This window comes from Xiphophorus hellerii, chromosome 20 (assembly GCF_003331165.1).
Source record: "Xiphophorus hellerii strain 12219 chromosome 20, Xiphophorus_hellerii-4.1, whole genome shotgun sequence".
Classification (NCBI taxonomy): Eukaryota; Metazoa; Chordata; class Actinopteri; order Cyprinodontiformes; family Poeciliidae; genus Xiphophorus; species Xiphophorus hellerii.
Window position 1 is genome coordinate 3,295,834 of NC_045691.1, and position 69,181 is coordinate 3,365,014.

At 44.4% G+C, this 69,181-nt stretch overlaps 1 protein-coding gene and 1 long non-coding RNA gene across 4 annotated transcripts; one reads left to right on the forward strand and one right to left on the reverse strand.

Moving 5' to 3' along the window:
* Window positions 1-34,669: 34,669 nt before the first annotated feature.
* On the reverse strand, window positions 34,670-51,286 carry LOC116711205 (uncharacterized). Its single transcript, XR_004337187.1, has 3 exons — window positions 50,850-51,286; window positions 45,889-45,892; window positions 34,670-34,680 (listed from the first exon to the last, which is right to left on the reverse strand). It is a non-coding gene; the product is annotated as an uncharacterized LOC116711205 (long non-coding RNA).
* A 24-nt stretch (window positions 51,287-51,310) lies between these two features.
* On the forward strand, window positions 51,311-53,577 carry LOC116711204 (piggyBac transposable element-derived protein 4-like). Of its 3 annotated transcripts, XM_032550605.1 has the most exons (4): window positions 51,311-51,544; window positions 51,667-51,693; window positions 51,727-53,387; window positions 53,484-53,577. In XM_032550605.1, coding segments are annotated over exons 1-4 (1,800 nt in total). In that variant the 5' UTR covers window positions 51,311-51,433; the 3' UTR covers window positions 53,485-53,577. The 3 variants fall into 3 exon arrangements, with proteins under 3 accessions (XP_032406496.1, XP_032406497.1, XP_032406495.1); XM_032550606.1 differs by lacking the exon at window positions 53,484-53,577 and having other exon boundaries at window positions 51,667-51,710; window positions 52,913-53,435; XM_032550604.1 differs by lacking the exon at window positions 53,484-53,577 and having other exon boundaries at window positions 51,727-53,435.
* Window positions 53,578-69,181: the final 15,604 nt, after the last annotated feature.

Consider the following 69,181-nt stretch of genomic DNA (forward strand, 5'->3'; position numbering starts at 1 on the left):
ACAGCCGCCCTGAAAAGCTTCGGTTTGTTAAAAAGACGCGTCGCCATGGTTTCTGAGAGGATTCAGCGCCGATGCTTCTCACCCAGAACCCAGAAAAAACCTTCAGCATCAACAAAAAACTTCTTCCTCACAAACACTTTCCACAAGACATCACACCTCGCTGCGTCTGTTCACACGCCCAAAGAGCCGGGTAATGTCAGGCTACCGCCAGATGAAGGTAACACAATGAGACTGAGGATGCTCTCATGCATCTCGCTGCCACATCAAGTCTTCCTCCTCAGCAGGAAGGTGTGAAGCAGAAGCATGGGTTCACATTTAGAGCTGCAGCCGAGCCCAAAGGGAAGCGGCTTCCAGCGGCGGCCGAGGACGGATGGAGCCTGGTTAAATGGAAATGAGTGAAAATACATTCTGGGGGTAATGATATGGGCGCATCGCATCTGAATCCTTCAGAACTCGTCTCCTGTGGTTCTGCAGACAGATGGAGTCTCTGTTAGCCGCTCCTGGTTTTGCATTTCTCTCTAAACGAAACTCAGAACCAAACGGTTTCTTTGTCTCTTTCGTGGATACATCTGCTCATTCTGACACAAAATATGAAAAACTCTTCTAATGTGGCTCGATAAATGAAAGCAGGAGAGCAGTTTCACACAGATGAACGCAGAAGCGCTGAGCTAGGCGTACTTTCTACAGACAGAGAGACCAAAGAAGCGTTTAATGGCTGCAGTAAAACATGCTGGAGAGCAGAAGTGGTCAGCAGCCCGAAAACTCCTCACTGTTATAATTACAAACGTTTTATGATTAAAGAAAAAAGAGAATCTGTTGAATATTCTGCTCAGTCTGAGGCTTCTTCTTAGAATAAAAAGATAAAAAAGAAGAAGAGGGCCAGGAGAGGCTGCAGGCGGAGGGACGAAACACTGCAGAAGTTTTTACAAATGGCGGGTCGGATTCGTGTGAGGGAGTCGCTCTTGTGACCCAAACGGGTTCACTGGGATAAATGGGTCGGTGTTGGTAGCTTAGACGTCTGAACTTCCTGCTCTCTCTGCTGCAGCCTATCAGCAACTTGCTCCCTGTTCTCCGTCCGACTCGGACCTGCAGGTGGAGGTGTTCATGCTGCCGTGGAGGTTTGAGGAAACCTGTACCAGCTGAACGTCTTGCCTGAGGATTTGGGCACCGCTAACCAAAACGTTAGCAGCGCAACACCAACATGGCATTTAGCGGAAGCTAATGCTAAAGCATCAACTTCGATTCAAATTATATTCACTCTTGAAAGATTACAACCATCAAGCACCAACTTAACTTGATTTTTTTCTATAATCACCTAAATATTCTATTATTGTGAATCTTGTTCTCTACTTTCTGTGTTTTGTTTCTGTATGTAGAAAACATAAGAGGAAATGAAAACCATTTCTTTAAAATAAATCTGTTGTCTTTGTGAGCCTTAATTATTGTTCACCAAAATATAGAGAAATGCACTGAAACATCCAGCATAATTTTATTATGAAGGGTTTGTTCTCCAAACGGATCCGGACCGGACCGGTGAGAGGATGAGGATGAAACCAACACAAACCACCTCTTCATATGAAAGAAGGAAAACTGAGCTTCAGGTTTTCCTCCTGACTCTGGTGTTGTGCAGCGCGTTGCTGTAATCGCTCTAATGTTGCCGCTCAGCCTTTAATGCTTCGCCTGAGATGGACTCAAAAAACGGATCAGCTTCAGCTTCAGCCAGCTTTTGATCGACGTCAGGAGAGTTTAATGTTTGGTTTGGAAACACCTTCAGCGCCGCCTCATCAAACCAACACGGACCAATCAGCACGTGGAGGAGCTGCTTCAGTTTAATCAGGTTTAATAAAACTAAAGCAGGCAGAGCTTGGCTCCCTTCTGCTCATTAAGCCTGAGTGACGTGTTGAAAGTGCAGCTCCTCTCTGCAGACCGGACGGATCGTTTCTCCTCCATCACTCGCCTGCCTTTGTGTTTTACTGCCGTCTTTTTGTCTATTAAACATTCAGTCTGTGAGGAAAAACCAACGACACATCGGGACTGATGAGGAACCGAACAATGGAAAAACAACAAAAGAGGCGCCGAGCATGACAGGCGAATGCTGTTCGTCTCCTTTCTGTTGCTTGACGGACTCTGCATGCATGAGCTCTGATATGATGGTTAAAATGCAGATTATTTTCCTCCTGCTCTCGCACACCGTCCACCTCCTGACCAGAAACCAAACTGGAAGCTGAATGAATGTCTGGATCAAACATTATCAGGTTTATAGCAGATTATTTTGATTTTATCATTATTATGAACTTATTTTTATTTTGTTAGCAATCCTCATATGGGTTTGTTGTGCAGTGTTACATTATGTATTGTTTTTATTTTTACATAGCAGCACTTTGAATGGCTGAAAGGTGATGCTGCTTTGCTTTCAGACAGAACATAAATAAAACATAAAAAATATTTCATTTAAACTTATCTAATGCCATCAAAAACAAAACTGTTGACCCGAAAAGGATTTTACTCAAAAATTAAGAAAACACAATTCTTGGTGATTAAAAACAGTTTTTGAAGACAACTTGGAAAAACTGATTTTAAAATACAGATTTTATTTTCAAAACTATGTTTTGCAAATATTTATAACAAAAAAAAATTTTTTTCACTATTTTGATGGATAAAAATTTATTAGATTTGTAAGCAGAAGCAATTTATTGTAATTTTTACCTGTAAATAACCATAAATATCTTTTTAAAAGTCATGTAGAAAATAATTGGAAGTAGTTTCTACCTGGACAGGTGAGTTTTTCCCTCCATGTTTGATGCAAACTGCAGAAATCCTGCAGCATGTTTCGCTGCGGTCGTCGACCCGCTGGTCGCCTCGGCGCCGCAGTCCGGATGAAGGGCCTGCGCCGTCCGTCTGATCCACCGGTGACAGAACCAGAACCAGAGCCAGAACCAGGCAGGAGGGAAGCAAAGGGCCGAGCTGCAGGGGAATTCTCCAGATTCCAGACACGTTCCTTCATCGCCTTCAGATTCCTGAGAACAAACATATTTGGATGAGCTTGAAGTTCTTCATTTCTGTAAATGAATACGTTGTTTGTCTCTGATCAACAGCAGAACCTTCTGTTTCCACAGAACTGGACATTTTAATCAGATAAAAACGCTCCGGCTGCAGAACGAAACCTCAAACAAAAATCCATCCTGTTTGGTCAAACAGATCAAAAAGTGATTCAGAGAAAGAAGGAAAGAGAAGAAGAACAGAGAGAGAATCCGGATAGCGGCTGGACCCTGAACACAACATTTGTTTAGACACGGCGAAGTAAACAGGATTTCAGAAAGATTTAATTCAGTACCGGTGCATTCTGGGTAAATGTTCTGCTGTGACTGAACGTTTACCAGGAAACAAACATTCCAGGTTCTGGTTTTCCATGGTAAGCTGGTGTAAAGAGGCCAGCAGAAAGTGGTTCTGGCTCCGTTCAGCTGACCCGGTTCCTCAGTGGAAGGTCCATTCAGAACCAGGAACCGGGTTTACAATGACAGCAGAACCACCAGAACCTGCTACTGGGTCAGGATGACAGTGCGTCCGTCTGCAGCGTGGGTCCCTGAATCCGAGCGACTGAGGTCAAAGGTCAGTTGACCGGTTTCACTGCATGTCAGCACAAGAACACTGAAGATTTACCCTAAGATAAAAACTGGTGGGACACGGTGGGCGACGTCACTCTGCTTCTGGACATCTGGACCATCGGGATCAGCTGATATCCTGACGTAAAAACATCTGGTCAGGTTTGAAACAAACAGATGTTTCCTACCAAACTTTCATCAAACTGAAACACAAAATGATCTGAGGAAAGGAAACAGCAAAACGCTGACATCAGCAGGTTGTGAACAGATTAAAAGATAAACAACTAAAAATGATAAATATTCAAAACAATAATCCATGAGAGGAGCCATTAATTTTATTTCGAACATGATAGCAGAATAAAATAACAGACATAAACAGTCATTAACTCCTAGCTGCTGTCTGAGGAACTATTTAAACTGCTTAGCTGGATGACCAATCAGAAGCTTACCAAGCTATGACATATCAACTGAAATAAGCTTGGTCAACACGTTTTATATTTTCCCAAAGCAATAATAAACAATAGCTACATGTACAAATAAAGCCAATAATACAACTAGAACCATTTTCGTATGAAAACAACGATGCCTGAACTTTATAACTGGGTTTCAGTTAAAGTGGAGCGCCGCCATTACAGCCTGGTGTCTGCTGAGCAACAACACGGCCTAACCGTTCGGTCCACACGGTTTAACTTTAATAAAACCACACAAAAGGTCAATATAAAACATCGGAATCATATACAGTCCTGCTATATGTGATTTTGTAAGAATGTCATGCAACATTACCTGAATGAACAGGAGAAATGACGATAATCAGCGGAAGCCGCAACACTGTTCACTCCGCCTGGCGGACCCACTGCCTTCACGCCACACTGCCCCCTGGTGGCGCACTCCACAACCGCATTCATCTCAGACTCAACCAAATCCCTCTAATAAAGTGTAAATAAACAATTTCAACACAAAATAAAGCAAATGTGACTGCATAATATGTAAACATGTGGATTCCATGTGACACCATGAGGCTGGCTGGGCACGGTAGGGGCAGCGTCATGCTGTGGGGTTACTGAGGTGAAATGTTTCAGTCGGTTTAAATCTGATGTGTTTAATTAGCCCGTCCGTCAGATTTATGGGCGTAGCAGAAACACGCAAATATAAAGGTTCTGGTGGGAACTTTTGTTTGTAAAAAAAATTAATAAATAAATAAAAATAAGAATTAAAAGAAATGTATTAATTGAAACTAAAATGCTAAAGTCCATGCAGTAGTTAAAATAAATCCAGTGATTAGTTTTAAAGTTGAGCCACCCGGCTGGTTTTTGCTTCCTTGTTGTTTGGAAGTGAAACAGATTGGGAGCCTGCGGTGGTTCTGTTTGGTTCTGATCCGTACGTAGGAGGCCGTGCTTCAGGACGCTCCCACATGTTTCTGTTTGGCTTCACATCCACTTTCCCTTCATTTGAAGTTTCTGCCCTTTCATTCCCAGATCTGGACGTCGGCCAGAAGCTGCAGGGCAGCAGCAACAAGTTGGAGCGACGACTCAACGGCCGGGCCGGCAGAACCGGATCCACCGGGGAATTAAGCCTCTGCTTTGATTCACAAACAGTTTTATCTACAGCCTGCAGCAACAATCGGCATTAGTAAACACTGCTGATTGACTGTGTGACTCCTGCTGCTGTTTTAGCAGTGAGAACGCCGAGAATATGTTTCATGTTTTATGAGGAACAGTTGGGAGCGGCGGTGAATCCAGCGCCTGCTGCCAGTATCTGTCAGCGCTTTCATTAAAAACTTGCAGATGCATTTTTAGGCTTGTTTCTGTCTGAGATCAGAGAGATGAAAGTCATCTGTAGGGAAGCAGAACGAGGAGCAGGCAGAACCTCCCGGCTCAGTTCAGGTCCAGAACCACCAGAACCCCAGGAGAGATTCAGATCTTCATCTCCATCAGCAACTGTTAGAAAACAGCTGCTGCAGCGACAGCCGTTTGTTTATCAGGATATTTAAATGAGATCCTCTCAGAGAAACCAGGTTCACAGACACCAGAAAGAAGCAGAAAACTCTTACATCCAGTTTTATCAGTGCAGTTTAAAGATGAAGTCATGACTGAACCCTGGAGCAGCTCGGCAGAGTCCCAGAGGATTCTGGGAGTTCGCCCCAATAATCTGGAGAAACAGCAGCTGCAACACAAAGTCAGATATGAATAATCTGATAAATTCAGCCTCAGTTCTTTACTTTTCCCAAAACCACAAAACATCTGAACAGTGTGATTATTAGTTTCAGCATTCAGTACAGAAACGATCTGGTTTTAAATCTTCTTTCTGTGATGATTTCGTTCCTGGATCAGCTGGACGGTAAACCACAGAACCTGCAGGTTCTGAAGAAATTCTTCTGGACCTTTCTGTTAAACTCTCCAACTTCCACAGGCGATCTCTTCCCTTCTTCCTTCATTTGAAGTTAATGCAGAGCATATAATAAAATATTTTTTTGTTTTAATCAAGCCTGCTGGTTTAGGAGAAATCTTTGACCCAGCAGGTAACTAATGGGCTTTAAGTGCCTCCAACAACTAATGCAGCTCCAAAGATAGCAATGCAGACAAATGCTGGTGCATAATGAGATTGAACTCAGCACTTTCACAACTATAAAAACTGCTTCTGAAATATTAAATAGCTGGAGTCAATCTAAATTCACCCTCTCCATATGCAATTAGCCGTCGCTGTGCGGCTCAGACCGAGCTTCCACAGCCAGCCGGACCAGTCAAAGCCCGCTCCCACGGTTCACATGACCTCCGGTTACTCACTCATGACATGTTTCTGACAAGAGGGAAAACATTTTAATTAGGTCATTTTGTGTAAATAAAACATAAAATCAGTTTCTAACATGTTGAACATTTTCTGCATGTTTTTCACATTTTTCTCATTCAGCAAATCCAAGTCGGATTGAATCTACTGATCCAAACCAGCTCTACTGATCCAAACCGACTCTACTGATCCAAACCGGCTCTACTGATCCAAACCGGCTCTACCGATCCAAACCGACTCTACTGATCCAAACCGACTCTACTGATCCAAACCGGCTCTACCGATCCAAACCGACTCTACTGATCCTGACTGGCTCTACTGATCCAAACTGACTCTACTGATCCAAACCGACTCTACTGATCCAAACCGACTCTACTGATCCAAACCGGCTCTACTGATCCAAACCGGCTCTACCGATCCAAACCGGCTCTACTGATCCAAACCGGCTCTACCGATCCAAACCGGCTCTACTGATCCAAACCGGCTCTACTGATCCAAACCGGCTCTACTGATCCAAACCGACTCTACTGATCCAAACCGACTCTACCGATCCAAACCGACTCTACTGATCCAAACAGGCTCTACCGATCCAAACCGGCTCTACCGATCCTGACTGGCTCTACTGATCCAAACCGGCTCTACTGATCCAAACCGGCTCTACTGATCCAAACCGACTCTACTGATCCAAACCGGCTCTACTGATCCTGACTGGCTCTACTGATCCAAACCGGCTCTACTGATCCAAACCAGCTCTACTGATCCTGACAGGCTCTACTGATCCAAACCGGCTCTACTGATCCAAACCGACTCTACTGATCCAAACCGACTCTACTGATCCAAACCGACTCTACTGATCCTGACTGGCTCTACTGATCCAAACCGGCTCTACCGATCCAAACCGACTCTACCGATCCAAACCGGCTCTACTGATCCAAACCGACTCTACTGATCCAAACCGACTCTACTGATCCAAACCGACTCTACTGATCCAAACCGGCTCTACTGATCCAAACCGACTCTACTGATCCTGACTGGCTCCACTGATCTGCAATCGTCTAGAAAGCCTGTGAATCGCGGCTGGCGGTGATGATCCTGCAGGAACAGAAACTTACATACTTGCAGCACAGAGGTGAAGAGAAAATGTTTCATTTACACACCTGGAGTTTGATGACAGATATTTAACATTTTGAGCTTTGACTAGAATCCCGCGCTGCAAAAGCACAAAATGTTACTAAATATTTTTGTCTAGTTTCTACTGCAAGTATCTTAAGTCAGAACTGCCTTACAAGAAAGAACTTTTCATCAAGATACAGAAGATTGGTCAGTCAATAAATTCTTAATATTGATGAAAAGTTCTGGTTCCACAGGCAGATGATTTTAGCTTTAGCTCTTCGGAGCCATTTTAAGGACTTTTGTGTCAGAAGAGAGAAAGTAGGAAATTCTTTGCAGATTTCTGAAGCAGTTTGTAAATTAAAGTTTTTTAATCCTGGTGAACTCTTTCTGTATTCTGACATTTTCTGACTATTCTGTGCAGGAAACCCAAAATTCTCAATCGCAGCAATCCCAGGTCCAACCGTCCCGAACGAAAAGCACCTTTCCTCTGGTTTCCATGGTGATTTCCATTGGTTCCCAGTGAGGTCACTCCAGACCCAGAGCTGGTAATTAAGACGCAGTAACGCGCCGTTCCAATAAACTCCCACATGTGGTGTTTTTTAGCTCGACGCTAAGCATGAAGATTTTCTCCTAGAAACTTTCAAACTTGTGAAGTTTTAAGATCTGAACTCTGCAGAAACCTCGGATGTTCTCCCATTTGTTTCCCAGCAGACTCATATTTCTCACTTTCTCCCTTTTTGTCGCTCCGTTATTGTTTTGTTTATTCTTCTGCTTCATTTTTCTTCCTTCTGCCACTTCGTCCTCCTCCCTCTGTTTTTCATTTCCTCTCCTCACTTCCCTTTTTCATCTTTCTGACTCTCATTCACAGCTGACTGGAGGCCGTATCTCCAAAATGTGACACATTATTTGGCTTTCAGAGGAGATATGGTATCTGATGATCGTACATATGAGAAATCCCAGATCATTGTGCGCGGATCAATGCAGAAAGACTTGCTCCCTTGTCTGTATCTCATTTCTTCACCTCCAGCCTTCCTCCCGTCTCATTTCCTCTGTGTTTCTCCTTCATTCCCACTGAAACTCCTCAGTCGGCTCTCAGACTGCGGATAATTAATCTGACAGAGTCCAGTCAGGTTCAGATACATGTTTGGACGGTAGGAGCTAAAATATCTTTAATTTGGAAACAGCGAATCAACACAGCTTACAGGCTAGAAGTTAAAAATTGCACAGATAGGAGGATGCTGAGTTTTCCATTCGGCCTTCTCAAATACTTTAAGAAAAAACTACAGCTTACACCTGCAGATGAAAACTGAGTATTACCTGCACAGCCAACCAGATGTTCATGGAGATAACATAATAAGCTGCTCATGTGTCACTGAGGAAAGACGTTAACGCAGGGGTGTCAAACTCCAGGCCTCCAGTCGCTGTCCTGCAGTTTTTAGATGTGCCACAGGTACAAAACGCTGGAATGAAACGGCTTCATTACCTCCTCCTGGTGTAGATCAGTTCTCCAGAGCCTTAATGACCTAATTATTCTGTTCAGATGAAGCAGCAGAGGCTCATCTAAAAGTTGCAGGACAGCGGGCCTCCAGGACCGGAGTTTGATGCTTCCTGCGTTAAAGACTCTGGACCTGAAACCAAAATGATGCTGAGGAACTCTGGGTAATAATAACATGACATAACTGAACATTTTCACTGATTAGTGGTGATATTTGTAAAGTTTGACACATTTTGAAGCGTCTCTGTGTTGTTTGTGTTAGGTTTTCCTGAAACGTTCCACTTTTCAGAGATAATGATGTTTACAGAGGAAACACAGAAGCTGTAAATGATCTCAGCTCACATCAGAAACACAAACATCCTGTTTAAAAGCACAAACACGGTTCTGCTGTGATCCTCAGATGAAGCGCTGCTGCGGCTGTAGATGAACTCTCTCCGCTAAAAGCAGAGGACCAGCAGAGCTTTGTGAAATATTTAACATGTTGTCGTTTCTGAACCGGGTCGGCTCTTTGTTTCACTGAGGAGCATCAGAGCCGCAGACCGACAGAACCATCGCTTTCAGGAACTCATTCTGCAAAACTCAGGGTCACAACGTGAAACTCTGAGGGTCCAAATTAAACCAGATCTGAACTCGGTGAGGAATAATCCTGCTGTTGGGTCGTTTGGTTTCCTCTGTGTCCACAGGACAGCGTGCAGCCGCAGCATCACCAAAACGTCTTTTCCTGTTGGAAAATCTTCTCTTCAGTCCTGTTCAACGTCTGTTTGGAGAACAGCCGTTAATCCCATCAGAACACAGAGACACGGTTTGGACTTTCATCAGACAAAACTGCTGCATGGCTGCAGACCCAGGCGTGAGCTTCCAGATTCACCAACACACTGAGGCGGTTTGCTTAAAGTATCGGTGATGTAACATCCTGACCATCTGCAGTGAAACACCAGACAACCAGAGAGCTCAGGGTTCTGCATGAAGCCCAGATGGACCTGAGGGACATGAAGCTCCTGTTTTACTGCAGCTGAAAGGTTACACAATAATAATTCATGTTAAAATAAAACTTCTTCAGGTCAAATTCACAGAAATATCAACAACCATGAGTCAAACAGCTCAACGCTGCTACAACACAAATAATAAAACAAAAAGCATTCAAATGAATTCAGGGTCAAATAAAAGGAAACAATGTTTTAAATCAGATTTTTGTCACATGTGCAGCAGCAGGGAAGTTGTGATGATTTGTAAAGTTGCAGTCATAATTTAACAGCAATAATTTGGATTATTTAGTCATAAGAGAAACAGGGTTCATATTTCCAGCAGGTTGATCATTTATTTATTATTGTCTCATTTTCAAACTAGATATTCAATTGGCTAAATATTTAACTAATATGTAAATTCACTTGTTGATAACTGGAAGTCGACTACCAAAATAAAAGCAGAATCTTCCGAACCTCTTTATGAACTCCTTCCTCTCTTTTCTTCATCATCGATTCTTTTCCTCTTTTCTTGAAAACGAAGGATGAGCCGTTTGAAAGGCAGTTCTGACATTTACCAGCAGATTTACAGCAATGGAGACGAATCAGCGCTGAGGGTTCAGACTCAGCAGCAGGAGTTTATAGAGCGCAACTCACTGTAAGCCGCACCCACAAAGTTTTTTTTTTTTAAAAACTGGAAACGTACATATATAAGCCGCTATAAGTGGTAAATCTGCTGCGTGATTTGGTGAAACCTCAGCGCAGATGTTGTCATGATGAGTGTTTACAGACGGATCCAAACGCAGCAGGATCAAGACGTTGCAAATTTAATGAAAAAGATAAAGAACAAAACTTACAAAAATACATGAAGCCAATAACAAACAAAAAATAATTAACAAAGAAACAAAGGAAAACACGGTGAGGATGCAGGAAACTGGGGAGATTGGGAGGAACCAGCAAGGAGAGGCGTTCCAGTAGAACTGGGAAATAAATAACTAGACATAAGAAACATAATAAAACATACAGTGAAGAAGAAAAGAGCATAACTATAATCACTAAGAAGAACTGAAAGAAATAAAATAATGAACAAACCACTAAAGAGTCAGGATCCTAACAGATGCAACTTCTGTCTCTGTTATTTTATCTCTAATTAGAAACAAATCCACTTATTTTCTCAGGAAAAATATTCAGTCAGAATCTAAGAAATGGATTTAATTAAAATAAGAGATAATGAAGCAGATGTTGGCCTGAACTGTTTTCACTGAACTCCTGTCAGAGACAGAAATCTGATCATTATGAGCTGAAACCCAAACATCTCCTGTCCGCTCTGAGAATTCACTCTGCTCCCATCCAGGAGTCGGTTTTCCTCTTCAGCCCGTCGTCTTCGGACCTTAATGTGGGCTTGTTTGCTGTGGCAGCGATGATGAAGATTCGGTCTGACGGTTTGGCCTCAGACGACCTCTGTGCTGCTGATGCAGGGATCCTCTCTGCATCCATATGTCAGGATATAAATGACGATGCTCAGCAAACACAAACAGGAAACACAAAGAGCGTTTCAAATATTTCAGCGAGCGAGTCGCAGGAAGAGACGGATGTTAGCTGGAGCCATTTGGAAGAGTGGTGGAGTGCTCTGCAATCAATGCAGCTAATTATACCTGGAGAGCCGCAGCGTCTCCGACTCCATTTGTTGCTTCATTCCTTCGCTGCTTTTCTGTCTTAATGAACCGTCTCTGCAGCTTTAAAGGTTTAAATGTGAGGCTCTGTGAGCTGCAAAGCTGCAGCAGAAAGCTGATGACAGAGAAACCAGGAAAACACAAACATTTAAACTATTACTTTATAAGAACAAACTGTAAAAAACTGATTCCTCCTGGTTTGATTTGAACTGTGGAGTTTCTCTGGCCATCTTGTTTTTAATTTTAATTAAACTGAATGAAAGTCAAAAGCAGCTAAATTTGTCATTATGATTATTTTAGAAATTGATCATGATGGGATTTTCCTCTTTTTTTCACACCATCAGTCCAAACGGCAGACATCAAAAACATCTAACGATGGCGGCTTCCTGCTTTAATCCGATCCAAACCAACAAGGCTGCTACATGAGAAAGTTCTGGACCTGTGCGGACCAGAACCGCTCCGCCTGGACTTCCTGGTGACGCGGAAAACGGTTTCAGCTTCCTGGATGTGAGGCTGATTCATGCAAACTGAGGAGCTGCAGCTTTTCTCTGGAGGAAACTCAAGAAGAAGAAGAAAATATTGATGATGATGATGATCATCATCATTTTGCTCTTCCAGCAGTCAGGTGGAGGATTGGACTCACAGCTTCTCCTGAACTGTTCAGTTTGTTCAGAAACAACCATTTTAAGCTCAAAATAATAAATAATTCAGAAATGAATCAGTTTCTGATCTCTGCACAGTTAAACCACCAGAAGATGCAAAGTTAAACATCATTTCAGAGTTAAATCCCTAAATGTTTTCCTTCCACCTGATTTTCCTCCTCAGATCAGGTTTAAACACAGAAACTGAGAGGAGATCAAACTTTTCTGACATGCCTTTATTGCCTTTGATTAATAAACAGAAAACTTCACTTCCTGTTCTCTTTTCACTGAGGTTTGGTCCAGAGTTGATCAGCTATTTTTATTTTCTTTGTTTGATTTTATGTTTTTAATGTTTCAACTTTTACTCCTTGATTTGTCTTGTTTTTTAACTGAATTAGGGAAACTGTTGTGTGACCAGGAGGCTGAAGTTTTTCCTGGTTTCTTCCCAACATGTCTGGATTCCAGTTCACCAGTTTCCCTGCTGGTTCACCAGTTCCCCTGCTGGTTCACCAGTTTCCCTCCTGGTTCACCAGTTCCCCTGCTGGTTCACCAGTTCCCCTGCTGGTTCACCAGTTTCCCTCCTGGTTCACCAGTTCCCCTGCTGGTTCACCAGTTCCCCTGCTGGTTCACCAGTTTCCCTGCTGGTTCACCAGTTCCCCTGCTGGTTCACCAGTTTCCCTCCTGGTTCACCAGTTCCCCTGCTGGTTCACCAGTTTCCCTGCTGGTTCACCAGTTTCCCTGCTGGTTCAGATTCACTCGCCTCATTGGGACTGAACTGAGCTGATCAAAGCTTCCTCGTCCAGAGTTCTTCTTCTGTGGTTCCTGTGATCGGAGCGCAGTGGGCGTGGCCTGCGGTTCGGTGGAGCCGCCTGAAGGTCAGAGGTTAAGCTTCAGTTAAACTTCCTGCTGTCCAGCTGCAGGCCTGTGCAGCAGCAGCAGGTTTTCCTGCCGGTTCGTTGGTATTCATGTCTGCTCAGGCTGATCAACATGAGGTCCCTCTTTTATCCTCCTCTCTTCTCTCCCAGCTTCTTTTCTTCCCTCCTTCCACGGCTGCAGAAAGTCGATGGCCGGCTGTCGCTCCCACCGTTTCTCTCCTTTTCCCTCGTTTTACATCTTAATGCTGCGTCTCACCTCAGTTACTGACTGCAGGCGGACAAACAGCAAGAGAGAGAGAGTTAAAGCAGCTGCTGTGTGTGACACACACACACACACCCTGAAACAGTTCAGGGTTCCCCATCTGCAGACAGCGCCCCCTACAGGGCTCTAGATCTATAACGAAGAGACACAAAAATAGAATTGGAAAGAAAACATTTGTGTGCACAAATGTTGGGTCTATTTTACTTCCTAACCTGCAAGGAATCAACCCAAAACACAAGTTACTGTTCTGCAGAAGAGGGGATCGGTCTGGGATCAACTCCGCCGGCTCCCAGTCCCCAACGGCCTTTTATGATTACAGGGAAAGATGTTGGGCTTTTTCACACAGTCACACAAACAATTGATCAAAGACCTCGACCACAAGATGTTCTGGGACTTTCTGTGGTCATGCTCTCACAAAGGCACAAAGCTGACCGTTATAAATCAGCTTCACAGGCAGCTGATGACACAAACATGTGTAAACGTTTCTAACCCCCAAGCAAACGTCCAGGAAACGGTTAATAATGTACCACAAAAGAAAGGAGTCAAGTAAACAACACACAGAATAATATGAAAACATAACCTTTCAAATAAACTCATAAGTAAATGAACTTAGATAATTTTTCTAACAATAAATATTATTTTATCAAAAAAATCAAAGCAGTTTTCCTCTGTAAAATGAATCAGAACCAGAATCAAGCAGCGAACAAACACCAGGAGACGAGCAGCTGCAGCGTCACGGGAGGAGCTGAACGAAGGACGCATCCAACGCATTATTCATGTTTTTACAGCTTGATGGGAAGTTTTATTGGTATGTTTTTGGCTCTGTTATTACATTCATGACTTTGATTTGAGTTTGAGACTCTGCTCTAGTTGCTTTATTCCTTCACTGCTCAGCTGGACAGATTCCCTCCATCAACACGATGAAATTATAAAATCATTTCCATCCAGGAGTTTTTAGACATTTAACAAAACTGACTGACAGAGAAAATTCCTCATTCATAGACGCTTCATATTCAGCGGAAGAGACGAGTTGAAGAGAAAATATTAATAATTCAGCATAAAACACAGGAACAAACCTCTGACCAATCACAGGACTCCTCACATGGAGTCTGTGAAGCATTTGGACCGGGCCTGGAGTCCGGACGGGAGGAAAACTGACAGAATCACAGCTTTCAGAGCCGATTTCAACACTTTGGGTGAAGAGCAGAGTAGAGCGGCTCTGGACTCGTCCTGCCTGGATGCTGCTTTATTTTCTTTCCTCTCGATTTTTATCACCAGATTTGATCAGATTTGGTGAAAAAGGAAAACAGGTTTTTGGAAAACATCACAAAGTTTCTTCACATGAGGATGAAGAAAACATTTTGACCGTTTGGGTCGGCCGCCATGTTTTCACGTTGTAACTGGGTTTGTTTAAAGTTTGGATCTGAACGCGCCTCTGCTGGTGAAATGCATGCTGGGAAAGGAGTTCGTTAACATTCTCACCAACAGCTACTGACATGGCAGGCAGTAAAACCAAACGTTTGAATCATTGTCGTTTTGCTGCTTCTGGTCAGTTTGGTTCATTAGTGACTCACCCCCACTCGGCCTAATCAAAGCCCAGCCCCCTGTGTTCTCAGGCCAGTTCCCATGCATTCCTCGCTGCCTCAGAAACCCGATCTGGCCTTTCAGCGGATCCAGAGCGGCCTTTCTGCCGTGCCAGCTGCCTTCCTCTCCTCCGGCCGCATGGAATGCTGCTAAGCTCCACTTGCGTCCGGCTTTGTCTGCCGCCACGCTAACAAAAGACAAAGTGGCTTTTCATTGTGCTCGGTATTCCAGGTCCTCCCGCGCAGCCATTCTTCCTCACAGAGACGCGCCTGAGCCTGGAGCCACGCCGCCGCATGCCGAACACCGCCTGCGTGTTCGTTCGTTATCCAACACCTGAGAGGTCACGGTGACAGGACGAGCTGACCAAGCCTTTCTGACACCATCTGTGCTGAGAAGCTGCATCCGTGTTCATCCTCCTGCCCACAGCAGCAGGAACCCAAAAACAAATCATTTATCAACATTTTATAAAATCTCTGCAAATTAGGAATTTGGCTTTTCAGTGAAAAAGTCTTCTAAGAATGTTTTTCTCACCATGTGGTGATTTATTGGTTTAAAAGATTAAAATTTTTAGTTGAGTTAATCAGAGAGTTTTTAATCAATTCATCATATATTTAATTGAAAACCATCAGATTGTTTCTTGGAGCAGAGATTTAGTTTTCTGTTGTTAGTTGTTTGTTGTCTGTCGCTTGTGCCTCAGATTTATGGATGTACCAGAAACATGTGGATACAAAGGTTCCCGTTTCAGGACGTTTGTATGTAATTTAAAAAATGCATTTACTCCTTGAGATACTATTTTTAAGATTAAGATGTTAAAGTCCTGACTTTGGCTTTTTAGCAGATATTGATGATTAAAATTAAAATGTTTTTAACTAAAGCACTGATGACATCTAGTAAAAAAATATCAAACAGAGAATTTAAATAAAAATTACAATTAAATGAAGAACATTTTATTTAAGGGGGGAAAATCAGTGGTTGTGTAGTTTTAAAGGTTTTTGGCTCATTTCATTTTTACGATCTGGATCTACATTTTCTGAACAACAGAAAATGATTTTTTATGTTCATTGCAACAGAACGAGCTTTGCTAGCAGGAGGAAACGTCGCGCTGCAGGTGAGACGATCCAAAGTCGATCCGGGATCCATCTGTGATGTGAAACCAGAAAGTGTCGGGTCGGTCCGATCGGGGAACCATTCATGGCGGTTCTGTAGCCTCATGGTTCTGCTGTGGAGGGAGCAGGCGACTCTGAGCCTCTGCAGATTAAATTCAGAAAAAGAAACGTTATCATTTCTGCCTTTTACTCTAAAACAGGCTGAACGCTGCTGGGAACATTTGATAAAAGGAAATATTTTAAATCCATTTTCATGAGAACATCAGAAAAAAAGGTTTTATTGGAGCGAAATTTTCTACCTTCCAGTTGAAAAGCTTCGTCTCTCTGTTGGTTTCCAACGCTGCAGGAGGAACGGCCGGGATTCGTCAGGGTCAGTGGTCAGAACATCAGGAAAATGGTTCTGGTTTGGTTTTACAGTGATGTGAGAAAAAGAGCGGATTCCGGTTCCACTGAGGTCCAGCTGCGGTTCTGCTGCGGTTCTGCTGCGGTTCCGCTGCGGCTCGAAGGCGGGGCTAGGCCCACCCAGGCTTTTGCAGCTGAATGGTTGCCATGGAGATAAAAGGATTTCTCAAACATGCATGAACGAATCAAGGCGACACCCCAGGTTTGTTTTCGATGAGGGAAAAACTTTATAAAACGACGTTAAGCTGAAAAAGTGGATTTTATGCGACGCTGTCCCTTTAAATGCGAGCGCAGTCAGAGTTCTGTGTGATCGGTTTATGAGCCCGAAGTTTAAATGGGACCCGGATGGGATCAGAACCAGGACCGGTTCACAGAATATTCATGTTCGTAGAATGTATTTATTTCAGTAACTTAATCATCCAGTGGAACAGATTGTCGGTTTCAAATCTTTATTTTGATTCATTTTATGGTTGAATCCTTGATTTGCTCCAAACCTGACAAATAATTTCCTTTTGTTTTTTTTTGAACAGTTTGATTAGAAGCTGCGAGATGATCGGATAGAAACCTGCAGACAAACTGCTGGAGAGCAACTGAAATGTTCTGGTTTCACTGAGCAGCGTCTCCATGGCGACGGCGGCGGCTAACTGTACGATGAACAAACATCTGGTTCAGCTTCTGGTTCTCTGACCTTTGACCTCAGGCTGAACCTGAATCTTCGTCTCTGGACTTCAGATGTTTTGGTGATGACCTATGACCCTTGGAGATGTCTCTCTGCTCTGGTTTTAACACGCTTTATATTTTCCACTTTTACTTAAAGTTCATCTTTCTTTCCTGCGATCCTCAGAAGTCCATTTCTTTGTTGGATTCCCGAAGTTCTGCTCATGGAGGCGTCCCGCTGACGGCCCGCCGGGTCGGCGCCGCCTGTTTGGGTCCCCGAGGACGGCTGGTGCAGAAGCGAGCAGGAGAGCCCTGATTGGTCCCTGAGCGGAGGAATCGGCATGGTGACGGGACAGAATGAGACCTGAGGACGATCAGAGGAAATCTGGAGAAAATTCAGCTCACACTTTAAAAAACACAAACCGTTCGACGACCACGGCCCGACTGCAACTCTGTTCTCACTATTTTTAAACTTCCACTTGACAGATAGAGGCAGGAAGCTGGCAGGCGGCTCTCCATCCCAGAATATTCTCTGTTGCATAAAACATGGCCGCCCACATTTCCACACCTGAGGCTGAGCAGCAAGGCGGCTCAATCCCAGCATTCCCAGGAGAACGGAGAGCAGATTAATGATGCAGACTCTTAGAAGATGGGGTCAGAGGTCATGAGAGGTTTATCAGTGTTACCGTGGCAACCGGGAGGAAACAGAAACGTGAGCAGATGAAGGGGAAACCCGGAGAAAAAAAAAACTCACTTTCAGTTTACAGAGAACCACGACTCTGATGGAGCTTGGACCTTGGCTGTGGAGCACAAAGAACCGCCCCCTGCTTTAACTTCAGGGTCAAAGGTCAGAACCTGAAGACAGTGGATTCCCTGCTGGTGTCTCCTCTAAAGATCCGCTGCTGTCCTGTTTTGATGAAACTGTCGACGAGTTTAAACCGTCTGCAGAAAAAGATTCTGGATAAAAATGCAAAAAGAGCAACAGAAAATAAAAACGTCGCTGTGAAAACTTCCAGCCACATTTTCCTCATAGTCCAGAAGAGGTCATGACCCCGTCACTCCTCTAGCCCCGGGTCAGAGCAGCAGGCTCTTCTGATGTCCGGCATCAGAGACCTGACATGATGACGACCCGGCCCTGAACACCGACCCGAACCGACCATGACCGCTTCTCTGCTAGAGTCAGCAGGAAACGGAGTTTACTGTGAGCCAGGAGACAAAGTTTATCCTCGGCCTGCTGCAGCCTGAAGGCCCTGCTGACAAACGGCTGGACGATCCGGCAGCAACTGCTGAGAAAAGATCAGGAATCTCCTGTAAGACGAGACATTTAAAAACACATCCTAAACACGTAATAAACATTTAAAAACACGTCCAAAACACGTAATAAACACGTAATAAACACGTAATAAACACGTCAAAAACATGTCAACCACACGTCCTAAACACGTTCATAGACAGACAAAAATATATTTTTTCCTGTAATATGACAGAAATAAAAACACTGAAAACTTTAATCCACATCATGGAGGATTTATTATTATTACACTTAGTTTAGCTTCTTTAGCCAAACTGAGGCCTGGTTAGTGCCAATAAATCACTGCAGTAGAACCCGTCTAACAACATGAAGTAGGCTGATAGAAACATAAAGAAATCCTAGAAACACTGCAGAAACACAAAATCTTATCAAAATGTTTAAGGCTTTTGGTTTCAAAAGTAGAACCAGGATCCAGACCTGGACCAGTGGAGAACCTTCCAGGAACCGGACCCACCAGGATCAGTCCAACAGTTCCTCAGCGTCTCGGCCCAGTGAGGCTCAACCTGTTCTCACGTTACTCTGGTTTCGGTCTTCTGATTTATTTCTCTCCCGTCAGTTCTTAGGCTCCGCCCACACTGATTGTTTTAAACGGGTTGTCGGTTTCCAAAGCCTCCGTCCTCCTTCATCCTCTCTCCTTTTTCCCATCACTCTTCATGTTTGTTTACTTTCAGATTCTCTATTTTTAGTTTTCATTTTGAATAAAGTTAATTGTGCGTGTCCAGGGGCCGCTGGCGTGCAGGACTGCAGCACCTTCATGTTATAAACTGGAATTAGGCTCCTAATCATCGTCCTCTCGGCCACCATCACCCTCATCCTCTTCCTCCTTTATCTCCTCGCTCCCACAGCAGCAGCTCCTCTTTCTGTGTGAAGTCATTACAGCATGGAGGACAGCTTTTATGACATTTATTCTTCTTGGCACTTCTCTCCCTCCCCCTCCATCCTTCTCCTTTGTCTCCTCGTCCCTCTCTCTTTTGTTAATTACCCTTGCACTCTTATCTGTCGACACCCTTCAAACTTCTGGTTCCTTGTCATGAATCAAGTAGCCCTTCCTCCTCCTCCTCTTCTTCACCCTCTTCCTTCTGTATCAGCCAAACAATTAACCAACTGGCTCCGTCTAATTAAGCACCACAGGAAGAAACATGTCATCCTTTGCCTTCCCTGCGTTGGGAGTGTGATGGAGCGCCTGGTTCTTCACTAAACCCTGGAAAGATCCTCAGCTTCAGGCCGACAGAGAAGTTCAGGACGGAGGTTCTGCCTGCCGAGCTTTACGACGCTCAACTTTACTGTCTTCTGTTGATCTAAGCAGAATGCTGAGAGGGAGCCTTGGAGCACACACACACACACACACACACACCCACACACACAGTGAACCCCCTCACTGGGTGTGTGTTAACCAGAAATGACGAGGCGTCCTGCGTGATTGATGACTTTAATACAAACGACTCGATAAAGCAGAACTAAACTGAAAATTAGCCGTGATGGCACTGTAAGCCAGAACACTTTAATATTCCTTACGGAGGAGGCAGAACTTTCAGCTTCATTTTGAAAAATAAAATAACAGAATTTGGATCCAAAGACGATTAGAAAAGTTTAAAGTCCCATCAGAAGGTTCTGGGTTTGAATCCCAGCCTGGGGCCTTTCTGCATGCAGTCTGCATGACTCCGCCCCTCACCCACTGACCGCTGACGCTCAGCACCAACCGCCTGTAACCCTGCAGGTCCATGTCGGTACTGACCCTTTGCACAACGTCACACTCTTCAGTAAGCGGTCCGGTCTGGTTCGGTCCGGTCCGCCATGATGGACGTCAAAACTACGAATGCACACGCCGACTCCTTTAAGCTCAAAAACCAGAGAGGTGGTCGCCTAAAATCGCAAACCAGACTTATTTTAAAACTTCTGATCAGGAAAGAAGACGGTGACGGACGGCAAGAACTGGCAGTTTATTCACTTTGGTAACTATGGAGACCACCATCATGTAGCCTAGCATGAAAAACCTGGCTAGCAGGCAGATTGTTGCAGTCTTTCAAGCTGCTCCGCTGTAGGTTTATGACGTCATGTGGTGAGAATTCAAACAATTTGATAAAATTAACAAACAAATCAAGAGGGAGAAGCTTTGTGTCGTTTCCTTCAGTGGTTCTTGGTGCAGCGCCCCCACAGGCCAGGAGGGGAACAGGCTGGTTTGACTCAGAGAACCACAGCAGCTGGAGATGATGGAGTTCTGATTCCAGTAGAACCGGGTCGACTGGACCATCAGGAGGGAAACAGCCTGACTCTTCTGCTGTCATTCTAACTTCTTCCTGAGGAATTTCACACTTGTCTAAAAGTCCTGGCCTTGCAGATGTCCTCACACTTACAAACCCTGCTTTGGTCTCAACACCGTCCTCAGCAGGAGACGGTTCCTGAAGCTTCCTCTGGTCCGTTAGCAGCTGATGTTTCTTCATATGACGCTTGAAACAGGTTTTCAATGTGAAGTCTGAAGTCATCAGAGTTCTCTGGAGTCGGATCACTTCAGATGAAGATGTGTTTTATGATAAAAGAGGAAAAATGGACAAAAGGTCCCAATCAGTAACTCAGCAGGTCTGAGTAGACCCGTCTCCGTCTCGTTTTGATTATTCCGGCTCTGATGACAGGAACCTGTGAAGCTGTTTAACAGTTTTCCTTTCACACCACTGCAGGTGAGTAAACAGCAGAAGTTTCCTCTGAACGCTGCAGGCAGACATACGGACACACACTCAACAAGGCCAGCGTGGAGGAAGATAGCTTTCTGTAATTATTTCCTGGTGCTGAGGTCGACATGGAAAATGTTCCCCACATGAACAGAAGCAATCAGTTTCCTCCTCAAGGTGTCGGATACACTTATTACGATACGCTGAGGATGATTTGAAATGCATAATCCCTCTCCCACTCAGTCTGCATTTATTTAATAATTTTCCCCCAATAAATGCATGAATATCATTAAAAATGTCACAGTTTGTGAAGGAATGCAGGGATCCCAGGACGACCTGGACGCCGACACTTTCACTATCCGCTGCTGGCACAAAGAGGAGCCGACTGACTGGAGGCAAAGCACCAATACAACAGGAAGTGTAAGGACAGCAGACTCAGGGTCTTTAGGATGAAAAGGCATTTACCTCTTCTGAGATCGTTTCTTGTTCCTTGAACTCTGGCTGCTGGTTCACTGTGAGGAAGACGAGGAGAGGATGATCAGAGGACTAAGGAGCGGCTGAGGAAGGTTCCAGTGATGCTTTGGAAGACGGACAGGAAGGAGCTCAGAGTCTGGAAGCTGTAAGTCCCGAACAGAGGAGAGACGAAACCAAGAGAGTAACTGGTTCATCACGAGATGAAGCAAAAACTCGAAGGGAAACCTGAGTTTTGTGAAGAAGTCGGTAACGTTTTCACAGATGGCAGGAAGTTACGACACTCTGGTGACCAGCGGACAGTTTCTCTTCAGCGAGGCGATGCATAAACTGGGCTCTAGAGGGCGCATGCTCAATGTGAACCTCTACAAGTCCGACTGGATGTTTTCCTCCTGATGGTCCAGCCAACCCGGTACCACTGGAACCAGATCATCTGCTCCACTACCAGCTGCTGTGGTTCTCTGAGTCAAACCAACCTGTTCCCCTCCTGGCCTGTGGGGGCGCTGCACCAAGAACCACTGAAGGAAACGACACAAAAACCTCTGAAGACACTGAGAGCAACTTCCTTCTTCACCAGATGGAAACAAGATGGAGGCGTCAGATTTTAGCGGTTGGAGGATTTCTCTTTAGTCTTTGGCTGAAGACCAGGAGCCATTTCTGCTGCTAGCGCTAGGCTAGCATGTTAGCTTTGACTGTATTTACCCAGAATGCCCCATCCCACTGGGGTCTGGAACATGTAGAGGCATTACTGTTGCTTTATAATTGATATGTGTCCATGTTGTTCACATTGTTTTCATTTTTGGTGATGAGTTATTGCTGCCATGGAGTTTTTCTTCTTTCTCTCTTCGGTTTGTCCTGTTTTCTTCTTCTGCATGTTTCTCTTCATTTCAGCGTAAACTGATGTAAAACATGTCAACACCTGAATCTGCTCCACATTCTTCTTCTTCTTTCTTTTTTGTGTTTTTATTTCTGATCCACTTCGCTGTGATTCGACCAACCAGAGAGCCTCCTTCCTGTTAGCTTTCGGTTGTTGAGCCTGCAGGGGGTGAAACTCAACGCCGACTGTAATCCCGACCCAGAAATTGATAGACTGACAGCAGTGAGCAACACGCTCAGAGACCCTTAAGAAAAACCAATTCCCAGCCCTATTTTTTTAAGAGCAGTCGTTTTTCAATTTGGCGTTTAGTTTTAGCAGCAGAGCAGAGCAGGTGTGTGTCTGAGCAGACGGTTCGTCTGCTTTATTGAGTCTTGCTTTTCCTCCTGCATGGACTGCACTGATAAGAGCGAGGCCGATCCCTGAAATACTCCCCTCTCTCTGTGTCTACTTGTTATTCCGGCCCGTCGCCGGGATCCTGCCCCTCTCACGCTGCCGTGATGAAATTCCATTTTGCCTGACTGACCCTCGTCTGTTTCTGAACGTTTATCACAAACAGTTTTACAAATGACGGCGCCGTCGCCTCGACCCGCTCTTATCTTTCTGCTGTGCCATACTTACATTTGCATTGTTATCTGCAGCGCTCCATTATTGTGAAGGCGTTTGTAATTATTTACTATAATCTCATTGTAAGCTCCTAGCAGCAGCTGAATGCCGCCGTGATGAAAAGCAAATGTTAATGCTGGTATTTAACTCGACTTGTTAAATGTTTTGCTGTGCAGATCAAATCTGAGGTTTCCTCTCTCAAATAACAGCAGAGTCATGAAATTAATTAAGGGACAATTTATGAAAAATATGATTTATGAAACAGACAGTCCTGCAGAATCAGTTCATCAGTCATGTTTTGTGCCTTTCTGGCTCCAAACCTCAAGCCGACCTCCAGAGGTCGCGTCTCTGCTGTTGTTCCTCTCCACAGTCGCCACATGCTTCCCCAACAGGACAGAGTAAAAAACTCAAAACTGCTGTTCATTCCCAGATAGAAAAGGTTTTATGAACTGAACTGAATGAATCTGGTCAGATGGTGGCGCTGCTGCCTTGCAGCAGGAAGGTTCTGGGTTCGAATCCCAGCCTGGCGTCTTTCTGCAGGGAGTCTCTCTCTGGGTTTCCTCCTGCAGTCAAAAACCGTCACTGTTGGGTTAATTAGTCTCTACTTTCTGGTTAGACGTGTGTGTGTCTGTGTGTGCGTGTGTGCAGACACGTGTGCGTGTGTCGGCGTGTTCCTGTGTTGTCTTGTCTCCATGGTGATTAAGTCGGATGGACGGATTTGTGTCTCAGAGAAAATGAGAAAACTTCAACTATTCAACGACCATGTTTTAGGTGAAGAGACATCTTGCTGCTGCAAACGGCAGGAATGATTTTTTTATGAGGGAAAATTAGATGATCTGCTCTGGTGCTGTTCAGGTCGGCTGAGCCGGCAGGAACAAACAGAACAAACAGAGTTCTGCTCACCTTTCTGGAAAAGGTGAGCAGAACTCAGAACTCTTGGCTTATTTGCTTCATATTTCTGTAACTCCACACATTTTCTGTTTCCTGCTCACCGAAGCCTGAATGCAGATTTTCATTAACATGTTTATTTTATGATTGTGAAGTTTTCTCTAAAATTTGTTGTTTGTTTCCATGTTTTCAGTTTTGTCTCGTCTGACAGCAGAAAGATTTGCAGAAATGTTCATGTCAGAGTCGAGCTTTCAGGATTTGAAACATGGATGAATTTTATGATTTATTCATGCAGAAAAACTTCAAGAGTGAAGAAAAAGAAATGTTTAATCTGAACAAACACATTCCTCCAAGTGTGAGTGGAAAAAGTGACATTATATTGAAATTCATTCAAGGCATTAAAAGAACATTTTACATCTTAAAAGTCAGGAAAGAAACTTTAGATCAAAAAAAGTTCTGCTTTTTCTTTGTGTTTTCCAGACAGAACCGACTGGATCTGAGCAGAACATGAAAGAAAAAAATCCAAACAGAAAAATTACCAACAGCTGCAGATTTCATTCAATCAGCAGAAAACTGCAGGTGGAGAAAATCGGGTAACAAATCGATGAAGAAATGACATAAATATAATATTTAGCTCCAAGTTACATATTTAGATTATGAACTAAATATTTTGGATCCAAACTTGTTAGCTAAATTTGTTGAAAAATAATTCAGACCTAAATATTTAGTTTGCATGTATAGGCGTATGAATAATAAGGTGAAAATATGTAAAATGTTGCTGCTAATCTTTTACTCTCCATGTTAAAGTTAAACAGTTTACAGTGAGAATCGTTTAAGTAGAACATTAAACAGATTTGAGCACAGAAACTTTCCTGCTCAGTTTTCTTTCCTCTTTATTTTTCAAAACATTTTTATGCAGAAGGAAAAAAAAAATGTTTAATAACATTTTCAGACAAACTGTGAGAAGTGATTTCTGTTCATGGAAAACCTGCAGCTGCAGTCAGACGACCTTCAGTGACCCAGCAGAGGAGCTGATAAGACACACACACCCACACACGCACACAACCACCCACACACACACCAAAACACCCACACACACAAAAACACACACTGAGCTCACAAGCGTAACTGAGACAGAGACATAACATAAACCCAAAGTTCACACGACCGTGAGACTTCGGCAAAAGAACGAACAACATGGCAGATCGTTTCTGTTCGGAGAATCATTTTAAAACATGAAGTCAGTGGGATGAATGAATGGATGAATGGATGAATGTTTTTGGCTGATGTCATGAAGTCTCATTCTGTAAATAAAGACATTTGTAAAGAAAAGTTGCATTAAAGTCTCATTATCTGCAGAATGAGACTTCATGACAGCGGCCATAAACATTCATAAAGACTCGTTCATGTTCGTTATGAACATGTTCGTTATGAACATGTTCATGCAGTGGTTATGTCAGTCTTATGTCATCCCGTCACATCAAGTGTTACCGTGTTTTGTCCGTGCAGAGAGTCGAGCTGCTCGGCGCCACGTCAGCCTGAGTAGAAACCTGGATCACATCATCCCGGCTTCAATACGCTGAGATTTCACCTGGAAGCAGAAATCCCACCGGCGACCCGGCAGGAAGTCCTCTGAGCAACAACCTGGTGCTGAAGGCCTGAAATATTTAGTCCCCAAAGCGCCGTGAAGCGGGCCGACCCACCGGGCCGACCCGCCGGGCCGGCTGCTGCGGTTCACAGGGTTAAACCAACAGGCTGCAGTTTGAGCTGCTTAATGCTGTCAAAGCAGAAAAAGTGTCCGGAGCGCGGGGCGGGTAATTACAGAACACCAGCAGAGAGGGTCTTTATTTGGTCAGCGGGGAGAAATAATTGATTTCAGAGGAGGAGGGTTTTTTCTTCTGATGCAGAAGGACAGCCAAGGTCTCCCGCTGTGGCGCTCGGCTACCAGGAGAACTTCCAGCGGCTCGGATGGAGAGCTGGGAGAGCCTGAAAAATGTAATTAATTGGATCAGATTAAAATTAATGAAGTAATTAAGGAGCTGCCTGGCCCACTTCCTCCAGTCTGGAAGAGTTAAAGGCAGCAGAAGTCACAGCGGGGGGCAGCGGAGTACCGGGGGACTGAACCTCAGTGACTGGGTTCAGCAGAGAGGAACAGCAGGTTCTGGAGGGTTCTGACCAGAACAACCGATCGGCACCGAGCTGGCTCTGCAGCTGGAGGAACTTCAGAACCTTTAACCGTCATCAGTCACTGTTCCTGCAGGTCCGGTGGATTCTGCCGCTGAGAGAAGCTGGTTCTGATTGGATTCATGTTCTGCTTCATCATCACTCCATCGTCTCAGTTAACCTTCATCCTGGGTTCTTTGCTGTTTTTGCTCGTCGTCTTTGACCCGTTTGTTTCTCTGCTTGTTGTTTCCAGCTGCAGCAGTCTGAGCCCAGCGGTCTGAAGATGCTCCTCCTGGCAGCATCAGCATCCTCCTCTGAGACGCTTAAAGAGGAGAGGAGGACGGCGTCACGGTGAGATGATGGATCAGATCCATCCCCAGCAGCTGTGAGTCCATTTGGACCTCGCAGGCGACGCCTGACCCACAGACACACGTCTGTCCTGAGTGAAAATAAAGAGTTATTTTGATGTGTTGGACGTTTCCAGAGTGAAGAGTGTCTGCATGCAGCTCAGACTGAAGCAGGCGCTAGTTGTGTTGTCTGGTTCTGACCCGCCTGCTGTTTGTGTGTCCTGGGAGCAGCGCAGGAAGCCGAATGATTGACGTTTCTGTGCTGACTCATTACTCTGAGTGACGACAGCCAGGGACAAAGGACGAAAATAGAAAAACACAGGAAGTCATGTTGACGAGTCTCAGCTCAAATACAGGAATCCTCTTTGAACTGGATTCTGGGAAATATTTAATACATGTGCGATTATAGAGATAGAATTAAAAGACGTCACCAAACAGAATCAAACAGGCTGAGAGACTCTGAAGCTTCAGCAAACACACATTTATACAGACACACTCACTCAACAGTCTGAATTCACTCTGGACCAAAACCAGAAATCACAACCCAGAAAAGGTTCAACAGATTTTACTGACCAGAGAAATGATCAGAATGTTTGACTGCAGCTTCCAGGTCCGACTCTGACACCACGTTACCGACAGCAACGTGGTTTCACTCAACCAGGAAGTAACGTACAAACAGGAAGAGAGGATTTCCCACAGACTCAGAACTGGCTTGACCAGAACAGTTGAGGAAACGGTTTGTTTACCAGGGATTGTTTCGCCTGCAGGACCGAACCGATGAAGGAACTCCACACATTGGAAACCAGGAGGGGCGGAGCTAAAGCCTCAGAGAGCTGAGGCTGGTTCACACTCACTGCTTCATTCATCAGGTTTCACCGTGGGAAAGGAGTTCGCAATTCTTGAATCAGAACAGTCAATATGAGAGGCTGTGACTGAAACATGGAGCAGGAGGAGAGAGCAGGTCAGATACCAGACAGGACGGCTCAGAGGCTGCGGTACGGACGGACGGCCTCACAGTGGATCAGGAGCAGATGATGGCCGCCAGCCAACCTGATGCCGCTCATTATGTCACCAACGCAGCATTTCAACAGTCGCCCAAACTTCACCCAAAGTGTAGAAACCGTCTCTCATTGTTGAATCCGATGATGAAAACGGCATCATTCGTCTTTCTGCTCCTCTGGACTTTGGGTCGGGTCGAACTACTTCAATCTGTGTGAAGCGGTGTGTGATTGGTCAGACGTTTGTTGTTGTCCTAATGTTCAGTTTCCACCGAAGTCTGAGAAACATTTATCTGACGCAGTGAGGTTGTTGAGTATGATGCTTGCCACTATTGTATTTTTGTTGGCACTACTTTGTGAAGCGTAAGGTTACGTGCTTATAAAAGCAATAAAGGCGGAGCCTCCTTGTTCTCTGGGTGTTCGGCCAGAGCAGGGCAGTGTGGCTACCAGTTAAATTGGTAATGATGTCTCCTGTCTCCTAAGTATTTCATAAGCAAGTTAATACTTCTGCAAAGATGTATTCACAAGGTACAGATGGTGACGAAGAGTCCAGAGATTTCCGTGGAAATAATAGGAGATCCGCTGCAGACGAACCAACAGAGGTAATACCAACATTTCACCCACGGAGGGCGCTGTCTGCAGGAAGGGGGCGCTCTCTCTGTGATCGCTTCCTTAAAGCAAGGCCGAGGATTCAGTTGGTGAAGTCTCCACCAAACAGCCAACACACCGGCCACCGGCGGGCGCCGCAGAGTTCATCCTGTGTGGACGAACATCCAGACCAGGGGTCTCAAACTCCAGGCCTCGAGGGCCGCAGTCCTGCAGTTTTTAGATGTGCCACAGGTACAAAACACTGGAATAAAATGGCTTCATTACCTCCTCCTTGTGTAGATCAGTTCTCCAGAGCCTTGCTAACAACCTAATTATTCTATTCAGGTGTGGTGCAGCAGAGGCACATCGAAAAGTTGCAGGACTGCGGCCCTCGAGGACTGGAGTTTGAGACCCCTGATCCAGAGGGAGGCTGGACTGAGTCTTGGCACGGCGTGGCGTGGCGTGGCTCGGCGGAGGAACCTGAATGACAGGAGGAAAGGTCCCAGCGTGGACAGGAAGGGGAAAATTAGGAATCAGTGGCTCTCAGCAGAACCGAGAAGGCAAATCAGATTTTATGACCCCACACGCATTAGAGCAGAGAAGATTAGCTGAGTGTGCTCGCCATGGCGACAGCGGGTCTGAGATGAATAATCAAGAAGCTCGAATTAGTTTTAGTTGCTCATTTTCTCCTCTTCTCCAGGGAAACACTTAATAACCGTGTTTATCAGGATGTGGCTGAGCTGCTCCCACCAACTTGTTTTACATTCATGCATGTAGCTGTGCTTTACATAAGCATCATAACATCATAACGCATCAGCTCTGGAGCCGCTCAGTTAGCTGCTGCTGAAAAACACCTGGTCAAACTTTTTCTGCTGCTTTAAAAATAAAACCAAATCCTCAACAGGCATTAATAACTCCATGGTTGTTTCCCTGAAAACAAAGTGACGTTTTAGCCTGAAGAATAATTAATAACTGCTTATCTTTGCTTTGGCAGGCAGGAATTTCCAACAAAAGGAGAGAAAATGAGGAGCGACGTTCAGATGGACATGAGCTGCGTTTGGGAGATACAGCTGGACTTCACCTGCAGACACCGGAGAGTCTGGACTCAAACGTTAAACCATCAAATATTAAAACATAAAAACAAACCAGAAAGTTTTCAACGTGTTCTGCAGTTTCCTGACATGAAACATTTTACTGTTGGAGTCATGAGGGGAAAATAGGAAATGGTTCAAACTAAAATTCATGAACCAATTTCCAACCAGCACTTTACCTTATTAAATGAATTATCAAAGTTTATGGGATGTCAATATTTATGTCTGTCTCTATATCCAGAGACCTGCTAAATATAGAATAATTTATGGTTTTTATTTTTATTTCCAATTGTTTGCATCAGGTTTATTGTTTTTTGATGAAGTCTTTTCTCTCACTCGAGGATATTAATCAGCGTTATTTAACATATTGATATTTATGTGAGTAAATGTTAGTTCTGCCTGCCGGGTCGCTCTGTCTCTGAGAAAACTTTACTAACCTTTACCTGAAAATAAAAAGCTGCAGTTTCCTCATGTGTAACATCCTGTCATCGTCCAGTCAAACAGAATCAAACTCACACAAAAAAAACTTCTGCAACAGAAAAATGTGAACAGGAAATGCTGCAGCAGCTGAAAATGGAAGCAAAAAAAAAATGCTGCCAACTTTATCCACCCAGCAGAAATCCTCCAGGCCACCAGGGGGAGTCGACCACCAAACCGCCTGGAACCAGACCCTCAGAAAGACCAGAAGAAAGGAAAGGTGGTTATACTTCATGTCTTTTTCAAACATAAAGTCTTTTACAATGTTAGTTACTCCAGTCGCCCCCTAGTGGTGTGGAGGACTTTCATTTTGTGGCGTGAGTTTCCTGTGGCTGCAGAGATTTTGTTTCCATTTGTTTTGCTGATTGTTGGTTTTTGATTCTGGTTTTTTTTTTGTTTGTTTTGAATGTTGACGTGTTTGCAGCTCGGTTCTTTGTTTGCTGCGTGTTGGTGCCGGTCGGCCTCCTGACGTCCTGTGTGTGTGTGTGTGTGTGTTGCAGTGAAACATCCGGTACTGCTGTGCAGACTGTTTGAATCCAGCCGGGATTCGCTGCTCAGTCCGCCTCCAGGGAACAAACACATTCCTCCTCAAGCGTGAACATGTTCCCCTCTGACGCGCTGCCTCAGGAGAACAACACGCTGATTTATGTTCATGTAGCTTCAGCATCCTCAGCGTCTGACAGACTTCCCCTCTAACATCTACCTGCAGGAATCCAGGCTCTTTCTCTCACCAGGTTTATGTGAGAAAAACCTCAAAACAACCAGCAGGAGTTTTTAATCAGATTCAACAGAAACCAGTTAGAGCATCAGCTGCAGTAAAACTGGACTTTTATTCAGCCAATAATGTTTCAGATTAACTCTGTAGTCGGGTCCAAATGTTTCTACTGAGACACGGATGCTTAAATCTTCAGTTTTCCAACAGAAAAATGCTTTTAGAGGAAAGACTCAGAGGAAATGTCCCCGTCCAACAGAATCCCAGCTCGTCCTTAAGGATGGTTCAACCTTTGAAGTTTAACTCCCTCACACCCCCTGCTGCCACCGTTAGCTCTGAGGAGCGATGGCGTCCTCCTCATCCTCTCAGCGCAGATCGACTGTTTCTTCATGCTTGGTCAACTAGCGACACACACACACACTTCATGCCTTCAGGTTTCTCCTCCTCTCCTCCACCTGGCAGCAGGAAGCCGAGCTGCTTCACAATCTTCCGCTTTTTGAAAATTGAGCGAAGTTTTCTGCTCAAGCGGCCGTCACTGGAAACGTTGATGGAAGCGGGAGAAAAAGCCCGGCTGCTCGGGACCAGAGCAGCCGGGCTTAGTTCAGACGCAAGAAGTCGCTCTGACTGCCACTGTCACAGGAACACTATTAAACCGCTCAGCGCTCAGAAACTGGATTCTCTAACCTGGTCTGGTCTCATCTCAGGTTCTGGTTCTGGTTCCAGGCTGCTGGTTCTGGTCCAGATGTCAGAAAACAATCAGAACTCTGGTCGATGCAAACAGGAGCTACACACCGATTCAGGATTCAGAAACACTGGCTGATGATGATGGTAATAAAGAGCTGACTGGTTTAATCAGAAGCTAATTTCAGTTTTATAATGCTAACCCAAAGAAGAGCGTAGCTGCAAAGAGACTCAAGCTGTTAGCTCCAGCTACTAACATTAGCTCCAGCTAATAACGTTAGTTCCAGCTAATAACATTAGCTCCAGCTAATAATGTTAGCTCCAGGTACTAACATTAGCTCCAGCTAATAACGTTAGCTCCAGGTACTAACGTTAGCTCCAGCTAATAACATTAGCTCCAGCTAATAATGTTAGCTCCAGGTACTAACATTAGCTCCAGCTAATAACGTTAGCTCCAGCTAATAACGTTAGCTCCACGTACTAACGTTAGCTCCAGCTAATGGTATTTGCTTCAGCTAAATTGGTAAGTTCCAGTTGGACTTTATGGAACGTAGTGTAATAAAAGAATAGTTAAAGGTGTTAGCTCTAGCTAACACAATTAGCTAGAACAATGTTAGCTCTAATTAGCATAGTAAACAGTAAATCACAAGCAGATATCTCATGTTTAGCAGGGGTTTTGATGGCTCTACTGGCCTTTATTTGAAATTAGTCCAACAGGAAAGAGAGGAAGACGTGCAGCTAATGTCACCAGGCTGGGAATCGAACCTGCGACCACCGCCACGTAAGGCCTCCACGGGTTATGCTGTCCCCCTGACCAGCACAGAACCTCTGGTGTTAAAAGTTTGAGGCAGTTTGTCTCGGTCCAGATGTTTTGTGCTCCGGCCTCATCAGCCTCCTGTTGTTTTTGGACTTCAGTCCAATTTAACTTTCTAACATTATCAGCCCAGCATGTCGAGAAAAACAATAAATATATAAATTCTTGAAGTATTTAAGGATAAACAACAACTTTCATGTTAACAATTCAATGAAGTTTATTTATGTAGTGAATATTCAAGACAAATGTCAAATACTTTCAGACTAATCCTAGTTACCACACAGTGCAGTAATCTGTTATTTATTCACTTCAGGTTAAATAGTTTCTATCTAAACTGCATCCAGTCACCGACTTACACCAACAGAAAAATTACAACATATTTACCTCAAATCTTCAACTAGTCCTAGTTTCTCTGGTTCCAGGTCAGTTTTGGGCTCCATGACTCTCATTCCTCAGTCTGAGTTTTTCCTTCAGGGCAAACTGGAAAAGTGACGATGAAAGTGAAGATTGTCTCTGCTGAGACAGACTGTCTCTGACCCGTCGCTTTGTTCTTCACCTCCTGGCAAAAAAAGGTCATAAAAATAATCAAACTACAGAGTAAAGCTCCTGCTTCAGGCCAGGGTGTCTTCCCCTGTTTCTCCTCATCTTTCTCCGCTACGATTTAAGAGCTCATCTTCCTGTAATGGGAGCCGCAGTGGAAAATCTGAAAACTGGGAATTTATTTTGCAGGGCAGTAAGTTTCCTTCCCTGGAGGAATGCTGGTACTAATCCGTAGATAAGTCTCTTCTCTGTCCATTTGCAGCAACACCTGCTTTCATCAGGCTGGAAATGAGCTGACTTGCATGTTTTCATATCTGAAGACTAAAATAAAATACAATTTCCGCACAGAAATAGGAGCACATGCACCGAAAATGCAAACTGTGCACAGCTGCAAGTGGATGAATGCAAATGAGAAGCAAATACACACATTCACACCCAGAGAGGGAGGAGGAAATACAAGCATTTAGCTGTGAAACACTTCCCACTGTGATTATTAATTACATTCTCCTTCCCTCACCACCTGTGTGTGTGTGTGGGTGTGTTTGTGTGTGTGTGTGTGTTTTCTTGCATCATCCCTCTGCCTGAACGTAATGACCCAGCTTCTAGCACACTGCGGGGAACGCGCTCCGGCACACACCAACGGATAATTAAGGGAGTAATCGAGAAAGAACGACACAGGAAGTCATCAAGCTTTACAACGCCTTGAAACGGTGACTGGAGAAGAGCGGAGGAAGACGTGGAGGATTTCTCCCCCAGGACGAACCCAGCTCTGTTCAAACTGAGGAAAACTCAGACGGCTGCAGGAACAGTTCTGTTCATTTCCTCCAAACTGAACCGGATCGGATCCTAACGGTCCAACCAACACCAAACAGAGCCGCTGAAATAAAAACCATAAAAACATGCAGACACATTTTCACACTGACTGAAATAATTTCACCTTAAAGAATCAATCCAGATGAAAACTCCCAGCATGCCTTTCACCAGCACACATACAACACAAATCATCAGCTAACTTTCAGAACCGTTAGCACACTTAGCTTCCCCATGTCATTTATTTGGCTGTTTTGTGAATTTCAGTTGAATAAAGTTCAACATCTGAGTGGAAGTTTTGGTTCAACTGTTAAGAATTTTTCAGGTAGTTTATTTATTTTCATATTTGGAAGTTTGTTTACGCAGCACGAATGCTTCCTCTGTTTGTTCCTAATAACGTCATTTAAAAGACGTTGCATAGATGTAAACAGAATCATTATCTCTGGGCATTATATAAATTATAATATCTAAATCACATCATTGATCGAGGGGCCAAGTCTTTCAAAAATGATTTAAACTCAATTTTAAGGACATTATATACCTGAAGTTTAGGTTTTTGTTTTTAGTTTTTAGATTTACTGCAAATAATAAAAATGTTAAAGAAAAGTTTTGTCATGTTTTCATTCCAAATAAAACAGCCTGATTTAAACCATCTTCATAATTTTTTCATAAGTTTGTCATAACCTTCCAGAATATTCTGGTATAACAAGAATCCTAAAACAGACTCCGAATCTGTTTGAGATGGTCCCATGATGCAGAGCAGCAAATATCATTTTTCTGTACCCAGAATGCATTGCTGTGTCCTTGACACATGGTGGGAATCGCTATGGTTGAAGTTAGCATGTTAGTATTGGCTTCCATAAAATAAAGCATGTTGGTGTAGTACTTTAGCAATAGTGGAGCTAATGTTTCTCATTAATGCTTTATGGTTAGCGGTGCTAACTGTTTAATTAGCACTGCTAACTGTTTAATTCGCGGTGCTAACCAGTAGCCTCGGCCTGCTGAGTCTGGTTCTTCTCTAATAAACCTCTGAATCTGCTGACCTTTATACGAAGCTTCATTCAGGAGGGAACCAGCAAAGGAGGAGGAACACAAATACATGACGCACTTTTCATATTTTATCGTAAAGAAAAGCTAAAAGCTGAACATCATGTCCCAGTTCTGCTCTTCTCTGTGTTGGTGAGGAAAAGTTCAAAGAGTTTTAAGATTCTGCAGCTGAAATAAGCAGAGCGGTTTTTGACAGTGAGGTCGGTGCATCGTTCCCAATAATCCATCAGTGGTTCCTGATAGTTTGGACGGCTCTGAGCGTCCAGCCAGAGTTTCCCTGTAAAGACCCGGTCAGCAGCCATCATCGCTCCTCCCTCATCGCTGCCTCATTCCTTCAGCTTCAACAGCGTCTGTCATCATTTGCCAGCAGCTCTGTTGACCTCAAACATAATCATCACTTAAATTCAGCTAAAGGTCAGAAACCAAACGAGTAAAATCACTTATTTAGTGGTCAGAGCTACTTAACATGTTTTATGGTAATGGAAACCTGCTCAGCTTCATCACAGAGACACATCTCTCCCCAGACGGTAACTATTCTGACCGAGCGCTAAATCCCTCCAGCTGTCAACATTCACTGTCTATTAAATCGGAGCTTTTACTGAGAGCTGCCGGCCCGAAGAGAAACATTGGCTCCAGTTGAGACTCGCTGCTGATTTTAGGGAGATTATTGAGTCTGTTCCAACAGAACGCTCAGGTTGGCGATCAGGCGCTTTGTTCTGAGACGGATAAAAATAAACTGTTAAAACATGAAGGTTGCTGGATGAATGGAGACAAAGACAGACGGGAGAGGAAGAACCGAATGGGATCGGAGAAAACCAAGACGATATTTACAGGAAAACCTAAGAAAAACTTCACTGTGAGTTTGTTCAAATGAGCAGCTAAATAAAACTAAAACTCTGTTTCCTTAAACTGATTCTGATGTTATCAGTGATCAGTTTTCTATTTTCATCCACTTTCCTGTTGCCTGATTGGACCATAGATCCAATCATTAAAACATCAATCAGTGAATAATCAACGGGACGATCAGGAGGAAAGTTCCTGCAGCTTTCAAACAGATATTTATCAGCTGCAACCGAACACCAGAAATGCTTTAAGTTACGTTTTCATGACTTAGTGTCGATCTCCCGCTCCCTTCTTCGACAGGCGGATTGGCGCAGCGTCTGCCGTCAAGCGGGCGCTGTACCGGTCCATCGTGGTGAAGAGAGAGCTGAGCCAAAAAGCGAAGCTCTCAATTTACCGGTCGATCTACGTTCCCACCTTCATTTATGGCCATGAGCTTTGGGTCATGACCGAAAGAACGAGATCGCGGATACAAGCGGCCGAATTGGGTTTTCTCCGTAGGGTGGCTGGGCTCTCCCTTAGAGATAGGGTGAGAAGCTCAGTCATCCGGGAAGGACTCAGAGTAGAGCCGCTGCTCCTTCACATCGAGAGGAGGCAGTTGAGGTGGGCATCTGGTCAGGATGCCTCCTGGACGCCTCCCTGGTGAGGTGTTCCGGGCACGTCCCACCGGGAGGAGGCCCCGGGGAAGACCCAGGACACGATGGAGGGACTATGTCTCTCGGCTGGCCTGGGAACGCCTCGAGATTCCCCCGGAAGAGCTGGAAGAAGTGGCCAGGGAGAGGGAAGTCTGGGCCTCCCTTCTGAAGCTGCTACCCCCGCGACCCGACCTCGGATAAGCGGAAGAAGATGGATGGATGGATGTACTTAGTTTCTCTGAGATTCATCCATGTTGGAACGACTCAAAGCATGTTTGAGTCGTTCCAACCGTCAGCATTTTAGGCTGACGGTCTGCTTCACCTCCAGCTGCTGTGGTTCTCTTGAGTCAAACCAACCTGTTCCCCTCCTGGCCTGTGGGGGCGCTGCACCAAGAACCACTGAAGGAAACGACACAAAAACCTCTGAAGACACTGAGAGCAGTTTCCTTCTTCACCTGATGGAAACAAGATGGAGGCGTCAGATTTTACTAGTTGGAAGATTTCTCCTTAGTCTTTGGCTAAAGACCAGGAGCCATTTCTGCTGCTAGCGCTAGGCTAGCATGTTAGCTTTGGCTGTATTTACCCAGAATGCCTTGCACTGTAGTTCACTTCCTGCTTTTGGAGCGGCCTCTGGTCCTCTTGGTGTTCATATTCAAACTGAACCAGAGTTCACGTCAACCGTATCACGTCAAGGTTTGGAGGACCAGAGGTCAGAGGTCAGGGTTAGCTTGGCATTCACACTTCACCGACCGAACTGGACTTTATATGTAGATGGACTGGAGTCGGGTTAAAGCAGAGAGGAGTCAGAATGATTTCTAACCAGAACCACTTCACACCGACTCGGCTCTGTTTCTACTTCCCAAAGAATCCCAGTGGAAAACCATCGACTCAGCTTCCTCCACACCAAACACCTGATCATTCCACACTCGCCTGCTACCCCTAAATAAAACCACAACCCTCTTCCTGAGATCACAACTTCATCTTAATTGAGTTCTTGGTCCAGAACCAGGAAAATGTTTCTTGATTTTCTCTGGAAGGAGCAGAAGAAGAAAGTTGATCTGATCCAAGTTGGTCCAGATAGAGAATAAACCTGAAACAGCCTGTTACTGCAGTGCTGAATCATAAAGTTGTGTTTTCTACATATTGCACTATTTCCTGAAGTTTATAGCAAAAAGAAAAAAGTGTCCAGGCTCATCGTACATAAACACACACACACACACCCCCACACACACCAACGCACGCCCACACAGCCTAGCTTGAGCGATAAGCTTCTGTGGACAAAGTGTGAAACAGCCAAACTTATTTCCTCTGACAGTCAATCTCATGGTCTGTGTCACAGCAGCTCTTTGTTTCTTCAGGGCACCTGTTTTATACATCCAGCTCTATCTGCGCCTCGCCTCAGCCGTACGTCTTCTCTCTGCTCTTATCAGCCCCCCACCCTTCCTCCTCTCTTTGTGCCTTCCTGTCTTCCTCCCTGTTTATTTTTACATCTCCTCAGTCCTCAGTAGGCCAGCAGCAGAACCACAGTAATAGAACCAGCAGACATCATGACCACCAACACTGGACTGATGGAGGCTTCGACCCCTCAACCGAAACACAACAGCTCTGACGACTCTTTACATCAAAAATAATAACATTTTAAATAAAATTTAAATCACTTTTTCCAGCTGCTGTGGTTCTCTTCCTCTCTGCTCTGAGTCAAACCAACCTGTTCCCCTCCTGGCCTGTGGGGGCGCTGCACCAAGAACCACTGAAGGAAACGACACAAAAACCTCTGAAGACACTGAGAGCAACTTCCTTCTTCACCAGATGGAAACAAGATGGAGGCGTCAGATTTTAGTGTTGGAGGATTTCTCTTTAGTCTTTGGCTAAAGACCAGGAGCCATTTCTGCTGTTGGCGCTAGGCTAGCACGTTCGCTTTGGTTGTATTTACCCAGAATGCCCTGCGTTGTAGTCCACTTCCTGCTTTTGGAGCGGTCTCCGGTCCACTTGGCGTTCACATTCAAACCAAACCAGAGTTCAGTTCAACTGAACCCAGACGGAGGTTTGGAGGACCAGAGGTCAGAGGTCAATTAGCATTCACACCTCACCAACCGGACCGGAAATATAGACAAACAGATTAAAGCGGACTGAACAGAACTGGTGGGAATGCTAGAGGTGGGCAGATTGATCAAAAGTATCAATAATATCAATACCTAGTCGGTATCGGATCGATACTTTAGTTCCAGATTTCCTCTTGAAGTTTTGTTTAGTTTTTGAATAGTTTCTGATTTCTACCTCAAACGAGTTTTGTTCTGATTTTCTCTCAAATGATAATTTTTATATAAACTTTGTCCAAATTCAGATCGATACCAAAATCTGCATTATGACCAAACATCTAGTGATGATGGGTTTGGAACCGGACCTGTGGTTCTTAGACTGAGTCCAGTTTAGATGCCAAAGCAATAAAATCTTTTTTTTTTCTCTTTTTACTTTTGGAAATAAAATAAAATGTATTAAAATCAAACAAATTCTAATTCAAACCAGGCTTGAAAGGTTTTTGGATATTAAAACAGAGCTGGTCCAACCCGGCTCTCCACCAAGGTTCTGAAGAGGTTCAACCTGAACCTCTTCAGTAGACCTCAGATCCAGATCCTGGTTCTCCAGAACCAGAACCTCTGAGCCCATGTTGCAGGCAGAGAGAGCAGATCTCTGCAGCCACACAGCAGCTGACAGTCACGCTAATCCTGAGCTGCTGCTTCATCCCTCCTCCTCCTCTTCCTCCTCTGCTCCTTTTGTTCCTCCATCTTTGTTGACACTTTCTCATTTCTGTGTCACCCTGTCATCAGTGTCACCCGCCCCCATGGAGCGCGGTGTCAGGGCAGCCTCTGTGTGTGTGTGTGTGTGTTGATGAAAAGCCACTCACTGACCTGATTGAGACGATTTGATGGAGGCAGAGGGGAGAGGGACGGTAAATGAGGACGGACAGGAAGTGTTCAGTGTGGCTTTAATTGTGCTGCATGTTAATGGAGATTCATGCATAATAAAAGTCATTTCAGACGCAGGACGTCACATGTAGCACGTTTGTTATTTTCTCTTTAAATGCAAAACTCCGGCAGACACACAGTCCTGATCCAGTCATTCCCAGTAAACCAGCTCCACGTTTTACTGGTTTCCATAATGGCGCGGCGGCGATGTTACATGGAGGGATGACAGTTTGATCTCAGGAATCAGACAAACCACAAAACTCAGCATCCAGGCTTCAGCCGCTCAATCTGCCATATTTTATGCTCGTCTAACTTTGTTGCTGGATCTGATGATGGAAACTCGCCGAGGCTGTGATTGGTTGCATCAGAAAGTCACGGCTCGCTCTGATTGGTCGCTGTGTGTACTGGACTTCCCGTCCGGGCCGTAAACACAGCAGTACCGGGATCTACCAGAACAGAACCGGGATGAAGGTTTTCCGTTTTTGTTTGCAAACTGTTCAGTCCTCTCTGCATCAGCGTGCTGTCGCCATGGTTACCAGGTTCTGGCATGACTCCTGTTGTTTCTGCAAACATTTATTTTAACAAGATAGCATTTCATTTGCATAGATCCACACAGGGTAGAAGTTATCTGTGTCTAGGAGCTTTAAATCTGCAGGAGTCTGTTTGCTTCTGAGTCCGGTTCGGTTCTGCAGGTCCGGTTACAGCTGCTGTATGTGTGAGTTTGAGCGTTTCCATGGAGATCCAGGATAACCTCAGATTAACTGAGGCAGCTGAAAACATCTGGAATAAAGACGGATCCCTTCAGGGTTCTGATGACGTCTGCAGTCAGAACCGGCAGCCCGAGGCGTCTGGGTTTGGTTTGAACTCTGAGGCGTTCAGGTACCAGCAAAGCAGCACGGACTGACTGTGAGGCATTCAGGTACCAGTGAAGAACCGTGGACCATGAGGCGTTTAGGTACCAGCAAATCGGCACGGACTGTGAGATGTTCAGGTACCAGCAAAGCAGCACGGACCATGAGGCGTTCAGGTACCAGCAAAGCAGCACGGACTGTGAGGCATTCAGGTACCAGTGAAGAACCGCGGACCGTGAGGCGTTCAGGTACCAGCGCTGTGGCACAGACTGTGAGGTGTTCAGTTTTCTCTCAGTGATAAAAGATGAAAGTTTCCTCAGGATGATGAACAGATCAGCTGATTTTTCGCTTAGCGCTTTAGCCTTTTTGCTAACTCTGAAACATTTAGCGCAGTTAGCTTGATCCGCTCAGCGGTTTGCGTGTGATTTCTGATCTGAGTTTCCTCCTGCTTTCTGCTCCATGAAGGACATTTTTCTAACTCTGACCTTTGTTTATACATAAAGGCTTAATATGGCTGCAAGCGATGTTGCTTTAAACCACAATGCTCCATTTAACATTCATAGAGGTGCTCTATTTATTTTTCAGCACTGCTAAATCCTTAAACAAGGCTGTTTGTTATGTGTACAGCATCGATTATTGATCCAATTAAAGCCTCACAAAGTTTCACCGGCACAACGAATAATTCAGATTCAGATTTTTATTTCTCTTATTGCACCGACAATGATTAGAAGATCCTTCCACTCACCAAGATGTTGGATTATAGATTTGGGATAAAAATACAACAACAAACATAAGCAAAGAAAAAAATCATTTGAGGAACCCTGGAGGAAAAGGTCCAAATGTCAGAGAGAAGCAGGAGAGCAAGCGGAGCAGCTCAGATGGAGAGCAGGGTTCAAGAGATCAGCAGATCAAACATTTCAATTTAGGCCGGATTCTGTCTGTTCCCGCTCTCATTTCTTCCTCCTCTTCCTCCGTTGCAGGGGGAAACGAGCCGCTCTCCAGACCTGAAACAGGAAGCTCCTTCTGAAAGCACCAATAATCACTTTGTGCCTCGTTCTGTGGGCGAGGCGGCGGAGGAGAGCGGCAAGCAATGATTCTGACCCGGCATCAATTCCAGTCCGGCGAAGCTGTGGGCACTTTGCTTCCAGGTGGAAGAGGGGGGAACCATGGAAACCATGGAAACGGGGGGTGAGACAGTGATGAAGAGGAGCACATCTCTGTTTGGGAGAAGAACCCGGTGATGAATGTGTGTGGTCCGTCCACACAGCTGCCGGTTCAGCTGAGGGACCATCCCAAGCTCTGCACCAGCTTTCTGGCTCCTTCCCCTCCGAACCATCGATTCGAGCTAAACGTGTCATTTTTCATCTTGTATTATTGTGAAACCGGCGCCAGGTATCGATAAATCATGAGGATTCTCAGCGGACTCTCCTTGATGAAGGATAAACTCCAGCAGGCTGCGCTCTGCCACAAACAACGGCCCTCAAAACCTCAAACTGTCAGAAAGAAATTTGTTTTGGGTCAGCACCAATTAGCCTGCAGCGACATCACAAAGGAATCAAACCCACAACCCAAAACGATCCGGAATAAACCGGTTTTATCTGGAATCGTCCCAGACAGCAGTCCTATGTTAAAGGTTAAAGGTCATGAGCCTGAAGCAGCAGGCATTAAACACCCGAGGAAGAGAAAAACTCGCTGGAAAACCAGCAGATTTAACAACCAGAGCTGTTCATTCATCGTGTTTCATAAACTGCAGCCGAAATGTTGGACAGTTTGGATTAAAGTTCATTATAAATCCTGGAGCTGAAATGATTTTGAATTTGAATAAATTTGATCCAAATATTCGCTCTGCTCTGTGTTCACCATGTTCACACTGAACCAAACAGGAGGGACAAACCTTCAGTCTGATTGGCTTCTTGTTCTTTCCTGTTTCCTGTTCAGATTCAATCCAGCGACTCTCAGCAGAACGGCTCCAAACGGGATTATTTAAACCGCTGCACAGCGAGCCAGGATTATTCCCTCCTTCAGCGTTTAATCTGATTCTGCAGGACGTTGAGCCGCTGTCCCCCAAAGAGAAGACATCTGTCCCCAAACGGTGAAGGACGTCCAGGTCTGTGCAGCAGATGTGCCAGAGAGCAGCTGGTCTCCGTCCATCCAGGGAGCGCTAAAAGGCCGGAGCGTCTCCGAACGCAGCAGCTGAACAAGACGCTGTGAGAGGAGAAGAAAAAGCTGGAGGACCAGGAATGAAAAATAACGAGCGGAGAGGACACGGAGTCTGGCTGACAGACGAGAACATCAGAGGTTTGATCTGCTGCTGCTCAGAAACATTTTATCCAAACCGGGACGTCACAGGTTGCTTAGGACGGGGCGACGATTACAACGACTCAGTCAGAAATTAATCTGGGTTATTTAGTCTGAGGGAAAATGAGGAGTTCAGTTTCAAAGTCAGATTTTCACCATGTGAATCATTCTTTTATAAATGTTACAGTTACAAAAGAATATATAAATATAACAACATTTAGATCTGAGACACAGCGGATCTGCAGATGAATCAGCGCTGAAGGATTCAGAGTTTATATTGAGCTTCTCAGCTTTTAGTTTAACATTCCACTTTTCTGCAAGTAAATTAGCTAATCATATAACTCAGAGCTGACTAAATATTTAGCTGGTTCAGAGCTGAATTTGAGCCAAATTTGAGCTACTTAGATTGTTAATTAAATATTTAGTTTAATAATTGAAAGATTAACACAATGAAAATATGACTTTGAAAAATGAAGCCCATTTTGTTCTGTTTTGACAAACTAAGTAACCCAAATTACTGCAGATAATTTATGACTAACTCTACAAACAGTAGAGGCACATGGCGAAATAACCACAATAATTCACAAAGTATTTTCAGTGGAGGAGGAGGAAGAGGAAGAGGAGGAGAAGAAGAGAAAAAGGAAGAGGAGAGGACAAAGAGATAGAGGAGGAAGAAGAGGAGGAAGACGAGAAGGAGGAGGAAAAGAAAGAGGAAGAAGAGGAGGAAAAGAAGGAAGAAGAGGAAAAGGAGGAGGAGGAGGAAGAGGCTTTCAGAGAGTGAGTATTCCTCAGTTCTTAACATTTTTCAGTTTCTGAAACAAGCTGCACCTTTAACTGGACCTGGTACTTATCAGGTCCAATCACTCTGGAGTTTTCCTCGCATCACCTCTAAATCCACTTATTTACTTTGACTAGACCATGCCGGAGGGCATTTCAACCCCACAGGAGCTTCTAACAAACCTCTGCTGACTTTTATTAAATCTGAAAGCAACGTATTCATGATCTGGTGGACCGGGCCATGAAGTGCCAAAATCACAGAACCTTTGACCCAGACGAAGGTTCTGGAAACATGGAACCGATCTGGAGATTCATGAGGTCAGAAGAGTGGCGCCTGGATGAGGGACGAGACGTCCTCTGGACAGAGGGGACCGGAGTGGAGACGAGTCGCCATGACGGACGGAGAAAACACCCGGTACTGCCTGCCCAGCACGGCGGTGGAGGGATGATGATCTGGGCTTGGATCGCTGTCATTCCAGAGGGAAACATGAGTCCATCAGGCTCGGTCCAAACTGGGTCATCAACAGAACCAAGATCCCAAACACAGCTGCTGGTATGCAGCACGACTGGAGGCTTCAACGGCCTAGTCAAAGTAAAAAAGCCAACCCAGCTGAAATGCTGTGAGGCCGAGGAGAAACCTTGAGGCAATGTTGAGAAGAAGAGTTGGTCCTGAAATCCTCCATGGATGCTGAGAGCTACAACATGGCGGGGTCATGACCCGGTACGGAAAGCCCTTAGTGGCAATAATCAGTCCCTACAGCGTTTCATGACTGGGTTTCTGATTATTTTCTATCAAAATCACTGATTTTGTGTAGCTAGTTTAGAAATATTTAACAATATTTTTTCCTAATTAAACCTCAAAACCTACATATGTAAGAAAAAGTGGAAACATTTTTATTCTATAAAGAACCAAAACAACTTGATTTCTGTTACTCGCCACGTCGATCAATAACTCCACATGAAACGGTGTAGAAATAAAATATACTGCCACCTGCAGGTGGGAGTTAGCATCACGTAGACTCAATGCTTTTTACCATTTTTGCCAAAAACCTACAATAAACTCACAGTAATACATCAGCGCATAAAAATCTGGGGATCTGTTGATTTTGCGTGAATTTCTGCGATTGAATCATTGAACATGCCTTATTAATGAGCCGCCGGGTGAAAACATCCCATAATCCCTCAGGCCCCGATGTGAGGAGCGTTAAACCTGGAGCAGGAGGAGGAGAGAGCGAAAACCAGCGGCAGACAAAGATGGATGAAGGCGGCGTAAAGCGGCGTGGCGGAGCCGACAAACAGACGGTCCAAACTGCGTTTCTGTGAGCAGCCGCTGCCTGGAAGTCCCTCTGGAGTCCCGGATGTCCCGCCGCCTCCAGGAGCCGCTTCCCCTCCCGCTTTCCCTCCCACCCAGAAGTGGATCAGGACGGCGCAGTGAGAACCTGAGCAGGGGTGAAACGGCGTTTAGGACGGCAGAGAGCCTCACGTGTTTCACATCAGATGGTTGGTTCATGTGGAGACGAGTCCAAACTGGGAACGTTTACTCAGGTTCACAAGAACTCTGGGAGGAAACGGGAACAGAGCGTTTTATTCAAACTGAATCTTCAGTCTTAACTTCAGACTCCAGAACCTCTGGACTCTGAGTGATTTGGACCGAACTGGGTCATGTTACTGATTGATTAATTTGTTATTGGCTCATATGAAGAGCAATAAATGTGTTTGTATCTGAACTGATTAAGACGAGTTGAGCTGGTATCTAACTGATCCGGTCCAATAAGGGAACCAGACATGTCGGAACCAGAACTTTTCTCTGCAGACATTAACGTTGCTGATCGCCTTACGCTGCTGCCTTGATTGGTAATCAAACAAACCAATTTAACATCAACGCAGCAAAGCAGAATCAACATCCATCAGCTCCAATCAGCGCCTGACGACATCATCACAGAGAAAACACGACTCTGAGATAAATCTGGTTCTGTCTGGTCTCTGATTGTCCTCTCTGGTTCCTCTTTCATGTGTTAATGCTAAAGGACGGTGAAGGAGGATTGATTTGGACCTGGCAGGTAGAACCCAGAGTGGTATCAGTCAGAACAGAAGCTGCAGTCAGCGGACGTCTTTTAAAATTTCTCCACTGACTCTGCCCAGTCGGCCATGTTTGTTCGTCTGGAGAAGTTTCACGGGATTTTCAGTCTGTTTGTGTGGATCAGGGGTGTCAAACTCCAGTCCTCCAGGGCCGCTGTCCTGCAACGTTTAGATGAGCCTCTGCTGCACCATCTGAACAGAATAATTAGGTCATTAAGGCTCTGAAGAACTGACCTACACCAGGAGGAGGTCATTAAGCCGTTTCATTCCAGTGTTTGCACTTATGGCACATCTAAAACCTGCAGGACAGTGACTGGAGGACTGGCGTTTGACACCTGTGGTGTGGATTGTAGCTCAACATCACACACTGTACCACCAAACATGATACATTTATGTTTTATTATCAGCATGCGTGGAGTCCATCAGGTTTTGAAAAATCGTCCCTGTGAACCAGGCGTAACAGGAAATCTTCATCTGGTTCTGCAGGTGAAACAATCCCCAGTAACTAATTTATTCCTTTCTGTTTCACAAAGTGTGACCTTAGAGCCACCGATCATCCAGCACATCCAAATTATTGTCAATAAAACTTGGTTAGCCTCCTCTGGGTTGAGGTCTGAGTTTTATAATCACATCAAATCAATATTTCCATGTTACTTTCTTAGAATAAAGAGATTCATGTTAACTACGGGTCTTTTTTGTAGATACTTTACTTCCTAAAGTACAACACATTAAAATAATCAGTGAACTATCATTACAGCAGGACTACTGTGAGGTTTTATGGTCTAAATAAGATCAGTACCTGGTTGGTATCGGTTTTTCTCCCGGTCCTTCAGAACCAGAACCACTATCTAGTTTGTCATCCTCTAAACGTTTGCATCGTCTCTGTGTCCCGGGCCAGCTGAGCAAACTAATCGATTATAATCAGGTAACCAATCAGGGTGCAGGTAGACCAATTAGGGAGCGGCAGGGATCCTGGGAGTTTCAATTAGAGGAGCTGATTCGGTCTAATTTAGAGCAGCTGCTGCCGAGCTCCGGGTGACGGCTGCTATTCCCTCTAGCTAGGACCGAGGTGTCTGCACCGACACACACACACACCGACACACACACAGAAACGGATAATAATCCAAAGTATTTGCTCAGACTAACCATGCAGAACCACACTGAACTCTTGAGGACAAAGTGACTTTCTGGCTGTCTCCACCTCCCTCTCTTCTTTCCTCTTTATCTTCCACTGGTTTGCATCCCTTCCTCCTCTCATCCCTCCGTCCTGTGCTCCTCTGTAGAGGTCAGAGGGTAAAAACATGCAGTTTAGCGCAACTTGACATACAGTAATATTCTGTGTCTGCACTGTGAGCTGACAAGGAGCAGAGATTTATCTGTAGGTTGGTGCAGAGCGGTGAGATGATGTCATGATGTGAAGCTGAAACCGGCGCGGCTGCACGCTGCTACACGCAGCGCTGACTCAACCTCACTCTAAAATCATCTTTATCCACGATCACTAATGGAGTTTGGATGTAATGGTTCCCAGTATAACAGGCTGAACTGCAGCCACTTTAAATCTCCTTGACGTTATTGTGCGTAATGCTTCAGGCCCTTCGATGAGTCCCTGATGAATCCCGCTTCTAGCCGTTATCTCGGAACGCTCCGGCTTCAGGTTGGGAACAGGAGAGGTTTGTTGGGAGCTCCTCAGATAACCTGCTGGTCTGGATAACCTGTTGGTTTATTTTAGCGGCTGCAGATCAGAGGAGTTCGCTCTGCCTGGGTGAATATCTCTGGATGCTGGTTGGTGAAACAGATCGCTGCGTGTGGTTCTGATGGTTTTGTTTCACTGACATCGCAGACGGACTAAACTCTTCCTGTCAGTCTCTCTAGCTCCGTTTCATTTGGGAATATCTGGCCACTGCTGCTACCAGGAAGGCTTTCCCATTCCTCATCCCAACTCTTGAAGAGTTCCTGAAGTTATTTTGGTTCATTCTTCCTGCAAACACGTCTTAAAATGTCCAGCAGTAAGAGACATGGTTCTATTTCTGGCTCCCTGATCCTCCTCTTCCTCAGCCGGGCCTTTGGGTCGCTCAGCTGACTGCCAGATGACCGACCCACCACAGGGACATTTCATTTCACTGCTGTAAGAAACTGTAACCAGATGACTCTCATAAATATCAGGAGCTATGTGTTTAGCATTCAGATGCTATTTTAGGCTAGCATAGCTTCGCTGATAGGCTAGCTCCTTTTAGCACAACTTCAGCACAACAATGGTGTTTCCATCGTCCAATCAGATCGCTAGAGTTAGAAGGACGAGAGAAGCAGCTTGGTCGTCTATCACTGCTGTTAGCGGATGTGGCTGTGCATCAGATTAATGGGCGCACCAGAAACATGCAAACAGAACGGTTCCTCAGAAAGGTTCCCGACCTGATAGAACTTTAGCATGTAAACGAAATTTGGATTAATCAAGTTAAAATCTTTAAGCGCCTCTGAAGAACATCCGGTTGTTTTCTGGTCGAATGTTTTCCTCCCAGGTTCTGTCTGCTGGTTCTGAATGCAGAGGTCAGAGGTCACCACCTGAAGCTTCTCCAGGTTCCTCCCAGGGTTTTTTCTGGTTTTATTCTGAGAAACATGCCGTCCGTTCAGTCAGTGGAGGCAGAGCGTCAGCTGTCCTGGGTCCATCCACAGCGACGGTGACGAACGCAACGTTGGTCTGGTTCAGACAAAACCTGAAACGTTCCCAGGAGCCGAAAATTTTCTCTGATCTCACAGGAAGATTAGCTTCTTTTTCTGTCATTAGGAAACTTTCTGAAGGACCTAAAACACTCTGACCTGCCAACCCTGGATCAGCTCAGAGACACGTTCACACTCTGATCATTCCTCTGCTTTCACACACACCCACACCCACACACACGGCTTTCTTTGGTGGTTCTGCTCTCTGCTGATAATCAGGCGGCTGATAGTTCGGCTTTATTAACATCAGGCTTGTATCTCCTTGAAAACGCGATGGGCGAACGCGGACGGGAACAACACGACCTTTGAACCCAGAGGGCATCTCATTCAGCTGGCAGCTTGCACTACAGCAGCGTGGGTGTTTGCTTAAACCCAGCAGCTTTCATTAAAATCAGCTGGCTTTGTTTCCACGGCGATCAGTCAGGGTCAGAGGTTTGATTCCATGAGGAGCAGAAACACACTGAGCATGAGATCCGCTTCTTTCAGGCTTCATGGTGTTAAAAACTGACATAAATCCACTGCAACATCTGATTAATCTCTTGTATTTTATGTTTGGCCGCCTTCGATAGTTTGCATATTCAATGTCCTGAAAATATCAGATTTATGGCTGAAGGTTTCCCTTTATCTCGTTGCTCTGCACTGAAAACGGGGCTTTATGAAACAAACCAGTCACTCGTGTTAATTTTCCACAAACTGATCCAACGTTCACACGACGCCATCGCTCCAACATCACCTGAGTCTCCAAACGTCTTGTCCACCCATGAGTGGGTGTATTTGGGTCAAACATCCTGTGAGTCTGCAGCTGCGTCAGCGAGACGACGACCGACGGTTAGAGGGAAAACACACATCAACACGTCAGAGTTAACTCAGCTGTTTTCTCCAGAAACATCCAGCCGCCTGCAGTAGATTTAAACTTCAGATTAAACAGCTGATCCCATCACTCCATCTGAGAGCACCTCTGACCTCTGACCCCCTGCTGGATGGTGGGTAGTGGAGGAACCAGAGAGAAACCAAACGGATGAAACTTCCCGTTTTAAATGTCCTGGTAATCGGATGTGCAGCATCTTCTGTACGTTCCAGACGGAGCTCCATCTCTGACAGAGCTGAAGCTGGACTCGCTTCAGGCTGGAAACCAGTGAGCCGGGCCGGAGGCCTGGCCTCCTGCTGGGATCAGAGCAACCTTCAGTCAGATCTGCTCTTCCGCCTCACCTCTGCGCTGTAACCCAACAGACGAGCTGGGAAATCATTTCCATTCGAATATTTCAGACGTCATTGACTCCATCGCTGCCTTTAAAGTGAAGATCATGTCTGGAAGGAAGAAATCTCCGTGGAGATTTACTCTGCTAGTCAGAGATTTATGTCAAAGGACAGAATCTACATGGTTTAAGCCTGGACTTCATGTTCATTATTAACTCTACAAAGGCAGACTGAAGACATCACTCTGCAGTCAAACATGAGGGAAACGTTCTCTGTGGAAATCAGAAAGAAAAACATCAACACCTTGTTTACCACAGTTAGCAAACCGTCCTGACGTTAGCACCTGAACTCCAAAAGGAACCGCAGTGAATCCAACTTCTTTACAGGGAAAAGTCAGAAACGTCAACTTTTTGTTATCTCTCAGTAATTTTTCTCTCTGTAGCCACTTCATCTGATCTGGCTTTCTGATTGGCTGTGATTCCTTCCTGGAGGCGGGACATCAGCTGACATAATGCTGCCATCACCTAATCCTTCTTCCTCTCTGGCTGTTAAAATTTTTACTTCTCTCCAACACAGAAGGTTCTCCTGGCTCAGTGTTTCTGTCTCTGTTCAAACATCCAGTCTCTGTGGCAGCTGGACGATGGTTCTGAGCCTGGTTCTGGTTCTGGCTCTACTGGAGGTTCCTTCTTGTTAAGGGGAGTTTTTCTCTCCGCTGTCGCCTCCTGCTGGTCAGGAGGACTGAATGCTGCAAGCCAATGTTTATAGATTCTCAAGTGCAAGAGGAATCATTTGTGAAACCATCAGAGGAACTTAGCTCAACCTCTGACAAACTAAATCTGGAAACACAGAGGTGACGGAGTGATGGTTGTCATGTTTCCAGAGGTCAGAGGTCAAAGGATGACCTCCATCCCTGCAATGGCACCCTGAGACACAAACCCACAGAGATGCTCCTGCATATCATTCATTTTAAAGATGAACGTCAGCAGAAGCCCCCGCCCCTCCTCCTGTCGCTCGTAGGTCAAATTAGTTCATTACTTCTAAAGGTGACACTCAGAGGTTGCGGCGTGAGCGGAGCTGGAGTCGTGCTGCAGGGGAGGAGGAAAAGACAATCAGGGTCCATTCTCTCCTTGGATTTTAATCTAGACTGAACTGTTGTCGATTATCAGAGCACCTCCTGAACCCGGTCTCATCACAATGGCTGCTTAATGAGAGCGCAGGTGATTGGAGAGGGTCGGCTGTTGCAATAACAAAGAGGAGGACATTCATCACTGATTAGGCTGCGCTCTGCAAGCAGCCGCAGCGGCTTCGATAATCACCGAACAGCAATACGCTCAGGGCTTTAAAACAAAAACACTGCAGATCCACCGAGACGCTCATCATGCTTCAATTCAGAGCCGAGTTCAGGAAAAATGTGCAACCAGAGTTCAATTCAAACACCAGCAGTAAATACCGGGCGGTTCTGTGGATTTCAGCCAGATTTCAGTTTCTGAGAGCCGGACGACAGATGAACGTGTTGCTGCCATCTTCAGACATTTTAATCTACAAGCAGAAAAAGTTTGACTACGCAAACTGAAAATAACAGAAATAAATCTGTGGCTCCTGCTGGAGGTGGATGAAAAAATTCAAAATATTCATAATATCAATACCAAGACTGAGTTTGTATCAATATTAGCATAACAATACTTTAGTTTCAGATTCCCTCTTGATATTTTATTTTTGGGTTGTAGTTTCTCAAATCTACTTGCTCTGAAATGTTTTTTGCATTTTGATTTTTCGAAAACAAACTGCACATTTTATTTTTCTATTGTTTTTGTTTACCATGTAAACATGTCAAAGTATTTTGTTGGCCGAAATATGTTTTAATTTTCCTATTAACTAAACAAAAATGTTGTTTGCTATATGCCAAAACTCACAATTACTTCAAAATATATAAATCTTTTGTTATACTTTCCACCATGGATGGCGCCATTTTTTCCACTTTCGCAATGCATGCTGGGTAGATGAGGCAGTTTGGTGTGTTCAGTACTGGAGTCTACAGACTGAACACAGGAAGGCTAACTTTACCTGAGTACTTCTTTATCCTATTGCGTTTGACTGGTGTAAATTTATAAATTTAGACAGCGTTCCCTGTAATTTAAAAATAGTGAGGTGAGTTTTTATCACACATGAAAACATAAAGAAAAGTGCAGCGGGAAAGAGCCGAACGCAACTTCCAAAGGATTTACGTTTGTGCATTTCTCTCCATAAGACTTAACCTTTTGAGGTCGACGCCCGCCCTGTGGCGGGCATGACGTCATGCATTTAAAAGACTTCTGTATAAAAAAAAGACGCCATGAGAAGTGTGCATTTCATTTCTGTTGGACAGTAGAGACTTCAAACTTTGTAAAAGTAGTGTTTTTATATTGATTTTGTTTTATATTTACTTCCAAATAAAACCAGGAATATGATCGATCATTTTAGCCATAGCGTAGTGCGCATTTTACGCATGTTGAGTGCAATCAGTAGTTGTTTTATGACCAAAAAGTGAACGAATGCAACATGAAAGCCATTTTTCCGAGTTCCTCCAAGTGCACCACATTTCCGAAGCAACCAATCAGAAAGCATTTTTGGGCATTTTGACTTGAGATCGGAACAGCAGCGCGGGGAGAGAGTTTTGTGGCGGAAGAAAACGGTGCGCTGTTGAGATTTCGGATTTTACTAGTAGAGTTTTGTATTAGATTTTTTGGAAGTAGTGTTTTGTATTAGATTTTTAGATCATACGTGTGTTAGTTAGTGTGCATTAGTGTTTGTGTGTAGTGTTTGTAGACGGTTTTTAGTGTTTAGTGTGTGTCAAAATGAGTCGCTACATGACTGCGCAGCAAGCCCTGAAGTACATGTACGAATGTGAAGAGGACGAAGGCGCGCTGCCAGAAGGTTCGGACTCGGAGTTTGAGCTTGACGATGAGGTTTGTTTTTGTTTTTTTTTTCTTGTTTTATTTCTTTGTTTGGCATGGGATATGTACAGTAAATTATTATAATCGGAGTAGATGCACACTGAAACACATTATATGCTAATTTCCATCTCCAGCTTGGTGATCCCTCCATTCTATTCAGGGAGGAGGAGGAGGAGGAGGAGGAGGAGGAGGAGGAGGAGGAGGAGGAGGAGGAAACTCCCACGTGCTCTGTCCAGTTGAGGCCCACACATCAGAGGTCACCACGGAGAGCGCAGCGAACTCGGACAAGATCCAGATCTCCTCTGACTGAGGCAGCACCAGAAACACGGGCTGGACAGTGGAACACTGAAGAGGACGCAGATGCAGCCCCTGTTGTAAGCCGCTTTCAACCAAGGAGAACACCAGGACCACAGATGGATCTGATGTCCAACCACAGTCCAAGTGAGCTGTTTTTGTTGTTTTTTGCAGCTGATACAGTCAAAACCATCTGTGACAACACAAACAGATATGCTGCAAAAAATCAAGCAAATGGAAAAAAATATAAATGGGCTGAATTAGACACAGAGGAGCTGTATAGGTTCTTTGGTCTATTGATCTATATGTCCTTGGTGCAACTACCAAGTGTCCAGGACTACTGGAGACAAAATCATTTTTTGTCTGTTCCAACTCCAGCTAAGGTCATGACAAGGGACAGGTTCAGGACCATTATGTGGAACTTGCACCCAAGTAATCCTGAGGAGGATGTCAAAAATGACAAAAAGAAGGGAACACCAGGCTACGACAAATTATCAAGACTGCGGCCTGTTTATGATGACATCCTCAATGCCTGTCAGGCTTACTACCAACCAAAGAGGGAGCTGGCAGTTGACGAAAGGATGGTGCCAACAAAGGCAAAAACTGGCATGACCCAGTATATGAAAGACAAGCCAACTAAATGGGGAATAAAGCTTTTTGTGTTGGCCGAGTCAAGCAGTGGCTACACTGTGAGTTTTAGCTTATACACTGGCAAGACTCACACTGCAAGTGAGCATGGGCTGTCTTATGATATGGTAATGAAACTTATTCAGCCATCTTATCTTGGCACCGGCTACCATATTTACATGGACAATTTTTATACCAGTCCTACACTGTTCAAGGACCTGGCCAGCAAAAAGTTTGGAGCTTGTGGCACTTATAGGGAATCCAGGAAGGGATGCCCTAAAGGGAGGCCAAATGCTCTCACTAAAAAAAGTGGAAGAGGATCAGTGAGATGGATCAGAGAGGGCCCAGTGGTCTTTGTGAAGTGGATGGACACACGGGAGGTGTCTGTCTGCTCAACTATCCATCCTGCGTTTTCAGGTGAGACGGTGCAAAGGAGGGTGAAGAATGAAGTGAAACGCTGGATTGTGAAAGACATTCCATGTCCTACACCAGTCATGGCGTACAATAAATACATGGGTGGGGTTGACCTGTCTGATCAACTCATCCAGTATTACTCTGCACAACGGAAAACTTATCGTTGGTACAAGACTGTGCTTATGCATTTGGTTGACATTGCCACAGCAAATGCCTACATCCTACACCAAGAGTTGTGCAAAGCCAAAGGAGTGAAGCCCATGACACACAAAGACTTCAATGTGGAGATGGCCAGTCAGCTTTGCAGTGTGGACATGGCAGGTGTTCCAAGGAGAAAGGCAGCTGAACACATTCCTGTGCCCATTAGTGCTCAGCAAAATGCCAGAAACGGCAGACTGCAGTGCAGACACTGCCTCCAGGTGAACAAAGTCAGGAAGGACACGCAATGGAAATGTGAGGGCTGTGATGTGCCATTGTGCCTTCTGATTGACAGAAACTGCTTTGCACAGTGGCACAAGTAATTTGTTTTGTCTTGTGGCACCCATTTTGCAAATATTGTAAATAGTTGAAAGTGGGGGGGGGGTGGGGGGGGTGAGACATTGTGATGTTGGAGAAAATTTGTGATGGAGATATTGACATATTTTGTAAATAGTTGTAAAAAAAAACGCCTGGGAAATTACCCACAATATGGTGAAAATATGACTAGTAATTTGTTTTTTACTAAGTTTGTACAAAAGTTCTTAAAATTTACCCAAAAACTTTTCATGTTAGGCTGTAAAAATGGTTTGTTCAACATTTTTGTGAATATTATAGTAGAAATATCAATATTTTTTCTACTCGGATTTTGTTTCTGTGTGTGTTTTTTGCTCCAATGTGATAATAAATTTTGTCAAAATGAAACAAACACTGTAAAATCACAAAGTTTAGGATGTTCTGAAAATAATGATACCAAACAAGGTAAGGTAAATAGTTTTTATGGTGAAAATATAAGGGTAAATTCAAAATTAGACCAAAACGGCCATTTAGACCCAAGGTTGATGAAACTGATGAAGGTTCTAACAGATGTTCGTTACCTTAACAAGCTAAAAACAAATGACATGCAACAGTTTTTATCCACAAAGCGCCTAAACCCCGCCGCCGGGTGTTGAGTGAAAGACAGAAACATCAGAATGGAAACTCTCTTAAATGCTAACGGAGCTAATGCTACACCCTGAACAGCCTCCCCGGACCGGACACACAGCTACAGAACCACTTACCGGATCACACAGTCCGACCCGAGGTACGTGTCATTCCTTGTTTCATTCATGAAGGTAGCAGCAAAACGCCAGCAGCTTCTTCCTCCGTTTGCTTCTCCTCATCTTCATCACGCCGTGTGATTTCTACATTCCCGTCGATTTCAGTTATCTCCGGTTCAAGCTGAAAAAGCTTAATAACGTCATTCATTAAGCCTTTAATGAGTAACTTTGGCGATCAGACGTAGCATTTGTCATTTACCCAGAATGCATTGCAGCGTAAACAAAATGGCGACATCCGTGTGGTAATACTTTTTAAAAACTTATTTTAAAAAACAATTTACAGTATTTCTACTGTATTGTTCTTACAACTAAAATAAATATTTCTCAAATAATGGCTATTGTTACAACTAGTTGTGGATCTCTAACAAAATAATTAAAGGGGGAAAAAGACACAAAAATGCCTGAAGGTCAGAAGTTTGATTATATATAAACCTTAAATAATAAGTATTGCTATGGCTGCACTGGCCATGTACTTACCCGGTATCAAATAAATACCAAAACATGTAATACTGCACACCTAAAAATTTGTAGAACATAAAATTACATGCAATAAAATAACATCAGTTTTAAAACTACAAATGAAAGCAGGGTTTTAAATATGTTGACAAAGTAATTCAAGTAAATACACTCAAAATTCAGTTTCAGGAGATGAAATATTTTTTAATATGTTTGGAAATAAACTTATTAGATAATATGACATTTTGCAGAAACATTTTCATTTTACTAAAGAGGGTTGATGAAACTTCTTCATGCATCTCCACTGAAGGTATACCTGAGGAATCACTGCTGGGATCAGATCCGTCCGTCCGTCCAGATGGCAGCATTTGACTAACTGTAATCTTTATTCCTTGTTCCCAGTTGGTGACTATGATGTTTTTTATGATGTAAAGCACTTTGAACTGCCTTGTTTCTGAAATGCTAAAATAAACTGGACTTGACAGCAACAGGAAGTGCAGGGATGGACATGAGAATTCAGGACGCACCAGCATGCTGCCATAAGACAACAGAACTGAAATGGTTCTGATAACTTATCAATAATCAGTGATTGGTTTTGAATTTGACTGCAGAGCGAAGCATCAGTCACGTCACTGCAGATGAGATGTGGCTAAATGTTGCAGAGGTTTTAACCTCAGGTTGCTCAGAGTAATCCCTCAGATCGCAGGTCTGACTGCAGTCTGAGGCTGATAAACTCTCATCTGAGCCAGATTATATTCTGAGGGTAACGATGCAGCTCGGCTGCCTCCGGGAGCTGCAGCTCCTCTTGTGTGTGTACAAAAAGATTTCTGATGGATTCTGGTGACCCTGATTAGCTGTAGTAACACACACACACACACAGAGAACTCGGCTGAAAACTTGGTTCATTTTATTCAGTTTTAGAGTTTTAGATTGTTTAACATCTCACTCTGACTTTTTATCGACGAGGGGACACAGTCTGAGTCTAAAGAAGTTACCGTGAACTTTGACCCTGTGTGATCAATGGGGTCGGGCTGCAGGTCAGCCTGCAGGGGACAATAAACCCGACCTCATCTCAACGGGAGTTTGACTCCATGGACTTTTGTTTTTCTCTGACTCCATCAGGACTTTCCTTGTCTGTGAAAGTCGGTTCTGACCGGAGGACGGATCAGTGTTGATGGAGAGGGAGGTTCTGGTTAAATGTAACAAACGGTTTCACTGAGGACGGTTCCTTAAAGAACCACAGAATGACTGAGTGGGTATCAATAAAAATGACCTGAAAACCTGCAGAACCTCGGATCAGAACCACGTTGAAAATTTTAATCAGCAGTTCTTACAGTTCTTCTATAGTTGTGCACATTCAGCCTTCTGGACTTTCTTACCATCTCTCATAGTGGAACATGGTGGTGGCAGCATCATGCTGTGTAGGGACATGTGAAGACTTCCAGCTCTACTCGACCCAGTAGGTACCACTACAGTCATTGATCCTCAGTGACGCGTTATGCTTCACTTTGTGTTCGTCTGTTACTAGAAATGTTTTAATGGGATAAAAATCTGAAAAACATGGAATGTGAAAACGTAAGCAACTCTCTGTACATCAACACTATCTGACTTTTGTTTCTGACTTTCACCAGAGAAACTTAATAAAATAAAGTTGCTGGTTGATTAAATCAGATAGCTGCTAGCTTCTAGTGCTAGCTGCTAGCTTCCAGGGCTAGCAGCTAGCTGTTAGCTGCTGAATAAGATACTTCTCGTCTTCCTCCTCTCTAAACTCAAAGCTCACATCACAGAGCCGCTAGTTTCTTTCATAAAACCTTCCCATCATAAACTTTAGCAAAAAAATCAGACTTTGAGTACCTTCTGGACATTTATAAGAAATTATCCCACAAAACTGAGATTACATAAAGCAAGACGGCAGTCTTCTCATGTGGTTGAAAAATTAACAGCAATAAATTGATATATTTAGTCTGTGATAAGAGACAAAAATACGGGTTATATTTTCATAGTAATATTTTCACCATGTAATTGATTTATTTACAAATGTCTCAGTTTTAGAATGGAACTAAATATTAGTTCTATTTTTAATACTTATCTCTGAGCTAGCTTAATATGCAAATTCACTTGCTTATACTTGGAAATGGACTATCAAAATAAAAGCTGGGTTGTGAGAACCTCTATAGAAATGTTTTCTGCTGAGTCCTTCAGTGCTGAATCATCCCTGTTGCTGTAGATTTATTGGAAACAAGAAAAGAGGAAAAAAAACAATGAAGACTGGACATGAAGTGATTCGAAAGCAAATAACTCAAATTATTGTTGTTAATTTTTGACTGTAATTTTACAAACAGCTCCCCATTCTGCTCAAATTCCACGTCATCAGTTTCCCGACCCGCTGCAGAGGTCGGCTGAGTCAGGGCTGTGGAAACCTCCTTTAGGCAGGTGGACTTCAACCCCCTCGGCTCTTCAGTCCTTTCAGAAAACACAGAGAAACGGAAAAGGCGCCTCATTCCCGGCTTGTTTTAGAAAGCAGCTGTTGTGTTTAATGTGAAAGTGAGATGAATCTGAAACCAAATGGCCCAATTAGCCGTCAGAGTGAGACAATGCTGCAGAGGGAGGAGCGGGGCTGACATTGTTCTCCAGCAGGGAGCCCTCATCCATCCAGGGTGGCCCGGCTTTAAGCCGTTAAGCACTTCAGATGGGATTGGTTGGAAGTCTAAGAGGATTGGCTGGAAGTGACCTCCAGATCACTGCCTTTGGTTGCAACAAATACTACAAGAGCTTTACTGCAGCATGGCTGAGTTCACAGCAGGCAGAGGCACCGTGGGAGGGAAGGCAGAAAACGCCTTTTGGTTTGTTTCATGGTGGCATTTTAAAACGGATGAGTCCAAACTACAAACAGAACTCATATTTTAGCAGAACCTTTAACCTGGATAATGAAAGGAAGGCTGGAGTTTAGAGAAAGTCCAGCAGCCTTCAGCGCTGTAGCACCACTCTGTGCACTTATGGATCAGCGAAAAGAGCAAAACTGTAAAAGTGAAGACGGGTATGCGGTCAGGAGGCGGCTGCTCAGGCCCAGACTGGGAGGATGAATGGATGTTACAGTTCTGGGCAGAGATAGAAACTGGACTGTGTGGATGAAACGTTGGTGATGCTGCACCCATGGCACCGCACCCATCACTCCTCACACCGCAATTACACACAGCCCCGGGCTGCAGGTAATCGCCATTGATCAATGTGTGTGGGGGTGTGTGTTTGTGGTGTTTGTGTGTGTGGTGTGCGTGTGTGTGTGTGGATTGATCCACCCAGCTCAGCCTCCAGAGTAGATAGTGTGTGTAACAGTGACAACAGATACTGGAAAAGCCTCTGTCATCAGGCCTTAATAAACTCCATCTGCATGTTTCGTTCTGGGCAGAACCTTTGGACCGACACTCACCTGCAGCTGGTTCCTCTTTCCCATCGGATTCTCAGCAATACGACGCCATTAAAAGGTGTTTTATATTATTCAACATCAGACAAAGGAATCCTGAGCATCCGGCAAAATGTAAAACTGCAGGTGCACTGAAGGTTCAGTTCGTTTTAATTCTACTCCAGTCCGTCTGCCTCGAGAGTCCGGTCCGGTCAGTGAGGTGTGAACACTAATTGACCTCTGACCTCTGGTCCTCCAAACCTCGGTCTGGGTTCAGTTGAAGTGAACTCTGGTTCGCCTTGAATATGTGAACGCCAACCAGACCGGAAACCGCTCCAAAAGCAGGAAGTGGACTACAGCGCAGGGCATTCTGGGTAAATCCAACCAACATCAGCCTGGAAAGGGTTACCAATACATTTCTAAGGCCTTGGGACTCCAGAGAGCCACAGTGAGACCCATGATCCACGTATGGATCACAGGTGGATCATGGAACAGTGGAGGACCTTCAGCATTGTTCTGTCGACCAAACTTTCTCCATACGACCAAAAATGAGTCAGCGGCTCAGATGCTGGTTCTGCTCACTAACCACAGAACCAGGCAGACTGACTCTCCTGCTAGTTTTCTATGAACTGATCAGGAACTGTTGGTGCTGTCCACCCAGTGGAGTCCTTCACTCTTCAAGAAATATTTCCTCCATTTTTCAACCCAAATTCTTGAGTTCCTCTTCAGTCACTGCTGGGATTCTGGAAGGAAGAAGAACATTTCTGTAAGTTCCCCAGAAAACTGTTCCATGTGCCTCTGAAAAGTTTACAAAGAGTAAAAAGAAGAAATTTGAAATGGTGCCAATGTTTCTGTACAGCACTATAAGTCAGACTTGTTTGTGGATTTTTTCCAAGCAGTTCAGTGGTTGAGGTTCTGGTTGTACAACAAGTCCAGTTCTGGTTGCTTCAATAAGGATTTCTGCTTTTTGCTGATGGTCTGAAGTTGTAGTATCTTTGGGTCTTATTCTTGAGTGGGGGGGCAACAGAGCAGTACAGCTGTGGATGTGGGTAGACCGTCTCCCGGTCGGTTTGGGTGGAGGCAGATCAGAGCCTCCAGTGTCTCCATTGACCCAGTCTGGCTCTGGTTGTGAACCAACCACAACCAGAGGTTGGTAGAGGTTGTGAGCTTTATCTCAGCGAAAGCTTTATCTCTCGCTGAGATAAAGCTTTTTTGGACTCACCCTCAGCTTTCATGAAACACAAGATTTAGACTTGGTTCCAGTTTCAAACAACCAGAACTACTGCTTCTCAGCATTTCTGTGCTGTTTCACAGCTAATAAGGCTGAAAATTGAATGTAGAGCTGAGAATTCACAGATTGTCCATTTTTCACTTCTTTTACTGAGATAGAGCTTGTTTGGACTCTCACCTTCGCTGGGGATCGTTTGGATCTGCTGAGGATTTCTGCCTCTATGAGCAGACCCACTTTAGGTCCATCAGTCATTTTCATGACACATTCTGCTTTTGGTATTTGTTTGTTTTTATCAGATTCATAAGTATTTAAGTAAAAACTAAACTCTGGTCTCAGTGTTTTGACCTTTCAAGTATTGATTGCTGTTTGCTGACCTTCCTTCTCTACAGCCGCGTCTCGTCAGCCTGCAATAGTTCTTCTCTTTGTTTCCTGACTCATTCTCTCAGCTGAAGGTGTGTGTGTTTTATCTGTTTGCATGCTGAAGGTCGCTGCAGCATTGATCAGATTCCAGAGAAACACTCCGGGGGAACTGGCGCTCTTTGTCTGCGTGACTCAGGAATCTTCTGGAGAAGAATCCTGGGTGTCGGCCCGTCGGGGACTCCCTCCTTTCTGTGCCTCGGTGTTGAGTTTCAGCTCCACCTCCAGGTGTGCAGAGATGATTTATCAGAAAGCAGAGCGTTCCTGCTGGAGGCAACATTCAGAAGTGAAACTGGATCGTCATCTGGGTGAAGGGAGTCTGGACTGTGGTCTGCTCTGAAATAATCCTGAGTTCAGATTAAACTCAGATTAACATCTCATCAGAATATAGTTGTTTTTATACTTGTGGTTGCTTCATGGTGAGTTTCCTGTTCCTGTAGATCCTCAGCTATTCCCAGGCCAGACTCGAAATGGGGCTTACCTAGAAAACCTGAGGTGGTGATTCTCATCAATGCATACTGAAGCTCATGAAGAGAAGATACCAACAGAACTCTGATGTCCTAACCCAGCCCATGACCGGACCTTAGGAATCTTTTTGTGAGCTCTCCCAACCAGACCAGAGACGTGCAGAGTCCAGACGGGACAGCACTGGGAGACGTTCCTCAACCCTTCGGCTCCCTCTCCGTTGGTGTGGCTTTAACTGGTTCTTCCCCAGTCCACCCAGGCCAGATTCGTTTCCATTTGCATTTCTTGCATGAGTCTTTCCTGTTTTCCGGACCAGTTTAGGAGTGGTACAATCCGGGAATTTAACTCAAACGATTTGATTAACAGAAAACTTTATTTGTTGGCATGTGGATTTACATCAGTGGACAAGCGAAGGCAGTTCTTGCAAACTCCTCAAACAACAATATACAAATAAACATAACCATGGCCAAACATTGAGGTCCAAACCTTTTTATCAACTGAAGTGGAAGAGTGCATAAAAATATAGTGATATGCCAGAGAAGCTGACCGCTGAGCAACAACACATCCATAGGAACCAAAGACAAGAGGAGCTTCAGGACGTCTGGAGAACATCTGAGTGTAATTACTGACTTGGTGTTGAATGAAATTCAAAGTAAGAATGTTTGATTTAGCCGTTGCGGTCTGCAGGAAAACATGGCCATGACTGATGTGACGGCTTCATTTAGGGAATGATTCAGCCGTGTTTTCATCCAGTGTTCATTGATTTTTAGCTCTGCACGGAATCACAACACACCTTCTTCACTCAGACAAACGCAGCATGAAAAACAAGCAGAGGGCCATGGATTCATGTACCTTGTTAAAGCCATTATTGCACAGTTAACCTTGTTTGCGCTGAGCAAAGATGAATGCTTGGTTTTGCTGAAAAATTGGGTGTGTTCATGCGTCAAAGATGGAGGCTAGAAATGGCGAAATGAATGCCTGTGTGAGTAAATGGATGAATGGATAAATGTGCTTTCTTCTCTCTGTAAATGGAGGTTGTGAAGCAGAAAGTGATGTGAGAGCAGATGAGGCTCTGAAGCCGATCGTCTTCCATCCAGGTTCCTCCTGAAATGTTTACGCATCGATTTCAAGCTCTGTTTAAACCCACGGCTTTTATTCAGCTGCATGTGTGAATGAAAAGAATCTTTAAAGATGGGCAAATGTGTAAACAGTGAACTCTGGCAAAACAAGCATCATCATCATAATTAACACCTGCAGCCATCAGGGACTCAGGAGTCCTCACCAGAGACGGAGGACTCATCCTCATTATCCTCCTCAGAGCATCACACATCAGTTCTTTCATTTGTTTTACTTTGCTGTGAAATTTTAAATCCGCACTGCAGAAGGAATTATTCCTTTAAAACTTCACTCTTTAAGAGTCTGGTTTGAAGATTTTACTCAGTAGAAAATATTCCTGACTTTGGCAGCAGATCTTTGTTTAAAGCGGCGGCTCGGATCCTTCAGGGATCCGGTTGGGTCTGCAGGGCTGCTCTTAGATCACAGTAGAACTGTCCAGCCGACCACCTTTATGTCCACAGTAACTCACCATGGAGCCTTCAATGAACCCCAGATGAGGCTCAGATGAAATATTTCTCACTTTTGCTTTGATATTTTTCTGACTTTTGTTGATATTTTCTTTGTTTTTTGCAGTGGAAAGTTTCAGAGTTTCCATCTGCTGCAGCTCTGAGATGCTAAATGAGAGAAAAGTCAGCAGGTAAACCTGGAGGAAGAGTTCAGGTGAACCACAGGCGTCAGCGTCCTTCAACGTTTAGATGTGCCTCTGATGCAACACACCTGAACCAAATATCCGGGTCATTAGCAGGACTCTGGAGAACTTGTCCTGCTGATGGAGGAGGTTGAGGGACGTGTGCAGTTTGACAGCTCTAAAGTAATCAGGAGGTCGTTAGGGCCCGGCATGGTCGGTCCCGAGTCAAACTGCTTTCAGATGTTCATTTTTTTATCAGACCCACTGAGCCGGGCTCCAGTAGAGGTCATGGTGTTCGGTCATAGTGTGGTAAACATCCATCATGGTGGAGCGGAGCGACTATCACCTCTTCACAAGTTCGTAGGAGGAAATGATTAATGAGACGTAATGTCTACGTTTATCTTCCATGTTATCAGAACAGAGTTCTACAAGTGGAGTAGTTGGGAATGTTTTCCACATAAATAAACACACAATCCCGACCAATCAGACTGCGTTTCTTTATGCAGAGGGGGGGAAATGTTCACGGGGGGTTGACCGAAACAGGCGGACGACATGAGGCTGAGAACAAAATGACAAGATTTTTGTTGTTGTACGACGACAATGAGAACCGATGTCGTCACTTCAGCCTTGCAGAGCCTTTTATGGTCGTCAGAATCCTGTTTTTCCATTAGCGCCACCTGCTGACTTGACCTCTGACCTTAGAGCCTCCACAGACGTTTGTCTCCATCCAGCCTGCTCTCTCTACAATCACAGCATCATCAGCGTACATCGTAATCCTGTCAGAACTCAACTACTGCAAACAAGACGCAGTTTAGATCTGATGCTGTTGGTGTTATGGTAGAGGTCAGGGGTCAACTGAACTGGTGGAATCTGAATCTTTTCAGCTCAACCTGTGAAAACTCTTCATGTTGCCATGACTACGGTACAGGCCAAAGGAAACGGTCCTTACTTCCTGTCTGGTTTCTGAGTCTGAACCAGACAGGAAGCTGCTGACGAGCTGCTTCCTGTCAGTGTGGTGACGAGCTGCAGCGTGCTGCAGTGTGCTGCAGCGTGCTGCAGCTTGTCCGCTGAAATGACTGATGTTGAGCAACAGGAAAGTGATCTACTCTGCAGCTGGTTTGTTTGGGACCAAACAAAGAAACCTCCACCCACTGAACATACCTCCATCGTAGAGCGGTTTACGTAAAGGTAGAGGCATCTGCAGGGCGCTGTGTACACATGGTTTCCACATCCGGCTCCAGGTTGGGCAGGTTGGGTCATGAAGACGCTGCAGCAGCTCCTGTTTACTCCTCATGGGAGGAATGGATCATTTACCCTCCCCCCTCCTGACTCTGGAAAGTCCCGATGGAAGTGAGATGATGGAGCACTGAACACACTCTCAGTGATGCTTCTCCACGTTCTATTCTGTGGTGCATTAAATTGAACGGTTTCAGTTATTAAAATGCTGTTCTTGCTGCTGATGTGTTTAATGCAAACACTATTTGCATTAATGCAGCGAGACAGCAGCGACTTGTTATTCAGCCTCCGCGTCGCCGGAGCTGCTCCAGAGATTTGTTCCTCACAGGAAGGCTTTCCGCTGTTAGACACACTGACAACATCTGACTGAATGCTTTAATATTCAGGGTTAATCGCAGGTATTTATTAAAACTGGACTGAGTTCAGCGCGTGATAAAATCTAACCAGTCCCTCTGCTGTCACTGGTTATTCTTATCTAAGGGCAGCAGTAGCAGCGCTTTGTGCCTGCAGGAGCGTTTTAGAACAGACTTTATTATTGTCTGTCTCCATGGTATCTGGGTCACCAGTTATTAGTTTGTACATGAAGGCCCAGCTTTACGCTGCAGCTGAGTCTGCTGTCCCACACTCGTTTTACTCCCTCTAATCTTCACATGCCTGATTCAGAACGCATGCGAGATAAAGACGAAGCATTTCCGCTTCTCCCACAGTAAAAACGGCCCTAAAAAGACTAAACAGACAAAACCAATGGAAATGGGAAAGACAAGGGAACATGCCACTAAAATAAGGCAGCCAGGTGTGGGAACTTTTTTTACTTATTTCTCCAGCTGAGGAGAAACTGCTGGATTTCCTCTGAAAGCCAAACTAAGATTAACAGAAATAGATGGATGGATCTTCATTACTGGTTCCAGTTTTATACCTTAGCTAGCATTTTATTTAGCACGCAGCAACAAAACCACTAAAAACTTCTGAAAAAAATTGTTACTTGGAGCCTGTGAGGTTTAATGTCTGATAAAACTGAGGCTAATGTCTGTGGAAAGTCTAAAGCAGGGGTGTCAAACTCCAGTCCTCCAGGGCCGCTGCCCTGAAACGTTTAGATGAGCCTCTGCTGCACCTGAATAGAATAATTAGGTCATTAAGGCTCTGGAGAACTGATCTACACAAGAAGGAGGTGATTAAACCATTTCATTCCAGTGTTTTGTACCTGTGGCACATCTAAAACCTGCAGGACAGCGACTGGAGGCCTGGAGTTTGACACCTGTGGTCTAAAGGTAACAGTGGAGGGAACAGAAGTGGCCTGGTGTTGCTAAAATGAGATTTCCTGCCTGTTGTGTCCTCTGCTGGGTGTTTGGATGAATGCTTCCCCAGGGGACTGGAAACCGTTTATTGGTTCCCTGGGGAATTTCTGAACATGGTCTTTAGTGTTTTCATAATGACGCTGAGGTCATAATAGACCCTTTTCACAGTGACGTCAGACAATGGCCGCCATAACTTAAAACTGGGTATCTTTACTTCCGGTGTGATTTTGCCTTGGGAACCAAGCTGAAAACTTCCCGCATTCTCATAATCTTAAGGATATAATAAAAGGTAAGTTTAATAATAACAGCATTTAAGTGTTAGATAGCTGTTACTAATCATTGTAAATTCACCATTCTCTATCTGTGTATAAAATAAACAGCCTCCGATCGGAGAGTAAACCACCTAGCAGCAGCTTTAGCCACATTTAGGAAAAATATACTCTGTCAGCGCTGTAACGTTTAGAGGTTCACTTTCTGTGTTTTATAAAACAGTGTTTACGTGCTAGATAACCGTTATAAGTCATTGTCAATTTACCATTCTCCAACTGTATTCAAAGGAACCAGCCTCTGATCATGAGTAAACCAGCTAGCAGCAGCTTTAGCCACAGTTAGGAAACATATACACCGCCGCCTGTCAGTGATGTAACGTTTAGAGGTTCATTTTCTGTATTAATGGAAAATAAAGGGCAGCTTCCAACAACGTTGTTTAGAATAGTATTTTAATAGTATATATTTTAGTATTTCGTTAGATTATTCGTTACCGAAAAAGTGGTCCGATTAAAGGCATTACAAAGCAGCGGCGGCACCGGACATCTCTGCTTATAACAAACAAATCCCTATTTTATGGGATGAGTGGCAACTCCAGTCTATAATTTAATAATCTGATCAAGATTAGAGCCTAAAACGTTATAGTTCAAAAACAGTAAAAAGTTCTGGTTAAGGAACAGTTATGTCACGTAGTTAGCTAGCTAACAAAATTCACTAATGCTAAGCTAACGGTTACGCAAAACAAAAATACCTACCTTCATAGTCAAACAGGTATTGTTCGGTGAAGAATTTGTAGCCTTTGTCTAATTTAGATTTTTTTGTCAGAGAGAACTGGTTTGCAAATCGTGATATATCTTCAAATCTTATTTTAGGCAAATGTTTTAGAGACTGTGTAAACTCCATGCTCCGGTGATCTGTCTGATCAACATATGCTGTCAGATTTATACATCTCTCTCTCTCTCTCTCTCTATATATATATATATATATATATATATATATATATATATGACATATATATATATATGAAATAGACAACTTTATCATTACTTACTATGTACACCGGAACTAAGGATACACAGCTTCGAGCCAAAACGGAAGTTGTGTGACGTCATGTGAAAAGGGTCTATTAGTGGTGGGATTAAAGTATTTTATATAGTTAGCTGGGCAGGATGTGTGATCAGACGCATTAATGTCACAAAATAAACATTTTTAATTCAAAACCTTTTGCTGCTAAATATTGAATAAATGGATATTAGCTCAAGAACAATATTTATTGTTGTCAACCTGTTATTCAACCATCAGATTGTTTGTTTATTCTTTGAATAAATCCTTTAGAAACGTGGAAGCTAACATTAGCGTTAGCTCTACATGTTTAGCATTAAAATGCTATTTTAGGCTTGAAAGCTTCGCTGATATGCTAACTCCATTTAGCACAACCTGAACACAACAATCATTTTTTCCAGCGTCCAATCAGATCGTTCAGAAGCAGAAACGAACCCAGTGGGCCGAGAGAAGCGGCTTCGTCGACCATCGCTGCTGTTAGCTGATGTCGCTGTGCGTCAGATTTATGGGCGTAACAGAAACAGCTAAATAAAAAGGTTCCAGCTGAAACCACTGTAAAAAATAAATACAATTAATTATGTTAAACTTTTTAATGTGTTAAAATCTATTTAATTAATTCATTGAAATTAACACAGTAAAGTCTCGGGCCATTAGTTGTAACATAAAATATTTATAAAAAGTAAATGGTAAAATGTAAATATTTGTATTTATTAAAATGTGTTTTATGGATACAGATGGAAGGTGTCATTAGAAGAACTGTTTATCAGCTGAGATGGTTTATGACTGCAGGATCTGCAGCCTCTAACACTTCATGAGCTGTTAGTCTGACACACTTATACAATCAAACGTTTGCTGTCTCTGCCTTCGTCTCTACTTTACACTTTAAAACTTCAACCTGCATGAAGCAGTTGGTTTATTTCAGACATGAAGCTGCAGTGACTTTAGCTACTGGCTGTGTTTTCTGGAGTCATAAATAATGTCTCTCAGTTTGAACTTGAAGTATGAAACAGGCTTTTTTATTCCCTGTTTACCATCAGAATCGGAGCAGGAAGGTTAACCTGGAGGCATGAGGGGAGGGACGGTACCACCAGAACCGCACCTCATTACCTGCATCCCTTAGAGACGCACGGCGGGTCCAGATCTGCCATGTCGCCGTGTCGGGTTGTTTTCCCACAGAGCCGTCTGTCTGACTGAACAATGTGAGCCCTGAGGGAAGCAGACCTGCTGTGTTTCACATTCCTTCAGCCAGGGGGCAGTAAGGGGGGCAGCGGGGCAGTCAGGGAGGGGCAGATTGGACCCTGATCTCCAGCATCCATGACATGACTTCACATGTCGCTCAGCAGAACGCAGAATACTTTAGTGACCCGGTCATGTGGCCTGAAGGCAGAGACATGAGAGAAACCTGCTGCAGTTGGATGGGGTGTGTGTGTGTGTGTGCGTGTGTGTGTGTGTTAGAAAGTACATAAAGGAAGCAGTGAGGTTGTAAACGAAGCCATGAAGAAGAGAGCAGCTCTGTAATTAGATCAGGGATCCTGGAGCCTCCTGGTTGTTGATGATTCAACAGGTCCTGCAGAAGGTCTGATCGCCGTGTGAAGGAATCCTCCTGCTCACCTCGCTGCGGCGCGCTGCAGCAACTCCATCTACGCTAATGTTTGCTTCTGTTCAGAGAGGTCTCAGCGGGAAGAAACCAGGCTGTTATTAAATCCAATCTCAGAACAACAACATGTAGAAGCAGCACACACCATCATCCATTTAGCAACAACTCCATGCCTACAGGCCTCACTTAGCAGGTCAAAGGTCCACAGGACTGAGATTAGCAGAGCAGCATGAAGGATGAGACTTCTGGGACAATGTCCTCTGGACAGATGAGACCAGAGTGGAGACGTTAGACCAAGATGGACAGAACCAGACATGGCTAATCAAACATGGTGGATGGTTTGTAATTTGGTCACAAACCTGCAGGAGCAGAAGAACGTTTTGAAAGACGAGTGGACCAATGTTTGACCAACGTTTAGATACGTCTTTGCTGCACCTGAGGAGGTCATTAATCATTTTGATACTGGTGTGTTGGAACAATCTGAAAGTGTTTCCCTCCTGATGGTCCATCGACCCGGTTCTACTGGAACCAGAACTCCATCACCTGCTCCACCTCCAGCTGCTGTGGTTCTGAGTCAAACCAACCTGTTCCCCTCCTGGCCTGTGGGGGCGCTGCACCAAGAACCACTGAAGGAAACGACACAAAAACCTCTGGAGACACTGAGAGCAACTTCCTTCTTCACCAGATGGAAACAAGATGGAGGCGTCAGATTTTAGCGGTTGGAGGATTTCTCTTTAGTCTTTGGCTGAAGACCAGGAGCCATTTCTGCTGCTAGCGCTAGGCTAGCATGTTAGCTTTGGCTGTATTTACCCAGAATGCCCTGCGCTGCAGTCCACTTCCTGCTTTTGGAGCGGCCTCTGGTCCACTTGGTGTTCACATTCAAACCAACCAGAGTTCAGTTCAACCGAACCCAGACCGAGGTTTGGAGGACCAGAGGTCAGAGGTCGATTAGCGTTCACACAAAATGAACCCTGAAGATTCACTAGCTTCCTGGAAAGCTCTACACAATAATAACATAACTAATAATAATGTTATAAATCTTTAAACTATCTTCCAAATGACGTTATGTAGGACTGTAGTAACAAACAACAACATGCTGAAACTGAAAGAGTCAAAATGATGAAGGACTCTTTGTCTTGGTTATCACTGTGGGGTTTTAGGATTTATTATTTCATATTTTAATCATGTTTGTTGTCCCAACCTTCCGTCAGAGGGAAACGAAGCTCTGACATCTGGAGATTAATGTCTGCTTCATCAAGCGCTGCTGATCTCCGGGTCTTTGAATCCCTAATCAGACCCCTGTCGCTTTCAGGAGACCACATCCAGATCCCTGATCGTGTTTACAACATAATCCTCTAACTGGATGCTGTCCTCGTGTCCCAGTGGCCTTTTCATGCCTCAGCAGCACAAACACAGCATCCAGTTCCCAGCAAACACAGGAAGCTCAGCAGCAAGCAGAGGCTGGAGGAGGGCTGGATAGTTTATATCCGTTAAAGGGAAAGATGAAGAAGTTTGTGTCTTTATGTTATTTAAAATCTCCTTTGTGGATTTTTTTCCTGTTTTCTCCGTTTCTTCCTTGTTAACATCACGTTGTGCTGCTTGGTCTCATTATGGTTCTAATATTTTATCATATTCTGAGTTTGTTTAGTGAATTTGAAAGCTGAGTTCTCTGGAGGCTCTGGATGGACGGATGAATGGAAGGTTGAATGGATGGATGAACAGAAGAGTCAGAGGTCACAGTGAGTCAGAGGTCACCAGACTGTGTCGGACCTGGTCAGTGTCTGTTCTGGTGAAAAGAGCGAGGGGTCGGGGTTCAGACGCTGTTATTTCAGAACGCGCGCCGAAGCCC

Coding starts and splice junctions, on each gene's coding strand:
- LOC116711204 (XM_032550605.1), top strand. CDS start 51,434: ATGAGTCGCTACATGACTGCGCAGCAAGCCCTGAAGTACATGTACGAA. Junction 51,545..51,666: donor AGTTTGAGCTTGACGATGAG/GTTTGTTTTTGT, acceptor TTCCATCTCCAG/CTTGGTGATCCCTCCATTCT. Junction 51,694..51,726: donor ATCCCTCCATTCTATTCAGG/GAGGAGGAGGAG, acceptor GAGGAGGAGGAG/GAGGAGGAGGAGGAGGAGGA.